General features: G+C 38.3%; 2 protein-coding genes and 1 long non-coding RNA gene across 14 annotated transcripts in view; 2 read left to right on the top strand and 1 right to left on the bottom strand.

Annotated features, from left to right (window-relative positions):
• The first annotated feature begins 30420 nt into the window (after window positions 1-30420).
• Window positions 30421-39434, top strand: LOC133883047 (CBS domain-containing protein CBSX6-like). Of its 4 annotated transcripts, none has more exons than XM_062322233.1 (3): window positions 30421-30874; window positions 31328-31692; window positions 38344-39434. In XM_062322233.1, the coding sequence occupies exons 2-3, from the start codon at window positions 31346-31348 to the stop codon at window positions 39257-39259; spliced, it is 1263 nt and encodes a 420-aa protein (XP_062178217.1). In that variant the 5' UTR covers window positions 30421-30874; window positions 31328-31345; the 3' UTR covers window positions 39260-39434. The 4 variants fall into 4 exon arrangements, with proteins under 4 accessions (XP_062178217.1, XP_062178216.1, XP_062178214.1 ...); XM_062322232.1 differs by having other exon boundaries at window positions 30421-31017; XM_062322230.1 differs by having other exon boundaries at window positions 30421-31105.
• A 2840-nt stretch (window positions 39435-42274) lies between these two features.
• On the top strand, window positions 42275-46162 carry LOC133852569 (CBS domain-containing protein CBSX6-like; the record flags this gene model as incomplete). Its single annotated transcript, XM_062289341.1, has 2 exons — window positions 42275-43041; window positions 46108-46162. Coding segments are annotated over 2 exons (822 nt in total), but the record flags the coding sequence as incomplete, so codon positions are not given.
• Window positions 46163-62449: 16287 nt separating this feature from the next.
• Window positions 62450-72089, bottom strand: part of LOC133852432 (uncharacterized) — a 9834-nt gene continuing 194 nt past the window's right edge. The window contains exons 1-9 of one of the 9 annotated variants that reach the window (XR_009895944.1): window positions 72015-72089; window positions 70514-70576; window positions 70346-70433; window positions 70123-70269; window positions 69890-69986; window positions 69082-69187; window positions 68947-68997; window positions 68790-68838; window positions 62450-62713 (exon numbers count right to left, since the gene is read on the bottom strand). The exon at window positions 72015-72089 is cut by the window's right edge and continues 194 nt beyond it. This is a non-coding gene — a long non-coding RNA (uncharacterized LOC133852432). The other 8 variants (XR_009895945.1, XR_009895943.1, XR_009895942.1 and 5 more) reach the window with 8 other exon arrangements.

Here is a 72089-nt window from a genome sequence, read left to right as displayed (position 1 = left end):
AAGAAATATTCAAGTGAGAATACTTGGTTTTCTCATGGTTATGCTTCTACCTATTCTATTGATTTGAGAATAGTTTGTGAGTTCACACTTACGGTCATATTCACTCATCAAAGAGAAGATCTAAATGTTTAATCAAGAACACCAAAAGTGTCAAGAACGTGTTCTTGATCATTCAACATGTAAGGAGAATCTTAGTGAGAGAAAAATAGTCCTACATGCTTAGGATAGGCCGAACTCGATTGTAAGTACCACGAATTTGTGTAATTGTTTTATCTAGCCTTGTTTATCTTGAAACAAAAGAATTCCTAGGATTGGTTTCCTCTGCGCTTACTTTGTATGTGCATGATCTCCAACAAAACCTGCTAAATCTGCAAGACAAATTAAATATCCCACATGTGGAAAGAAAATAACAACTGGGTAAGTCCACGACTTAGTAAGTAAGATACGTTGGAATTGAGCTCATGCTGTAAGCCTAAATTTTAATGCAATAAAGACATTAAGTAATACACGACTTTCATGAGTGTCATGTGATTCTCAATACATTGTAGAAAATATGTTATCCTACTATTATGGCAATGAAAAGAGATAGAATATGTTTAGAAAAGATTAATAGAGCAAAGCGACAATAGTTTTCAACATTTGAAATCATAAAACGTGATAATGCATCAATAAGATATATAATATACTTCTTGTTCATAGCTTTCACACACAAGGTCTATTAGGGCGATTAAGCCCTTCCTGCTCAAGTTTGCATGGTCTTGAAAGAACCTCTAGTACAACACTAGTTTCCCGATGTGCACAACTAGTGGCCATCATAGAATAGATAGGCCGAGTCCGACCCTGGGTGGCTGACGCTACTAACAATGCCATATAGTTGTGACCACCAGGCGTAGATGGCTCTGCTGGTCACTCAGCTAACCTCTTGGATCGAATGGCAAAACACACACACAAATTGGACCATAGGGTCAAGCCCATATAATAGCAACTCATGGTCATGTCATACGATGCAAGTATTGTTCATTTAATATAAATTCTCGTTCTTTCTCAAAAACAATAGCGATAATAATTTTAAGCAGCAGTTAACATAAGGAACATTAAACATTATTTTGAAAATCTTTAGGCTCACAACATAATAATGGAGAGTATGAAATAGAAGCTTTGACAATTTATATCAACATAGCATGCTCAAAATGGTTTGCTTTTTCCAATTTCGTAAGTATTCACTTACTTTGACCACTCAGATAAATCTTCAAACAAACTAACTACTTGACTGCAAACAAACCTATAATCAGCTAAACACTAATCACAAACCTAAAACAGGCTTCTGAGGTAGCTAAGATCAATCCTAAGGGTTATGTGATCAATCATGACTGTATGGGATTGATCCTGAAGGAGCAAAGATCAATCCTGAAGGGCTAGGATTGATCTTGCTAAGGCTGGGATCGATCCTACCAGTGTAGGGATCGATCCTAGTGTTTCCCATAACCAGTTTTGAGCCTTTCCGAGCCCCTAAATGTGCATCTGAATAATCTCGAACATCCCTAGGGCTCGTACAACGCCCATGAACGTCCAAGAATAATTTTAGGTGTCAAGGTTACGCTCTTGATACGAGAATCATCAAGAGTTTAGCCTTGTTTACCTTAACACATCAAAACTGTCATGAAATAAATTGATGTGTGTGATTGTGTTTGTTTAATACAGTGATTGAATATATAACACTTTAAGAACGTCAACCAAAATCATAATCGTTGTTTTGAAATCATCAATGGATGAGAAACATGGACTATCATTTTCTTTATTTAAAACCATTATATAAATCACATATTTATTTAAGAACATGACACATCCCGCCTTGAAAAAACAACCCAATTAATCAAAAAATATTGATATGATAGAGATACAATAAGGAACCAAAGAATTAAAGGTTTTTGAAAGAAACATTGAGATTAAAGGCTTTACCTTGGGAAAAGGGATAGAAAGAAATTGAATACGGCTACGGAACTGACAAGAACAAAATGATAAGGAATATTCACCTTGATATAGATTTAATAGGAATGTTTATTTTAAAGCTCGGGCTTGAGTGTTTCAGTGCGATTTATGAAACTTATTTGTTCAAGGTGAGATGAAAGCTCATAGGTTACAAAAGGTTAATCATGTAATTTGTTAGTTTTTGATTGGCTGCATTTTGTTGACAAAATCACTATTATGTAATGTTGCTGCTTTCACAGGGATGTCGTATATTTCAGAGTCTTCGAATATTCAGAGTTTATTTCTATGATGTGGAAAGAGCCTTATTATGACAAGCTGCAAATGTCAAAAGCCTCAAGAATGCTATTTCAGTGTTCAAGGAAGATTCTATGCAGATTCCAACTCAGAGAAGTTGGATCCCAAGATTCTGTCCGGACGACTCAATAAAGCGTCCAGACGTTCATCAGTCAGCAACATCCGTCCGGACGACGTAGCAATACCTTTCGAAAGCCCATCAGTGTCTAGAAGCTTTGAACTGTTCAAGGTTGCATCAGTCCAGATGTAATGGCAAATCGTCCGGCCGCTATTTAGAGTTCGAGAAGATTTTAGTGTTCCAGTGTATCTATTCGGACAATGTAGTTATTCCGTCCGGACGCAAGTCAAAGCTCAAGGAGAATTAGGTTTTTCTTAGTAGACACAGATATGGGAAGACAACTGCAACCGTCCGAACAATGTGTGTTCCCGTCCAGACGCTATCCTTCGTAAGGCAAGTTTGCATTCAAAGTTCAACCATCCGAACGTCAAACTCAATGGTCCGGACGCTCAAGCTTCATATATGGTAATTGCGAGCATCAGTTCAACCATCCGGACATCAGCCTTTAAAGTCCAGACGCTCTAAGCCTTGATAAGGAAATTGTGTGCAGCCAAAGTGCGACCGTCCGAACACGGCTCAATTCAGGAAAGAATTCCAGTGAATTTGGAAAGCCGATCGTAGAGTTGTCCGTCCAAACGCCCTCAACTACCATCCGAACACGTTTAGGGAAAATCGTATTTGATGCGACTTAGACCTCCTGTAGCCTATAAATAGAGGCCCCTAGGCTTAAGAATTGTAAGAATTCGGTAGTGAATTCCGTAGAGTTTAGAGAGTTTATTGTGAGGATTATTGTGTTGAAGTATTCTCTTTGAAGCATTTGCCAAGTGTTGTTGTTGTGCTGAACTAAAGTCTATCTTAGGGGTTGGCCCTAAGGTAAAAGATTCCATTGAAGACCTCTTCAAGTAGGTGACTTGGTTGGGAAGTACACGTCAGAGTACTGGATACGATCACTGCATCGAGTATGTGAGTGTTACTATCTATGTACTAGCTTTTGAAAAATGAAAATTGACTTCTAATATAAAGCAAGAGTCTGTGTGCACAATGTGTTAACAAAATAATGTGGAAATAAAATAACACAAGATTTTTGTTAACAAAGTGGAAACTCAAGATGAGAAAAACCAGACTCGGGCAGCCAAACCAAGATATTCACTATTCAGAAGACAAGACTAGATACAAAGTAGTAACACTCACATACCCCTGATGCAGTGGTCGTACCTTGCTCTCTAACGTGTAACCCAACACGAATGCCTCCCAACCAGGTCTCATACCTGAATTGGTCTTCAATGGAATCATTTACCTTAGGGTCAACCCCTAAGATAGACTTCAGTTTAAGCGCAGCAACAACACACACAGTAACGGCTTTAGAGAGATCAACTCAGCTCAATATTCTCACAATATAGCTCTCTAAGCACTAATGGAATTCAATACCAAATTCTTGCTGTTCTCAAGCCTAGGGGCCTCTATTTATAGACTGACAGTTCAAATGAGCGCCTGGCTTGATAAAACTGGGCGCCGTCCGGACGGTGGTCATAGGCCGTCCCGATGGACAACTGAGCGACCGAAATTCTGAAAATTTTGCTAAAAATCTTTCCTAAAATGAGCCGCGTCTAGACGGTGGTGCACTGTCGTCCGAACGGTCGCACATCCGCTGCAAGTAATTTCCATATAGAGGCTTCGCGGGTCCGGACTAGGAGGATGGTCGTCCGGACAGTTGATCTAATGCACGCAATTTCCATATTTGATACACCCGTGTCCGGATGTCTGGATTTGAATTGCGATACTTGCCTTATGGATGAGCGAGTCCGGACAGATATCCACGTCGTCCGGACGGTTGCAACAATCTTCCCATAACTGTTTTTTGGAAAGAAATCCTGAAGCTTGATCGAACACTGAGAATCTTCTGGACGGGCTGTTGAATCGTTCGAACGGATGCAAGCTGGAGCAGTTCGAAGCTTCTCGACACAGAGGAAGGTTCGGACGGGGAATCCACGTCGTCCGAACGGATGATGCTTTAGTCTGATGTGCGTCCAGACGGTATGACACGTCTTTCGGATGGCTGGCAGTGAACCAAATTTTCTGACTTGCAAACTATGCAGAATCTTCTGGAAACACTTCTGAATAGCGGAATTCCTGTTAAAGAGCATCATTACAAGGAAGTGTTTTTGTCCAACAGAATGCAGCCAATTTCAAACTAACAAACTCCCCATTTGGCCATTTTGGGACAAAAATCACTTGACCAGTTAAAAATACAATCCCGGTCCAAAAATAAAAATTACTCCCCCTTTTTGTCACAAAGGGACAAAGGGTAAAATAAAAATCAATCACAACAAAAATTACTCCCCCTTAAAGTCTCAGAAGGACCAGGGTAAACAGAGTAATAAAGTCCACGAATTTTAACAAGAGTATCAAAATATAAAACAACTGTCTCAAAAACAAATAATACAACTACAAAAAACTCAAGCATCCTCGGCCATCGGCGCATCATCCTCATCATCACTGCTGGAAGGATGATGGAACTTGAGGCACTCCTGGAGGTCCAGTTGATTCTGCTCTACCCGGAGGTTAATGGAGTGAACCTCCTGCGGCATGGTAGAGATGGACTACTACATGGATGTCATCGAGAACTGCATGGAGCTCATGCCCCTCTGAATAGCGGCCAATGCCTCCATGATCTGAGAATAGCTAACTTCCAGCTGGGATGGCAGAACAGTCTGAGAAGAGGAAGCCACAATCGGTATGCCTACAGGAATAGGCGGAGGCGGGGGCACAAAATCATCATCTGGATCATCTCTCCATAGCTGAGCATTTGACTTCATCAGCGTCTGCTTGCTGAGTGGATCATGGATCTTCATCTTCGGTTCGCCAGCAATACTGATGCATGTCTGTAGTATAATCTGTGTGAGCAGGCCGCCGAATGGAAGACCGGTATTGCTCTCATCACGGGCCTCCAGAATAATGCCCAAAATATGCTTTCACAAGCAGAAGGGCAAGCGAAGATGAATGGCATAGACTAACTGGGCCCTTTTCAAAATTAGGTCACTGCGCTTGACAACTGGCCATAGGTTGTGTTGAATAATCTTGGCCAACATGCGATGAGGGGCGGATAGGGCACCGATCCTGATGGTGGTGGCACGCTCCTTTCCCTATGGAACTGCGTCGAAAAACTCTCGAAGATCTTCCATAGAAGGAGGAAATACCACCTCATTGTAAGGGCTCGCAGATATCTGGAGAACAGGAACTCCAATAAACTGACTGATGATCTGGGGATCAACAGTGATAATATGCCCTCCAACAGTGGACTGAAGCACCAACCCGCGGTCATCATCCTGAGCCACTTCGAGGTTGGCATAGAACAGTCGTACCAGCCTGGTGTAAACAACACAGGCGCAACTTTGAAGATATCCACAATGATAAGTCTGAGTAGTGTCATGTATACTATCCAGAGGAGCCTCCATAATGTCAGAACAGACCACATTCCTCTCGGCAATAACTAGGCGGTCCATGATTTTGGCTCGAAAGGCTGCTCGATCTGCCTTTGTCCTCTGGCAAACTCTGCGTTGTGGACTGCCTGCAGACATAATTCTGCAAAAGAAACCAAAAAGATTTGCAAAAAAAAAATAATCCACAAGAAATGATCTTGTTAGTGTACAGAGAAAATCCGGCATTATAATGGCAGTAAAAGGGTCTTAAAAAACAAACAGAAAGTACAGTCCACAAAAATACCAAACCAAGAATCCCAACACAATAGATGTCACAACTATGCATGTTATAATCTCAACAACATTCCTAAAATAATCAAAATTCTAACAGTTTAAAAATAAACTGAAAAGAAATCGGCTAGAAAAATACCTGGAATGAGAGATTAATGCACAAAAAGACAAGAAAGGGCGAGATAATGCCAAAAACTCGCGAGAAATCACTCACTAGACGCTAAAAGAGAGATTTTTGGTGGGGCAGGGTGAAAATGCGGCGGCCAGGGGATTTATAGAGCCTGTGGGGTCCCCGTTCGAACGACTCATTAACACCGTCCGGATGCGCGCTGCCTTGAAAACATGCGGACAGGTCGCGCGCGTTCGGACGTCTAACTTTACCATCCAACAATCAGAGCCGCGCGCGTCTAGACGGACAGGAGTGCCGTCCGGCCGTCTGAGCTACATCCGTTCGGACGCAAAGAGATGTCGTCTGGACGCTCCACACTGAAAATACAGAAAACTGAGGAAAAATTGCAGAAATTAATTTTCCTAAGGTCAACTGCAGAACACACATGTATAATCAACTGATAATATAATCAAATAGCATCTCAAAACTAAGCAGCGATATAAGAGAGAGTTCAGATTTCAATCAGCACAAAGATTTTCCTGTAGACAGAAAATTTAAATAGACAACTCAACTCATGCAATGTGTGTGTGTGTGTGTGTGTGTGTGAAGACTTTTCCTATAAGGTATGACTTTCAGTGAAATGACAAAGAGCAACCAGATTTTCTAAATAAGAGAGAAAATTAGTGAAAGATTAGTCAAAAGTCAAACCTTATAACTTACTAGGGCCTAGCCACCCTCATCTGATACACCCCCCCTAAGATGCAGCATCCAATTGTTTTACTTGTACCATGAAGGACAAGGTAAATATTTTACTTGCACCATGAAGGGCAAGGCTTATTTTAGCACAGAAGCAGTGAGTGTAAGCATATAGCACAGAAAACTGAAGAATTATTGCTTGATTCTTTTAATGCTACAACCTAGAAAGAGTGCCAGAATTTTTCGGTTCTAGGTTCAACTAGCATTTGGTCAATTTGGTCATCTTATCAAAAACCTCTTCTCTTGTTCAAAATTTTCTAGGCACAAAAAGTCAGAGAAGGAAAGATGTACCTTTAGGGGAGTCTTGGATAGTGTACATTTTCATCGCATGAGGAAAGAAGCTATCTAACTATTGCATATACAGGAAAATCACTTGGCAGATATAGTCATAAACTCTCAATCATATCTAAGCAAAGTAGATTAATGCATAATGAATTGAGATATCAGGTGAAAACACATACAATATTTGATATGCCAAGAAGAGGAAAAGTTTCCTGCAATTTCTCCCCATTTTTATTTTTTATTTTTTTTATTATAAAAAAAAATGCAATATGGAAATAATATCATATGCAAGGCAAGATCAAACCTATGTAAGCTCGATGATACCAATACAGAAAAGCAGTCACTTGACTTGGTTTCTCTGTCTTCCCCAACAAGTACCAGCAATGCTCTCTCAAGAGAAATAGGGGGAGAACAAAACTAGTTCCTAGATTGCATACAAAATATATCAATTAAAAGTCAAGCAATCAAACCTGATGACTTAGGATTAGGAACCAAATCCTAGGCATGAACACCTTCTCCTGCTAGGTGCGTCCATTCCCCCTCATGGGGTTATTCTTCTTCTTGACCCAAGCCTGCCTTCCAGTGAGTGGTTGTTGGCAGGACTTCATTTGCTGACCCATCCATTCCATCATGCTTTGCATCCAAATAGGTGGCTCACTGTAGTATTGATCCTCTTTCACCTTCTGCGGCCTTTTAGAGTGCTTGGATTTGATCTTGGATTTGCCACTGTGATTGGCAGGTACAAATCGCTGCTGAGGTCGCTGATGCTGAGATGCCTGGTGCCAAGGTGCATGAGACCAAGGGGCTTGATATTGAGGAGCTTGATGCCTTGGTGCTTGCCTCCATGGAGCTTGGTAAAGTGCCTAATACCATGGAGTATGACGCTAGGTCAGAGGTCTAGTGCCATAATTAGCTTGTCTGGGCACTTCTTTCTTGGCCTTCGCCTTCTGTGCTTTAAAGAGGGAGCACTGGGGTCGGACATGCCCACTTAGACCGCAGTGATGGCATATAGGAGATCTTCTGATGGAAAGAGGCTTCTGAGTGCCTAGAACATCATCATTAATCTTGTCCTTCCCTTTATCTTCAGTAATGGGGGGAGGCTCTGGGACTACAGGTTTGACAGATACAGTCTTGGAAGTAGAGGGAGTGTTAGTGGGAGGAGCTACATACCCGAGACCAGTCTTGTTGGTTGGGCTCTTCTGAATGGACAACATGCGAGTCAGCTTTTCATCAGTGACCCTTTCTAATTGGAGCTGCGTCTCTACTAGCTTTTCCTCGATCTCTTGAATTCTGAGCAGCAATGAACTCTTCTCAGTCTATAAACTGTTTAGATAATGAAGGTGCTGCTTACATCCTTCCCTCAGCTTTTCGTACTCCACGTAGAGTGTTTTGTACGCCTCCTTGAGTTCATCCCCATTATCACTATGCTCCGAGTAATAAGAGTCCTCTTCTTCAACAAGTGGAGCCACAAAGGCTAGAAATTTTTCAAACTCAGGAGCTTCTTCTTCTGACTCATCACTAAGAGTCACATTGTAAGCCTTCTCTTTGCCATTCTTGAGGTTCCCACAATCAGCTCGTATATGCTCAAATCCTGAGCATTCAAAACATCTTGGACCTCTGGGATCCTTCTTTTCTTCATCCTCAGGTTTAGCTTCTCTGGTAGCTTTCTTCATCTTTTTAGAAAACTTCTTCTTGAATCGGTCATCTCTCATAAGTCTTCTGAAATTTTTGGCTAGCATAGCCACAGCTTTTTCTTCCTCCTCAAAGTCATCTTCGGATGTGGCTTCTACCTTTTTCTTAGAAGCTTTCAGGGAAATGGTCTTTATTTTCTTGACCGGGGGCAGGGACAACTCATAAGTTTGAGGAGATCCCACAAACTCTTCAATCTTTATTTCTTCAAGATCTTTGCTTTCTTCAATTGCTGTCACCTTGATCTTGAAATGCTCAGGCAAAGATTTTAGAATTTTTTAGATGAGTTTTACATCCTAGACGGGCTTCCCAAGACTTACCATAGAGTTTCTTAGGTCACTCATTTTGGAGTAAAACTCTCCAAATGTCTCTTCCTCCAACATCTTAATTTCTTCAAATCTGGAAATCAACATTTGAAGTTTGGCAGATTTTACAAGTTTGGTGCCTTCATATGTTGTCTCCAAGATTTGCCATGCTTCTTGAGCAGATTCACAATTTGAAATTTTTGCAAATTCAGACGGTGAAAGTGATTGACAAAGGGCATGGAGGGCTTTATCATTTGAAAGACGTGCGTTTTTCTATGGGACTAGTTCGAGTGTTGCATTCGCTGGTTTAGTCCAACCAGTTTCAACAATACTCCAACAGTCAATAGATTTTAAAAAGAAACGCATACGTGCCTTCCAATAGCCATAGTTCATACTGTCAAAGGTAGGAACAATATTAATCGTTTGAGACATTTTAACAAATAGAAGTCAAAAATAACCCTTAAGAATTGAATCTTAACAGAGTGTACCAAGCTCTGATACCAATTAAAAAATCAAAATTGACTTCTAATATAAAGCAAGAGTGTGTGCACAATGTGTTAACAAAATAATGCGGAAATAAAATAATACAACATTTTTGTTAATGACGTGAAAACTCAAGATGAGAAAAACCACTCCAGGGCAGCCAAACCCAGGATATCCACTATTCAGAAGACAAGACTAAATACAAAGTAGTAACACTTATATACCTCTGATGCAGTGGTCATACCTTGCTCTCAAACGTGTAACCCAACATGAACGTCTCCCAACCAGGTCTCCTACCTGAAGGGGTCTTCAATGGAATCCTTTACCTTATGGCCAACCCCTAAGATAGACTTCAATTTAAGCGCAGCAATAGCACACACAGTAACAGCTTCAGAGAGATCAACTCAGCTAAATATTCTCACAATATAGCTCTCTAAGCACTAATGGAATTCAATACCGAATTCTTGCTGTTCTCAAGCCTAGGGGCCTCTATTTATAGGCTGACAGTTCAAATGACCGTCTGGCTTGATAAAACTGAGCGCCGTCTGGACGGTGGTCATAGGCCGTTTGGACCATAAGGATGGTCGTCCGGACGGTTGATCCGATGCATGCAATTTCCATATTTGATACACCCGCGTCCGGACCATGATGACTGGCGTCCGGACGTTTGGATTTGAATATGCGACACTTGCCTTATGGATGAGCGCGTCCGGACGAATATCCAAGTCGTCCGGACGGTTGCAGCAATCTTCCAATATTTGTGTTTTGGAAAGAAATCCTGAAGCTTGATCGAACACTGAGAATCGTCCGGACGGGCTGCTGAATCGTCCGGATGGATGCAAGTTAGAGCAGTTCGAAGCTTCTCGACACAAAGAGGAAGGTCCCGACAGGGAATCCACATCGTCCGGACAGATGATGCTTTAGTCTGATGTGCGTCTGGACGGTATGACACGTCGTCCGGACGTCTGGTGCTTTGGACAACTGGGCATCCGGACGGTATGACACGTCGTCCGGACGGCTGGCAGGGAACTGAATTTTCTGACTTGCAAACTGTGCAAAATCTTTTGGAAACACTTCTGAATAGCGGAATCCCGGTTAAAGAGCATCATTTCAAGGAAGTGTTTTTTTCCAACAGAATGCGGCCAATTTCAAACTAACAGCTTTGTCTTCTGAATAGTGGATATCCTGGGTTTGGCTGCCCTGGAGTGATTTTTTTTTTCAATGAGTTTCCACTTAGTCAACAAAATATATGTCTCTTTATTTTCCGCATTGTGATATTTTGTTGCACACTATTGCACACACTTGTTAAAATTAGAAGTCCTTTAATTTTCATAATTAAATCAAATTATTAAGGAAAGAGGTAGTGAACAAAGTAACAGTATTTGGACTTTGGTCCAACTACAGAATGATTCCATGGAGGGGTAATGCTTAATTAATAAATAAGTACGTCACATGGCTTAATTGATTAAATAAAAAATACATATTAAAGTTCAGTCACATTTTTTTAGTAAAATTGTTTGTGATTAATAATGTCGTGTGAATATTGTTACACACCTATTGAAGCTAATTGTATTTTTTTCCTTTATGTCCCTCTTTGAGCTAACGTAAATTGACTATTTGTTTTGGGCCTTAGTTATGTATTTATTATTTGGGTTACTATATTTTATAAAACATGGGCCAAGGAATTTAATTCTTGTGTGGCTTATTATTTAGAGTTGATTGGGCTTAGAAATTTAATTCATAAAGGCTTAGGCACTTAAAGAGCTTTGGGATAAGTGATTAATTCTAAAGCCTTAAGTAGAGTTAAAAGAGCGTTGGACCAAAGGGATAAAATCCAAGCCCAATCCTTGGGCTTTTTGTATAAGCGCTAGGGTAAAACCTAGCCCTAGGTGGACATGGATATATCTCCTGATTATCGAAATATATGATTTTTCGATAACGTGGATTTTAAATTTGAAAAATTGAAATTGACTTCTAAGTGTGTGTGTGCACAAAGTGTTAACAAAATAATAACAGTGTGGAATTTAAATAATACAAGAATTTTTGTTAACGAAGTGGAAAACTCAATATGAGAAAAACCACTCCGGGGCAGCCAAACCCAGGATATCCACTATTCAGAAGACAAGACTAGTTACAAAGTAGTAGCACTCACATACACCTGATGCAGTGGTTGTACCTTGCACTCTAACGTGTATCCCAACACGAATGCCTCCCAACCAGGTATCCTACATGAAGGGGTCTTCAATGGAATCCTTTACCTTAGGGCCAACCCCTAAGATAGACTTCAGATTAAGCGCAGCAACATCACACACAACAACGGCTTCAGAGAGATCAACCCAGCTCAATAATCTCACAATATAGCTCTTTAAGCACTAATGGAAGTCAATACCAAATTCTTGTTGTTCTCAAGCCTAGGGACCTCTATTTATAGGCTGACGGTTCAAATGAGCGTCTGGCTTGATAAAAACTGGGTGCCGTTCGGACGGTAGGCATAGGCTGTCCGGATGGACAACTGTACGACCGAAATTTTAAAAATTTCGCCGAAAATCTTTCCTGAAATTAGCCGCGTCTGGACAGTGTTGCCCTGTCATTTGAATGGTCGCATGTCCGCTGCAAGTAATTTCCATATAGAGGCTTCGCGCGTCCGGACGAGGAGGATGGTCGTCCGAATGGTTGATCTGATGCACGCAATTTCCATATTTGATACACCCGCGTCCGGACCATGATGACTAGCGTCCGGACGTCTGGATTTGAATTGCAATACTTGCCTTATGGATGAGCGCGTCCGGACGGATATCCAAGTCTTTCGGACGGTTGCAACAATCTTTCCATATCTATTTTTTGGAAAGAAATCCTGAAGCTTGATCGAACACTAAGAATCGTTCGGACGGGCTACTGATTCGTCCGAACGGATGCAAGCTGGAGCAATTCGAAGCTTCTCGACACAGAGGAAGGTCCGGACAGGGAATCCACGTTGTCCGGGCGGATGATGCTTTAGTCTAATGTGTGTCCGGAAGGTATGACACGTCGTCCAGACGGCTGGTCGGGAACCGGATTTTGCTGACTTGTAAATTGTACAGAATCTTTTGGAAGCACTCTGAATAGCGGAATCCCTGTTAAAAAGCATCTTTACAAAGAAGTGATTTTGTCCAACAGAATGTGGCCAATTACAAACTAACAAAATTTATAACTACTCGCAATAGAATGAATCTTTGCAGAATAGAACGATATAGAGGGTATCGAACCTTAAGGACTGTGTTTATTATTTTGATTTATGAAATTTTCAAGATTTTATACAATTCAACTCAGAGAAGATATTGTTTTTGTTTTTTATTTTAAAACTAAAATAACATAAATTAATGATAATCAAAATGGAGATAAAGGAAAATATAGGGAATTTATTTCATCAAACCGCATACCAATGGCAGATTGTGTCTAACTTGGATTTTCATTATATGCATAATATGAGCGCGTAATATTTGTCAATCACACGATGACCTCAACTTGTTAAGAGATAATAATAACCCATATGAGTTTCACATTAATCATCTACCTAACATCTACTTGTGAAATGATTTATGCTTCCTAGCATGGACTATAAAACCTCCTAATAAGCATACATAAAACATGAAAATACTTTGGTTAGGAAATAATAATAAGGCATCTAAATTTCATACAAATCATAATCCACATAAAATTACACTACAATGAAAGGCATTTAAACTACAAAGATGTGGAGTGATTCGTGTTCCCTAGCATGCCCTATAAAATATCTCTAATAAGCATACTAATAAGTGTTGAATGTTACACACTCAAACCCCTTAATTTACATATGTTAAACTCTTAGTTTTGTTATAGTTTGATATTTTGTGTTGTTTTTGTGTTTTCTTGTATTTTACACGTTTTGGAAGAAAATCCATCAAATTCCAAGATTATAATAAAGTCGGCAAGAATTCGTTATTTTTGGAAAGAATTTAGAATGGGCATGTCTCTGTAATTTAATCATAATTTTCGGTTCAAGTATCAGATTGTGACGAAATGGTAGCATTGGAAAGCTAATAAAAAATGGAACAAATATGTAAGAAATAGGTTTTTCCTATTTCAGATGTTTACTATGCCAAAATCGCCCCACAATAAAAGACCGCAAATCTGTATGAATTTTGGAATCTTTTTCCTACTTAGATGGAAATTTCAGAAAATGAAAAGACTTATACTTATTCTATTTGGACTAGAACTCCTATTTATAATTATTCTAGGATTTCTAGAGCTTCTCTAATCCCTGTAAATAGGCCTCTAACCTTTGAAGAAAAATACACACAAGCTTTGAGGAAGAATCAAAGGCTACATCAAGAAGGATATTCTTTCTAGTTTTTATTTTCTTTCTTCCTTTATTTATTTTCTGTATGTATATAATTTTAGTTTATATTTGTTGTAACTAATACTTTCGTTAGGGCTCGATTGAAGCCTTAATTATGTCTCGTTAAGGTTTTCAATTTACGTCTTTGCTACAATTCATATATTGATGCTTAACTTGATTATTTTCTATTTTCTTGAATTCCTCTCACGTTTATGCTTGATCATCATATGCATGTGGTATAGATTTGTTATTTATGTCAATTTGGATGACCGAGTTCTGGGTATAATAAAGTAACAAAAGAACCCCATCACAGCTAGGATTAATCAACATAAAGACAACTAAAATAGATATCATGTTCCAATCTGAGTGTGTTTGCCGGTTTCTATAGATTTATGCTTTCTTGAAGAATAACTTATTAGATACCATGCTAAATCCTTCAAGGAAGAAAAGAGTTAGAGTATATACCATGACTAACTCGTTGCTCAGGGAAATCAATAGCTTTAGGAGAAGATACCATTCCCTTATGGTTGGTAAGCATTAAGCATCAAGTTATGATGGTAGTATTGGCATTGTGAATCTTAATTGAGTATAATTAGTGTTGGATATCGAATCCCTACTTTTTCTTCTTTTTATTTTTAATTTAATATTTTATCCCGTCTTATTCAACGCATCTCTTTTAGGAATTTATCTTTAAATACAATTTATACCAATCCTCGTGGGAATGATCTCGTATTTGCCTGCTATACTATTATTTTGATCTTGTGCACTTGCAAGTAAAACGTATAAGTATTTGTCTATTTATTTAGATAGATATTTGGAGAACACATACATGAACTTATGTCAAAAAGCATCATTATATAGCCATCTTTCCCTCAATCACGAGAATTCAAGCTAAAAAGAATTCTCATAGACAAAATAAACTTTTTCTTCATGAATAAATATAAACTTTAAGATCAATTAACAAAAGTTTTGCAATCCTCTAGGCTATATAATCATTACAAATACACAAAAAATTCTAAGAGAACACAATCAAGCCACGGCACTTGGAAAGAATTCCATCAAAACCCTATGAAAATTTAGTTACTCATTAATGAAGTGGAAATCTTTTATAGAAGAAGAGAAACCCATGTCTTTTAGCGAAGTTGAAAGCTATGAGTAATATGAAAATAGTCTTATAAATGAAACAACATAAAAATAAATTAAGTTACACGCTCTATGGAATGAAAGAACAAAAGTTGTAGCTACAAAATAAATTACTCTGGGAAAATAAATAAAAGGATGCATGAAATAAAACTAAGTTACTAAAAATAAACTAAGAAAGCTCTTTGGAAAAAGTAAAAGAAAAGTTGCATCAAAGGAAACTAGACTACTTGAAATTACACTACAGAAGGATGCACTAAACTTATGCATGGAAAAATAAACTAAGCTAGTGATGCATCTAGAAAATAAACACCAAAAAATGCGTCCCTCTCTCTCTCTCTCTCACAGCTGCCTCTTATTTATAGAGGGATGAGGTTACAAAAAAAATATCAAGGGAAGTTCATTTCAGCCGCACAATTTGAAGGATGTCGTCATTTGAATTCCATCCACATAACTTGACAATTGATTTCCACCGCACAAAAAAATGTCGACATTTGAAGATATTTCTGGAAGATAAGGTGGTGCTTAATCGCCACCTTTTGAAGATCAATAGCACGAACGATCGATCTAAAAATTTGAATACTTGATCAATCGATAGGTCTGGGTGCTCGATCGACTTTAATTTGGCAGTGATTGATCTTCAGCATTCCTTGATGCATCTTTAGGCCTAACTTCAATGATTTTGCTCTTGTTTTCAATTATGACCTAAAAATAAGCCAAAACACTAAAACATAACAAAACATTATATAATAACATAAACTAAGATTTAACATATGTAAATTAAGGGGTTTTGAATGTAAACATTCAACACTGTTAGTTTGAAATTGGCCACATTTTGTTGGACAAAATCACTTCTTTGTAAATATGCTTTTTAACAGGGATTCCGCTATTCAGAAGTATTTCCAGAAGATTCTGCAAAGTTTGCGTCTGTGATGTCCCGAACATTATTGGCTATTTTGGGAATAAAATTTATTGGGATAGACAATTTTAATTAACTAGACGGCTAGAAAATACAATGGGACGCGCAGAGAATGGTTTATGGACCAAAGAATAAATTATAAAAGGAGAAAATGTGTGAGAATGTAAGAGAAATTGAATCAATGCAAAAAAAAGGGATTAAATAAATAAAATTAATGTGGCGTGTCTGGGTAGCTCAACAGGCTCGTCCGAACGATACCTTATCACCACGTGGCGGACACCTCATTCCACGCGCGTCCGGACGTCTACTTTATAGGGTCCGGACGGTCCGCAACGAGCGGCGTACATCTTCTTAAATGGCGCGCGTCCGGACGGTGACTTATGCCCGTCCGGACGGTCTGTCTGAAATGGCGCGCGTCCGGATGATTTGAGATGCCCGTCCGGACGGGAACCGATTTAAGAGGGGCAGTATGCCCGTTTCTTTCTTTATCTCCGGTTTTCTTCACTGTTTCTTCACGGTTTTTCACTCAAAAACTGTGAGATCTTGAAATCTAGCCGCCCAATCTTAGATCCGACTTCGATAACGTAATCCTTGAAGCTCGATCTATGTTCTGACCGAACGTTTTGAGGTAAATAGTTAAACTCGCATCTTTTAGAGGTTTTGTTAAATCTTGTAGAAATGAGTTTAACTTGGTATTTTCTCTAGGTTTGGTGTGGTTTGGAGTTGCCAAGAGCATCCCGAGCATTTGGTCACTGCTTGGTGAATTTTTGGTAAGTTTTCCGTGTTTTGTTAAAGTGATATTTATTGTGATTAACCCTAAGTAATGCTTATGGGTTGGCAATATTGGGTTTAATAAAGTGAATAGATATTTTAGATAAAAGTTTAAGAATTTTAGAGTTTGTGAGTAAAATTAGCTATGTGGCCTTTTGAGCGATTCAAAATGCCACCTAGTGTGAGTATTAGTTAGAATGCTAATTAACACAATACATTGTATTTTAGCAACACATTGCGGTTGAGCTTAGAGTTGTCTGGATAATTGGGAGTACAAGCGATCCAAGGTGGGTATTCCACTCACTGAGAAAATATATATTTTTATATGTATTGGATTGATAAAAATATATATACTGTTTATTAAACCGAACCGACCATATGATGAAATGCATATGCTTTGAGATGATTTGATTAGTTTCGATTATGTTTAAACTATATCAATGATGTTTGAGAGATAGTGCGAGAGTGAAAAGTATTGAATAGATTTAAAGTGTTAAGTTCTGCGGTTGAGATTTAAATTATGCAAATTGTTTGAGAACATGTCATGTTGAAACTGTGTAGATTTTATAAAGAAACTAAGTTTTGAATGATTTCAAAGTGTTGGATAAAATGTTGGATTTGTTTAGTTTTAAAAGGACGTGATTTAACAACTGCATGATTTCAGCGTGACACAGTAGTGAAATATATACTGGTCAAGCACAGAACATAGAGCATGTAGTATAGAGCATACATACCCCACCAGTAACAGTATCAGCAACGGTAACAGTATCAGCAGGGCAACAGTATCAGCAGCATATCAGTATCAGCAGCAGAACAGTATCAGCAGCACAATGAGACATAATGAGCCATGGTTATGCATGTCATGTATAGCATTGTTTTGTGAGAAATGTTTTTATGCTATGAGTAGTTTTACTAGACGTATTGGTATGCATAAGAGTCTTCATGAAAAAGATCTTATGTATATTTCTATCGGATAGTCATGTGTTAAGATCATACATTGAACTTGAAAGTACATGGATACATGATTGCCCGGGTGCGAGTAATGGCATGTCTATGTGTAGAAAGGTTGACTGTTCTTGTTCTTCAGGAAAGACTTGTTAGCATGATTGAGTTTAACTCTAGTGCTCTCATGATCTACTGGCGTCAAGGCACGAAGCTAAAATACGATTAGAGATGGTGTTGCGAGTGTTTTGTTGACAGATGTTATCCTAGTACGGAAGAGTAAGATGCCATGTTCCTTGCTTATGACCTATGTGTATGCGTGATATCTGTGATGAAGTGATCGTATGCACATATGTCTGAGCGACCGATGAAAAGTATTATTATAAAGGGGTCTATATGTAGAAACTTCCAAGGAAGGATGACTGGAACTTCTACATATGTTCACAGTTATATAGTATGTTTTAAATGATTTCTAAATAGTCGGTGTTTGCTGCATTAGCTATTGGTAAATTGTGGCTAATATAGTGCTCGCACGACTAAAAATAAAATAGAGGTTGGTTCTTTGTGAAAACTCAGTTAGTCTTATACCACTAAGGTCTTAGTGTGTTTCATGCTAAGGCGGTGAACTCATTCTTTCACCTATGCGGATGTGGATACCAACACAACCGTGTAGATGATGTTTCTTTGGCTGCAGGTACTTTGGTATAGTTGAGGGGTTGGTAGCAGTGTACTTGGGATATTATGACTGAAGCTCGCCACAACAGTTGTAATTGTCGGACCACGGGTTGTCCACTATTTTATAGGTTGGGTACGGCTTGTGACGTTTGTGTCACTTATTCTTTGTTAAGCCATTATTATTATGTAAATCTTGTGTTAATAAGACTCAAACAGATAGATGTTAAATGGCTCAATGTTGTAATTAATTTGTGATAGATGTATAAGTTGTAATTTCCGCTATTTAGATTTATGTTTTCCGCTGCATAGATAGATATATGTTATACTCTGATTATCAGGTACATGTTATGGGGTATGTGCCATATGTTGGCTGAGCGACACGTAGTCGTGCCACTGCGATGACTCGTTTTTACGTTTTGTATAAAAAAAAAAAAAAAAAAGGGTTGTCATAGCGTCAGAAAATTCGGTTCCCTGCCAGCCGTCCAGACGACGTGTCATACTGTCCGGATGCCTAGTTGTCCAAAGCTCCAACCGTCCGGACGACGTGTCATATTGTTTGGACGCCCATCAGACTCAAGCATTATTCGTCCGGACGATGTGGATTTCCATCCAGACCTTCCTCTGTGTCGAGAAGATTCGAACTGCTCTAGCTTGCATCCGTTCGGACGATTCAGCAGCCCGTTTGGACGACTCTCAGTGTTCGATCAAGCCTTAGGATTTCTTTCCAAAACACAGATTTGGGAAGATTGCTGCAACCGTCCAAACGATGTGGATTCCCGTCTGGACGCGCTCATCCATAAGGCAAGTATCGTAATTCAAATCTAAACGTCTGGACGCCAGTCATCATGGTTCGAACGAGTGAGCATCAGATATGAAAATTGCGTGCATCAGATCAACCGTCCGGACGACCATCCTCCTGGTCCGGACGCGCGAAGCCTCTATATGAAAATTACTTGCAATGGACGTGCGACCGTCCGAACGACAGGGCACCACCGTTCGGACGCGGCTCATTTCAGGAAAGAATTTTAGAAAAATTCTCAGACAATTGATCCCACAGTTGTCCATCCGGACGGCCCATGACTACCGTCCATACGTCACCCAGTTTTTATCAAGCCAGACGCTCATTTGAACCGTCAGCCTTTAAATAGAGGTCCATAGGCTTGAGAACAGTAAGAATTCGATATTGAATTCCATTAGTGCTTAGAGAGCTATCTTGTGAGATTATTGAGCTGAGTTGATCTCTCTAAAGCCGTTGCTGTGTGTATTGTTGCTGCACTTAAACTGAAGTCTATCATAGGGGTTGGCCCTAAGGTAAAGGATTCCATTGAAGACCCCTTCAGGTAGGAGACTTGGTTGGGAGGCGTTCGTGTTGGGTTACACATTAGAAAGCAAGGTACGACCACTGCATCAGGGGTATGTGAGTGTTACTACTTTGTATCTAGTCTTGTCTTCTAAATAGTGGATATCCTGGGTTTGGCTGCCCCAGAGTGGTTTTTCTCATATTGAATTTTCCACTTCGTTAACAAAAATTCTTGTGTTATTTAATTTCTGCACCGTTATTATTTTGTTAACACTTTGTGCACACACACACACACACACACTTAAAAGTCAATTTTTCAATTGGTATCAGAGCTTGGTACACTCTGTTAAGATTTATTTCTTGAGTGTTATTTTCTTTGACTTCTATCTAAAAATGTCTCAAACTCTTAATATTGTTCCTGCCTTTGATGGTACGAACTATGGCTATTGGAAGGCTCGTATGCATTTCTTTTTAAAATTTATTGACTGTTGGAGTATTGTTGAAATTGGATGGACTAAACCAGTCGATGCAGCACTCAAACTAGTCCCACAGAAAAACTCACGCCTTTCAAATGATAAAGCCCTCCATGCTCTATGTCAACCACTTTCACCGTCTGAATTTACAAAAATTTCAAATTGTGAATCTGCTCAAGAAGCGTGGCAAATCTTGGAGACAACATATGAAGGCACCAAACTTGTGAAATCTACCAAACTTCAAATGTTGATTTCCAGATTTGAAGAAATTAAGATGTTAGAAGAAGAGACATTTGGAGAGTTTTACTCCAAAATGAGTGACCTAAGAAACTCCATGGTGAGTCTTGGGAAGCTTGTCTCGGATGTAAAACTCATCTCAAAAATTCTAAGATCTTTACCTGAGCGTTTTAGGATCAAGGTGACCACAATTGAAGAAAACAAAGATCTAGAAGAAATGAAGATTGAAGAGTTGGTGGGATCTCTTCAAACTTATGAGCTGTCTCTGTCCCCGGTCAAGAAGCTGAAGACCATTTCCCTAAAAGCATCCAAGAAAAAGGTAGAAGCCTCATCTGAAGATGACTCTGAGGAGGAAGAAAAAGTTGTGGCTATGCTGGCCAAAAATTTCAGAAGACTTATGAGAGATGACCGATTCAAGAAGAAGTTTTCTGAAAAAAAAAATGAAGAAAACTCCCAGAGAAGCTGAACCTGAGGAAGAAGAAAAGAAGGATCCCAGAGGTCCAAGATGTTTTGAATGCTCATGATTTGGGCATATACGAGCTGATTGTGGGAACCTCAAGAAGGGCAAGGGGAAGGCTTACAATGTGACTCTTAGTGATGAGTCAGAAGAAGAAGCTCCTGAGTCTGAAAAATTTCTAGCCTTTGTAGTTCCTTTTGTTGAAGAAGATGATTCTTATTACTCGGAGCATAGTGATAATGGGGAAGAACTCATGGAGGAGTACAAAACTCTTTATGTAGAGTATGAAAAGCTGAGGGAAGGACGTAAGTAGCATCTTCATGATCTAAACAGTTTACAGACTGAGAAGAGTTCATTGCTGCTCAAAATACAAGAGTTCGAGGAAAAGCTACTAGAGACGCAGCTCCAATTAGAAAGAGTCATTGATGAAAAACTGACTCGCATGTTGTCCATTCAGAAGAGCCCAACCGACAAGACTGGTCTCGGGTATGTAGCTCCTCCCACTAACACTCCCTCTACTTCCAAGACTGTATTTATCAAACCTGCAGTCCCAGAGCCTCCCCCCATTGCTGAAGATAAAGGGAAGGACAAGATTAATGATGATGTTCCAGGCACTTAGAAGCCTCTTTCCATCAGAAGATCTCCTATATGCCATCACTGCGGTCTAAGTGGGCATGTCCGACACCAGTGCTCCCTCTTTAAAGCATAAAAGGCGAAGGACAAGAAAGAAGTGCCCAGACAAGCTAATCATGGCACTAGACCTTTGACCCAACATTAGACTCCATGGTATTAGGCACCTTACAAGGCTCCATGGAGGCAAGCACCAAGGCATCAAGCTCCTCAATATCAAGGCCCTTGGTCTTATGCACCTTGGCGCCAAGCATCTCAGCATCGATTTGTACCTGCCAATCACAGTGGCAAATCCAAGATCAAATCCAAGCACTCTAAAAGGTCGCAGAAGGTGGAAGATGATCAATACTACAGTGAGCCACCTATTTGGATGCAAACCATGATGGAGTGGATGGGTCAGCAGATGAAGTCCTGCCATCAACCACCCACTAGAAGGCAGGCTTGGGTCAAGAAGAAGAATAACATTCACCCCATGAAGGAGAATGGACGCACCTAGTAGGAGAAGGTGTTCATGCCTAGGATATGGTTTCTAATCCTAAGGCATCAGGTTTGATTGCTTGACTTTTACTTGGTATATTTTGTATGCAATCTAGGAACTAGTTTTGTTTTACCCCCTATTTCTCTTGAGAGAGCATTGCAGGTATTTATTAGGGAAGACAGAAAAAGCAGGTCGAGCGAGTGTTTTTCTGTATTGGCATCATCGAGCTTACACAGGTTTGATAATTCCTTGCATATGATGTCATTTCCATATAGCATTTTTTTTTTTTAAAAAAAAAAGGGGGAGAAATTGCAGGAAACTTCCCTTTCTTGGCAGATCAGATATTGCATGTGTTTTCACCTGATATCTCAATTCATTATGCATTAATCTACTTTGCTTAGATATGATTGAGAGTTTATGACTATATCTGCCAAGTGATTTTCCTGTATATGCAATAGTTAGATAGCTTCTTTCCTCATGCGATGAAAATGTATACTATCCAAGACTCCCATAAATGTACATCCTTCTTTCTTTGACTTTTTGTTTCTAGAAATTCTAGATAAGAGAAGAGGTTTGTGAAAAGATGACCAAATTGACCAAATGCTAGTTGAACCTAGAACCTAAAAATTCTGGCATTTTCGCTAAGTTGCAGCATCAAAAGAATCGAGCAGTTACTCTTATGAATTCTGCGCTGTATCTGTATATTTTCTGCTTCTGTGCTAAAATATGCCTTGTCCTTCATGGTGCAAGTAAAATATTTACCTTGTCCCTCATGGTACAAGTAAAACAATTTAATGCTGCATCTTATGGGGAGTGTATTAGATGAGGGTGGCTAGGCCCTAGTAAGTTATAAGGTTTAACTTTTGACTAATCTTTCACTGATTCTCTCTCTTGTTTAGAAAATCTGGTTGCTCATTTTCATATCAATGAAAGTCATACCTTATGGGAAAAGTCTTCACACACACACATTGTATGAGTTGAGTTGTCTATTTAAATTTTCTGTCTACAGGAAAATCTTTGTGCTGATTGAAATCTGAACTCTCTCTTGTATCTCTGCTTAGTTTTGAGAAGCTATTTGATTGTGTTATCAGTTGATTATACATGTGTGTTCTGCAACTGACTTTAGGAAAATTAATTTCTGCAAATTTTTCCTTAGTTTTCTGCATTTTCAGTGTGAAGTGTTCGGACGACCTCTCTTTTCGTCCGGACGGGTGTAGCTCAGACGGCCGGACAGTACTCCTATACACCTGGAGGTGCGCGGCTCCGATGGCCGGACGGTAGGGTTAGACGTTCGGACGCGCGTGACCTGTCTGCATGTTTCTGAGGCAGTGCGCATCCGGACGATGTTAATGAGCCGTCCGAACAAGGACACCACAACCTCTATAAAAACAGGCTGCTGCATTTCAAGAGCTACCCCATACAAAATCTCTCTTTTGGCTTCTAGTGAGTGATTTCTCACGAGTTTTTGCATCATCTCGCCCTTTCTTGTCTTTTTTTGCATTAATCTCTCATTCCACGTATTTTTCTAGCCAATTTCTTTTCAGTTTATTTTAAACTGTTAGAATTTTGATTATTTTGGGAATGTTGTTGAGATTATGACATGCATAGTTGTGATATCTACTGTGTTGGGATTCTTTGGTTTGGTATTTTTGTGGGCTGTACGTTCTGCCTATTTTAAAAAAAAAAGTCCCTTTTACTGCTGTTTTACTGCCGGATTTTCTATGTGCATTAATAAGATTATTCATTTTTAGATTATTTTTGGCAAATCTTGTTTGCAGGCAGTCCACAGCGCAGGGTACGTCAGAGGACAGACGGAGATAGAGCAGCCCTTAAAGCTAAGATCATGGACCGCCTAGTCATTGCCGAGAGGAATATGGTCCGTTCTGACATTATGGTGGCTCCTCTGGATAGTATCCATGACACTATCCAGAATTATCATTGGGGATATCTGCACACCTGTGCCTGTGTTGTATACCCCAGGCTGGTCCGACTGTTTTATGCCAACCTCGAAGTGGTTCAGGATGATGACCACGGGTTGGTGCTTCAGTTTACTGTTGGAGGGCATATTATCACTATTGATCCCTAGATCATCAGTCAATTCATAGGAGTTCCTGTTCTCTAGATGTTTGTGAGCCCTTACAATGAGGTGATACTTCCTCCATCTATGGATGATCTCCGAGAGTTTTTCACGCAGTTCCACAGGGAGAGGAGCACGCCACCACCATCAGGATCGGTGCCTTATTCGCCCCTCACCTCATGCTGGCCAAGATTGTTCAGCACAACCTATGGCTTGTTGTTAGACACAGTGACCTGATTCTGAAGAGGGCCCAGTTCGTCTATGTTATCCATCTTCGCTTGCATTTTTCCTATGCAAGCATATTTTGGGCATTATTCTGGAGGCCTATGATGAGAGCAATACATGTCTTCCATTCAGTTGCTTGCTCACACAGATTACACTACAGCTAGAGGCATTTGTATTGTTGGTGAGCCAAAGATGAAGATCCAGGATCGGCTCAGCAAGCAGACGCAGATGAAGTCAAATGCTCAGCTGCGGAAAGATGATCCGGATGACGATGATGTGCACCCGCCTCCTCTTATTCCTGTAGGCATACCGAGTGTGGCTTCCTCTTCTCACACTGTGCCACCATCCCAGCCGGAAGTCAGCTATTCTCATATCATGGAGGCATTGGCCGCTATTCAGGGGGGCATAAGCTCCATGCAGCTCTCGATGACATCCATGCAGCAGTCCATCTCTACCATGCAGCATGAGGTTCACTCCATTAACCTCCGGGTAGAGCAGAATCAACTAGACCTTCAGGAGTGCCTCAAGTTCCATCATCCTTCCAGCAGTGACGATGAGGATGATGCGCCGATGGCCGAGGCCACTTGAGCTTTCTTTTGTTTTCTTATTGCTTTACTTATTTGAGACATTTGTTTTATATTTTGATACTCTTGTTAAACTCCTGGATAATATTATTTTGTTTACCCTAGTCCTTCTGAGACCTATAGGGGAGTAATTTTTGGTGTGCTTGGTTTTTATTACTCTGTTTTACCCTTTGTCCCTTTGTGACAAAAAGGTGGAGTAACTTATATTTTTTGACCGGGATTGTATTTTTAACCGGTCAAGTGATTTTTGTCCTAGAATGGCCAAATGAGGAGTTTGTTAGTTTGAAATTGGCCACATTCTTTTGGACAAAATCACTTCTTTGTAAAGATGCTTTTTAACAGGGATTCTGCTATTCAGAAGTGTTTCCAGAAGATTCTGCACAGTTTGCAAGTCAGAAAATTCGGTTCCATGTCAGCCGTCCTGACGACGTGACATACCGTTCGGACGCCCGGCTGTCCAAAACTCCAGCTGTCCGGACGACGTGTCATACCGTCCAGACGCCCATCAGACTAAAGCATCATCCATCCGAACGACGTGGATTCCCGTCCGGACCTTCCTCTGTGTTGAGAAGCTTCGAACTGCTCCAGCTTGCATCCGTTCGGACGATTCAGCAGCCCGTCTGGACGACACTCAGTGTTCGATCAAGCCTCAGGATTTCTTTTCAAAACACAGATTTGGGAAGATTACTGCAACCGTCCAGACAATGTGGATTCCTGTCCGGATGCGCTCATCTATAATGCAAGTATCACAATTCAAATCCAGACATCTGGACGCCAGTCATCATGCTCCGGACGCGCGAGCATCAGATATGGAAATTGTGTGCATCAGATCAGCCGTTCGGACGACCATCCTCCTGGTCCAGATGCTCGAAGCCTCTATATGGAAATTATTTGCAGCGGACGTACGACCGTCTGGACGATAGGGCACCACTGTCCGGACGTGGCTAATTTCAGGAAAGAATTTCAGCAAAATTCTCAGACAATTGATCGCACAGTTGTCCGTCCGGACGACCCATGACTATTGTCCGTACGGCGCCCCGTTTTCATCAACCCAGACGCTCATTTGAACCATCAGCCTTTAAATAGAGGTTCCTAGGCTTAAGAACAACAATAATTCGGTATTGAATTCCATTAGTGCTTAGAGAGCTATCTTGTGAGATTATTGAGCTGAGTTGATCTCTTTGAAGCCGTTGCTGTGTGTGCTGTTGCTGCGCTTAAACTGAAGTCTATCTTAGGGGTTGGCCCTAAGGTAAAGGATTCCATTGAAGACCCCATCAGGTAGGAGACATGGTTGGGAGACGTTCGTGTTGGGTTACACGTTAGAGAGCAAGATACAACCACTGCATCAGGGGTATATGAGTGTTACTACTTTATATCTAGTCTTGTCTTCTGAATAATGGATATCCTGGGTTTGGCTGCCCCGAAGTGGTTTTTCTCATATTGAGTTTTCCACTTCGTTAACAAAAATTCTTGTGTTATTTAATTTCTGGATCGTTATTATTTTGTTAACACTTAGTGCACATACACACTTAGAAGTCAATTTTTCAAACACTTATCATCTCCCAATGGTTGGTCACCAAGGGATCTTATTCCCTTGTGACCATAACTTCTATTTCTATTAGGAGTTGTAATCCTAGTTCTGAAAGGATCCAAGATTGTTTTTTTCCTATCTTTCTAAGTAAACATAAGTCTATAAATAAAGGACCATAGTGAAGCATAAATTACGCAATAAGTTTTGATAAACTAAAAGACTCAAGTTTCATAAAGAGTTTTATGAAAGGCAAAATTGGGTGCAAAAGAGTTGTGAAAAATAATCAAGAGAGAATATTTGTTTTTCTCAAGTTTATACTTCTAGCTTTTCTCTAGAATTGAGAATAGTTTTGTGAGTCCACACTCACAGTCCTATTCAGTCACCAAAGAGAAGATTTGAAGGTTGAATCAAGAACATATTCTTTTATCATTCAACATGCAAGAAGAATTTCAAGTAGAGTTATATAGCCCTAAATGTCTAGGAGAGGTCGAATATGACTGTAAGTATCATTAACTTGTGTATTTATTTTTAATCTAGCCTTATTTATCTTGAATCCAAAATTTTTTCCTGGGATCTCTTTCCACTACCTATACTCTTATATGCATGATTGATGATCCCAACAAGTTTTACTGGGTCGTATGGCTCCTACAAACAAACTCCAAGAGACTCATCAACCTCGAAATTTGAGAAAAGACCTCACATTAGGCCCTGATCTAGACGAAAGTACCCTTAAACCTAAACAAGAATCAAAATGTTTATTATGCCTGGCCGTTGATCCTTCTAGTATCATGTCGAATGTGTTGGGACTAGTATCAAAAACTCCAATTGGTTGGATGATGCTTTACTATAATTGTATAATATTGAACATTGGGCATAGACAATAATGTTTTACATATACATATATGTTTGAATATTTTTATATTATATACATGTAAGGTCCCTAAGTTATATTCTATTTGACTATGGTGTGAGTAATGAAATTATCACACAGAAGATCATAGTCATAGGCTCTTGTAACTTATAAAAGATTGTTCATAATCGTAAATGAAACTGAAAAGTCCGTCTAGACTATAACATGTCAACCTCAATGATCTGTCTTGATTAGGAGAAGTATGTGAGCTTCGAGTTGATATGGTGGTATAAGGGCAAGGTACTACCATGCACCAAACAGACCATGTGAGTCATCATTTTCTTAACACTATAATAAATAATGATGAATGTGCACGATGACTTATAACAATTACTCTAAATCCTGAGAAAATCATGCATTCAGATGTAAAGTGTAAGTTACTTTGATGTATCTACGAGTAAGATCATTCCATGGTCAATATCTCTAGGCATTGGGTGATTGTATGTAGCATTGTGGGAACACCCTTTTGAAGAAGGAATCCAAATCCTTTGTCAGGAACAAAGTGATAAGGAATATTCTTCTTGATGTAAATTTAATGGGAATGATTATTTTAAAGGTCGGGCCTGAGTGTTTCCGAAGGATTTACTGAAACTTATATGTACAAGGTGAGATGGAATCTCAGAGGGTATAAAAGGATACTTATGTAATTCAATCAAGTTATCAAGGAAAAGATATAGTAAACAAAATAACAGTGTATGAAATTTGGTTCAACTATGGAATGATTCCAAGGAGGGGTAATATGTAGTAAATAAGTAAGCCACAAAGATTAATAAAAAATACATATTAGAGTGCAGTCACATTTGTTTAGTGAAATTAATTGTGATTAATAGTGTCGTGTGACAAGTGTCACATGCCTACTAAAGCTAATTGCATTTTTCCATTTAGGTCTATTTGATTTTATGTAAATTGACTATTTGTTTTGGGTTTTAGTTATGTATTTATTTATTTTGTATGTTTTATTTTATAAAACATGAGCCAATGAATTTAATTTCTAAAAACATAAAGTAGAGTTAACAGAAAATTGGGCCAATAGGATAAAACCTAAGCCTAAGCCTTGGCTTTTTGGATAAGGGCTCTAGGTGGCACATGGGGGTGGTTTGGCCACCCCCAAGGGGCAAACTGAAATTTTTTATTTTATTTTTTTCTTTTGACCTTTTGAGGGTAGCAAAACCACCCCATGATCATGCGGTTAGTTTGGCCACCTTCAAACTAGCTTAGGGGATGACCGAAATCAGCCCTAGGCCAACTCAAGAGCGGTTGAGCCACCCCCATAGAGGTCGAAGAGGGTGGCCGCGTCACTCGTAAAACGCAAAATGGAGGTGCTCGAGCCACCTTTTTTTTTTTTTAAACATTATTTAAATTATTTATAGTTTTTTTTAATATATATATATATATTTTCAAATTTTAATAAGTTTTTTAATTTTTACCATGACATATAGCCGCGTGTCAATTTTTTATTGGGTTAACGTGGACTTCTGTCAATTTTCTAGACGAGTTTTGGACGGAAGTACCATATTCGTTTTTAGCCAAAAGCGAGATATCATCTACGATACCAATTGAAACCGAAGTTGGTTAAAATAACGTCTTTAAACCACATGGGGTAATGAGCATTTAACCATTCATCAATTTTCTACCTTCCATTTTTTATTTTTTTACTCCCCCCACCACCTTCTAACACTTCAAAAATTAGTTTCCCTTAATAAATCACCCATCTATAGTATCCTCAAGCATGGAAGCATGCCCTCGAGGCTCCAATACTCAAATCGGTGGTACACAAATAATTTCAAGCACGTTCTATTTTAGAATTTGATCTTGATTCTTGAGACCTTTTCATTCAACAAATTATTACAAGTTAGCATGAATGTCATTAGACCATCACCTTTAATTATTAAGCATGCAAGTTTAAACAGTAAAAATATTATTGTTAAAAATTCAAATAGTAAAATTCAATGAAAGGTGGACCTAAATAACAATTTGATAAATCTTCTAGAAAGTCAAAACAGTAAAACTATTTAAAAATTCAAATAGCTTTTTTGATAAAGTTGCAGACACGTGTTGTATAATTAATTTGTGAGTGATGTGACTTGTGAGCAGCATTGAGACTAAAAATATGAGAAAAAAGAAAAGAAAAACACTTCTTTTCACTTTCACACATATTAATAAGCTTTGGCGTTAATGATTATATTTGTTTTTAATAATTTTAATACTGTGTCACGTGACTCACGTGATTAAATAGAACTTTCACATTAAATATAAGTTATTTAACTTTTTTATTTTATTTTAAAATAAAAACTTGACGTGACACAAAATGTTTTTAAAGGAACAATAAATTATATTGACGTGACATATCTGATTAAATAAGTGGTTAGATAACTTAATTTTTATTCGCTCAAGTGAATTATATAAGCGGTCTCTTATAATCATTTGCCAAAATTCTCATAAATTTGAATAAATAATTTGAGAAGATCCTGATCATGCAAGATTAGGCCGTTATGGTGCATTTAGGATTGTAAACAAATTAATAAAAAGGTCAAGCTCGATTTATATAGATTTGACTAGTTTCGTTTTGTTTAATAAATGTGTCGATTATGAAAACAAAATTAAACTCAATTATTGAACAAGTTATACTTGTCAATTTGACTTGTATAACTTTAGCTTTAGTATTTTAATTTTGTAACGATGACATCTTAAGTAAAAAAAGAATTCTCCTCCTAATATATTAAATATAACTTCAATTATTATTATTGTAAGTTTTGATATAAAAATATATGTGTCCACAATAATTAATTCAACTTGATAAAATCTTTACAATAATTCCTTACCTAATGATTAGCATAAATTTAGGAAAGATTTTTTTTTTTTTAATAAAAAAATAAATTAATTAATTGAACAGATTATAAATAAGTTTCGATTTATTTGAAAAATGAATGAGTTAAATTTAAATAAATTATTTAGCTGAAATTTGAAGATTTGGCAGACATTATTTTTTATTTTTATTTTTTATAGATCCATAGACAATATTTAGTTGTGCGGAAAAGAGAAAGCAGCCAAGCTCCACCGAAACTTTGACTGCCACGTTTTGTTCTCATCCACAATCTCCACCTCTCTTCTGGAATTCTCTCTCCATCGCTCCAATATTCACGCGCTTGGAGGATTTGCGACGGAGTCGGAGTTGGAGTCGGAGTCGGAGTCCCAGAGAGAGAGAGAGATCTTTGTTTCATGGGCCTTAACCTTAGGGACTTTGGTGGTATTCATCCTCCTCCTCTTCCTCTTATTGATCTTCTTCAGCAATGGCCAATACTCTGATTCTCGGGCCCAGATTTTCCTTCGCTTTTCGCATCCTTCACAGACTACTACCCATTACCGGCTTTCACCTTCTCCTCATCTTTCTTCACTCCCTCTTATAGCTCTTGCTCCCGTTGCCGGTTCTCCCGGCACCCTTTCCCTCTTCTCTCTCTCTGCTTGGTTCCTCGGAAAATTACTCACGCAGCAAGTAATAATCTATTCCTGCATTTTCTCGACTAAACTCAGACTTTTTTCTTATTCTTATTCATTCATTTTATACTTCAACTTTTGCCTTGGAAAAAAAGGGGAAAATGTGCTGCTTTTTCCCCTCTGGTTGGTTGCTCTGAAAAGGTGGGATAGTCAGTGAAACTTCTACTTTGAAACATCTTGAATTCCTGGAAAAATAAAAACTACCCAATACCCAACTTATTAACTTGAGGTATTTTTTTTTTTTTTTTTTTTTTTTTTTTTTTTTTTATTTAGTAAATTTTGTGATTTAAGAGAATAAATAGAAATTTTTTGAAGATTTTCTTAGCTTCTCCACGGAGGATTGAGGTAATTTGTCCTGAAATGTTCACTAAGAATGAAAGAGAACTAATTCAATTCTTCCCATTGGTTCACTTCAACATTTTCTTTGCTTCTCCTTGATGTTTCTCGGCAGACAAACGAGGGATTGAGAATGGTATCGGTGTTTCTGTACCATGTGGTGGGCGATCTGACGGTCGGGAAGCCGGAGATGGTGGAGTTCCTGGAGACGGAGACGGTGGAGTCGGCTATACGTGCTATCGGAGAGTCGACGGAAGGGGGGATAGCGGTGTGGAAGAAGAGATCACAGCATGGGGGTGTGATCGAGAATGGGGAGATGAGGCAGCAGAGGTTTGTGGGTATTCTTAATTCTCTTGACATTGTTGCATTCTTGGCAAAGAGGGAGTATTTGGAGGATCGGGACAACGCCATGAAGACACCGGTTTCCCAGGTTGTTGTGCCTAATAATTTCTTGTTGAGGCAGGTTGATCCTGGGACAAGGTTAGCTATTTTTGCTATTAATGTTTGTTTTTCTTATGATTTTTAGAATCTTAATTTCATGGGTTTGTTATGAACAGTGTGAATTTAATTTAATTTATCTTAGAACAAGGTGAGCTCTTTTAATTGGTCGTGTATCTCATGCTTTATATGGTGTACTATTACGTCATGTTTAGTTACTTTGAAATTCTAGTTACATGGTTTATGTGGTCAACTGATCATGCTATGAATTGTATTGGTCTTTGATCAGAATTTTAGCTCTATTCGTTACTATGTTGCTATTGATTTTTTCTGTTTTGATTGTTTAATCATGCATGTGGCCGTGGTTCTTGCCCTCCACCCTGTTCTTATAGGGGCAGGAAATGCCATTTGAGTGAACTTGCGATAATGGTTTTGATTTTCATGATCTTGTGCTGGAATGTAAAGAATTATGATGGTGAATGTGTGTGTGTGTGTTTTTTTTTATATGTATTGATGTGCAGTTAATTTAGTTTCAATTGTCCTTATTGGATTTGAAGATTGCTGTGCTATTATTGTTTCCATTTTATTGTTTGATGATTGAATATTTTGATTTTTTTAGATCTTTTTCCTTGTAAACTGCGATATCGAATGCCACGGTGTAGTTTTATCTGAAAATTTCTAACTGGGAACTTGCTGTTTCAGCTGTTTTAGCTTTAGAAATTAATAATAGCTTAAAAGTGCTTATTTTTCCTATTAAGATAAGTATTATCACACTTTATTATGATTTAATTCTTGCATTTTACATTTATTTGTGGAATATTGTTTAATTATTAATTTTGAGCTTAAATGATATATTAATGCAAGAGTTTGTGCAGGAATTACCAAACAAATGTAAAGAAGAATGATTGAAGTAGAATACAAATCGTTTAGAAATCAAACCGTTTCTGTAATCCTCTTTGAACCTACTTTAATAATATTTAGTTTTCTGCTCTTCTTTGGTTTCTTATTGGTGGTCTTTATGTTACATATGATTTTTTTCTTCTTCCAAGCAGTGCTCTTGAATGTGGTTTTCTTTGTTATCAACATTGTGTATGTGTGTGCACATCTGCTTCATGTGCGTGATCATGCATTCAAGAGCTATGTTTTGTGCTTTCTTTTATGTTTTCATTCCCTTGGTTTAAGTCTTTCCATTATTTCTCCAAATTGTAACTTTCATTTAGGTTCCTGTTCTGTATTCTGTATTCTATTGTTTCCTTTTCCTCCATGTCCTCCCCTCCCTGCATAATCACAATGAATATATTCCCTAAAGAAGAGATGGACAAGATTGCTTATAAATCTGTCTTCCTCTTGTAATGAAGCATTGCATTCTGCATAATAATCTCACATCAGTTAAAAGTCCAACGATTCCCTAGTTTAAAGGTTCCATCGGCTCCAATGTATAAAGCATATCAAAACAAACACATTTTTCGGGTTAAACACATATCGAAGCATATCATTACAAGAGGAACATTATTCATATTGTGGAAGAAAACCTGTATGTTGAAGGCTAGTGTTAGAACATGGACCTGCATCTGTAAGTTGTGCATAGCTTTTATATAGAATATTATAACTTTTTATAGCTTAAATTGAGTGCATAAACTATCTGAGGTGTTGCTGTATTTCTTTGCTGGCATTTAATATGAAAAACTGAGTATGCAATTTTCTATTTTTGGTTTTTCTTTTTTTTTTTTTTTTGGGGGGGGGGTGGAGAATGGAGCTGCATCTGAAAAGCTCTTATACTGTGTGTAGTTCTTGACAGGTACCGGAAGTCAATTTGTTTCAACTTAGTAACTTACCTGTTGATGAAGCTAAGTCTGGCAATGATCAAAAGAAAATTGTTCTAGTGGTTCTAGTAACATGAATCATGGTTTTGGATGGGGCGTCGGTACTGAGGGTGGTGGAGAAGAGAAATTTTTTTTTGGGTGAGGTCATATTGAGTGCTCAGTGCTCCCATTGGTTAGCGTCGACGTTGGAGGTGCTGATGGGTATTCCGAAAGATCAAGAATTTGTCAAGTCTTTCCGAGAAGGTTCGAAAATTCTGATTGCTCGAAGGGGTGGGAACAGAATTGGGCGCTTCTTAGAGGCGACAATATTTGGTTTGGGCGGTCAGAAAGGTTTCATTATCATCCCTGAGAGCCGTGGAGGGTGGGGATTGCAAAAATTCTCCGGCGAGTTGCGTAAGGCTGTCGATTTCCTCTCTGCTACGGTGGGTAGCGGGCAAGGCTCCTCGTCTTTGTCGACCAAGAAGGATGCGAAGGTGCTAGGGCCGAGCTTGGGCTTGGGCTTGGGCTCAAAGTGGACGGGGCCGTCCTTTGCGGAGGTGTTGTGCTCAGTTCCTACCTCTGCTGTGAATAAGTTGCCCTTGGTAGGGGAACTTCGTTCTGGGTTGAGGGCTTTGTCGGAAGAGCCAGGTGCTCTTGATCCCCTCCCGGGGCCGACTCATGTTGAGCAAGTCTTGAGCTCGGCGGTGGGTTGCCCACATGATCCATTGGTTAAAGACCGGTCTCTTGATTCGCTGGGCAAGAAGCCTCCCCCACGTTCAAATTCGAATTTTGAACGTTCTATGATGCGCACGTGGAGCAAGTTGGTCAATGGTTTGAAAGTGGTCTTGGGCCGGGCTGTTAGGAATTGTTTGGGCTGGCTTGTCGGGTCTGGCCTGGGTCGAAAACGTTCTGGTTTTCGCTTGGCCCGACTCCTGCCGAAACCTAAAGCACATACGGCTATCGAACCAGGGGCGCCTCCTTTTCCGGCCCCGTCTCGACCGGAGCCCTCGTCGTCAGCAGTTCCAGGGGCTCTTCCGGTTGGTTCGTCTTCTTCTGGGTTCTCTCTGGTTCGTCCTCCTCCTAGGGGTTTGGAGGCTGTTTTGTCGAGGAAGGGTATAGCAGTTCTAGGGGTGTCTTTTGCCTTTCCGGCGCTGTCTCTTTTGCCGGAGACCCCGTCGCCGGCAGTTCCAGGGGCTTTTCCAGTTCGGTCTTCCTCTTCAGGGGGAGGGTCTAGCAGCTTGAAGGTGGATCCTAGCCGGGTCACTGCCTCTAAGCCTTTCGGTGCTTCTCTGGCAGTCTCCCAACTCACGGCCTCTCCTTCTGCTGGAGCGACTGAGTTGGGGGAGAAGCTGCGCTCTTCTCCCCCCGTGGTTTCTAAGCCTTTTTAGAGTTATATTAGGAAGGCGAGGGTTCTTAGGGAAGGGGTTTCGTTGAAGTGGAATGATGTGCTACTTTCAGATTCCTTGAAAGCCTTGAAGATGGTCGCCAACATAGCTGTTAATAAGGCTTCGGTTGCAGAGCTTCCAGCGAAAAAGGTTGTTGAGCCTTCAGTGAAGGAGGACTTTCTTAGAAAGGGGTTTCTCAACCCTCGCCCGGTTTTGCCAACCACTTCCTCTTCGCCTCGGAAGGTCTTTGATGGAGGGATAGTCGGGCCTTCCTCCTCTCCTAGAGGCTGCTCCAGTTCTTCACCTGTAAAGGGTAATGGTTTCTCCCAATCTCGAAATTGGCCGATTGGTTTTGATTATAATGGGGAGATTGTGGTTTGGGAGGACGACGTTGATTTTTGGGATGTTTTGCCTTTGGATTGGGCGTCAGAGGGTGCTTTTGGGGAGGAGGCGTTGGCAATTCGGGATGCCATGGAAGAAGAATTTCAGCGTGACAAGATGATATCGCGCCAAAAGTCCTAAGGCAAGAGGGAGCTTTTGAATCTGCATAGCTCTATCAACTATGGCGACACTAAGCCTTCCGCTAGGAGTAGGAAAGTAAAGAACCTTATGTTGTACAGTTGTATGCTTGGGTTGGTTTGTGGGTCATTCCTCAGGCTTTCGGTTTTTGCTTGGGATCTTTTGAGGGTTGTTGTTTTTGGGTTTTTCCCTTTGTATTTTGGGTTTGCTTGTATTTCGGGTTTTAAGGTTTTGGGGGTGTTTTAATGAATTTTGGGTAGGTTTTTTTTTTTGGTAGTTTGGGCTTTATGGGAGTATCTTCTGGATTTTGGGTTTTTGGGGGCTTTGGGTATTGTTTGTATGTAGGTCTTTGTGGGTTTTCTTCTGTGGATTAGTTGGGTTGCTCCTGTGTATACTTCCTGTGTACTTAAGAACGCTTTTCGTTTTTTAAGAAAGTTTTCTTACTTTAAAAAAAAAAATAAAAAATTGAATCTTATTACTGTATTTATTTCAATTTCAACTTACATGTGTCCTGTAACATGAATCTTGTGCCGTATGCCTTTAATCTTGTATCTCCACATATCAATATCAGCTTTTGGTTCCCCAACATTTTACTCCATCTTAAGTCTATATCAGCTTCTCAATGGAGATCACATGAGATCTCATGGGTCACATGTGGATCACATCGTGACCCATGTGATATGCAGCCTTTGTCTTTAGAATCTTGACAGTTTACCATTTGAATAATATGATTAAAGTGAACTTTATTTCGGCTCAAATTTGTTTTGAGGGGCTGAAAAGTCAAAGTCACTGTTAGGTAATTGAGGGAACGCCCAATAAATTATGTTCTCATTCATGAGATTTTCTGGTTGAAACTCGTCTTTGAAGTAGGCATTAGCATATTTATGTGCAGTGCAACAATGAAGGAGGGCTTATATATTGCCATGTGGAGATACAAGTTAATTAGCTTCTTCATTTAGCTACAATTATAATTTGCAATCTAAGTTGGATTAGCTTATATTCATATGGGGTTCAAATGGTATTCGAGCTATAGTAGACAGAATAATATTGTAGTTCCGAAAAATAGAGAGAAGAATAACGATGTGATAAATTGATAATAAAGCTCATTTTGCTGCATCATTTATTTATTTTTGAGAAGTTTGAAGTTTAACTTTATTTGATGGTTTTATCCCGCCTCAGAATTTGTTTGTCCATATGGCAGAAAATAAAACTGTAAATCTCTTTTCTCCCTAACCTACACCCTCCCCTAGATATCAAAAATGAATAGGAGAAGTCCTGTGGCTGAAGGAGAACTGTGCATAGTTTTATGGTTTTCTATTCTTTGCCTAGGCTGGCTTGTTTTATGGATTTCAAAAACATTTTGGGATACTTTTCCCTTCTTTTTTTTTTCCCCCTCAAAATGCCTTCTTGATTTTGAAGATCATGCAGTGTAGTGACCCCAATCTTTGTCCTTGTCACACAGTTATGAGATCTGAACTAGTCTTTCTGCTGACTCAAGAGATAGTTTCTTGATTAATATTCTTGATTTCTGTAGTGCACTAACATTGGTGAGTTCACCTGTTACAGAATTACCAACTTCAATGTTGCAACTTTGTTTCTGGATGTTATTTTACTGCTTTTAGTGGTTGAAGTCATGTGGTGTGGTAAATGAACAAAGAAAATGTCCGGTTTAAAATTAGGTTGTTTTCATTCTGTTGTTAATGTTAGTTATAGTCTAATGGCGCCACCATTACTATCATTGGATGCTAAATTGAGAATGTGTAGTATAGTGGTTGTTTTCCTGTCTATTTCTAGACCTTTCTCTTTATTGTATTGCTGTATGCATATGAATCTTAGCTTCACATAGTTGTTTCATGTAATTCATATGATGCGCTGATGCAATTATAGTTTTGTGTTTTGGCACCTACCAAACAGTTAAAGAATTTATTTAATGGTAGTTAGGAAGAATGCAGTTCCCCTTCTAACCTGTTATGTGCCAAAATATGGGGAGATATTCAGTATGGTTTTTAACGAAAGAGTAATACTATATATCATACAAACATTTTACAAATATTCCACAAAGCTGATGTGGCAAGGTCTGTAGCTATTGAATATATATTTTTAGGGGTAATTACCTTTTTCCCCCCTATGAACTACCAACTTTTGCGCAAAGCCCCTACAAACTAACCACTCGACCAAAATAGAGTATTCAACTACAAAAGACAACCCTTTTCCCCCCTTCCGTCAGTCAGGGGGATTAAAACAAACTGTCAACTAGTCACGTGAACGTCACATGCCGTTTTACCCTCATTTTCTTCCTCTTTTCCCTCCATGAACTACCACAATTTTCCAACATGCCCCCATGTAAAACAGCACGTGACAGTCACGTGTCCCGTTGACCGTTTGTTTTAACCCTTCTGACTGACAGAAGGGGGGGGGGAAAGGGTTGTCTTTGGTAGTTGAATGCTCTATTTTGGTCGAGTTGGTAGTTTGTGGGAGTTTTGCGCAAAAGTTGGTAGTTCATGAGGGAAAAAGGTAATTACCCCATATTTTTATTAACAAGAGCTGTTAGACCTTGTTACGTCAGCTTTGTGGGATACTTGTGTTGTGTGTAGCATTAGTAATGCTACTCTTTACTTATCCCAAAAAAAAAAAGAAAAGGTAATGCTACTCTTTACACTTATTTCACACTAGTTTGTTTTATGTGGCTGACATGGGAGGTTACTTAAAACATATAACGTCAGCCGGTGTGGAATAAGTGTGAAGAGTAATATTACTCTAACAAAAATGGTATAGTTTCTTATAAAAAAAAAAAAAAAATTACACCCTCAGCCACGCTTTGCTTTGATCTTGAGGTCTATGGGGACCTTTGCCTTTTAGTTATACTCCGAGTAAATGAGAAACAAGGAAACATATCTTTAAATCTCTGTGTGGTCCAGTCTGTCTTTAAGATCTCCGATGATGCTCCTTGGGTACTGTATCTTCATTTATTCCTCATTCTGTGCAAGATTGATAGATGCACTGGAGATGATGAAGCAAGGTGTGAAGCGTCTTCTTGTTCCCAAGAGTCTGGGATGGAAAGGCATGAGCAAGCGATTCTCAATTCTCTACAATGGTAAGTGGCTTAAGAATATTGATACCTCTACCGGCAGCAGCAATAACCTCAATGCCAACAGCAATCGGACTTCCTCTTCCGCCACCATCATCCGTGATAAGTTTTGCTGTCTGTCAAGAGAAGATGTCATCCGTTTCCTTATTGGTTGCCTTGGTGCTCTGGCTCCACTCCCTCTGTCCTCCATTTCCTCCCTTGGGGCCATCAACCCAAACTACTACTCTATTGAGGCCTCCTTGCCAGCCATTGAAGCAACTCGAAAGCTCCCTGAAGACCCTACTGCAGTAGCCGTTGTGGAACACTTGCCAGATGGTCGGTATAAGATCATTGGAGATATCTCTGCCACCAAACTATGGAAATGTGATTACTTAGCGGCAGCATGGGCTTTAGCCAATCTTTCAGCTGGACAATTTGTGATGGGAGTTGAAGATGATGTGACCTTAAGGTCATTGCCTGATTTCGCTGTAAATTCAGCAGTTGGCAATAACAATTTGGCCAATGGAGGTGGTGGATCAACAAGGCCAAAGAAATTTAGTAGCAGGAGTATTGGGTTCTTTAGCAATGCTACTAGTCACAGTTTTGGTGTCAGTAGGAGCATGTATAGGGGCAGAAGTGCACCCTTGACATGTAAGGTTACGAGTTCTTTGGCCGCCGTCATGGCTCAGATGTTGTCTCACAGGGCTACTCATGTTTGGGTGACCGAGGATGAAAGTGATGATCTTTTAGTTGGGGTGGTGGGTTATACTGACATTTTGGTTGCTGTGACCAAACAACAACCTGCTGCACCTACCTCCTGCCAATCGATCTTATGAGGCATTTGGAAATGAAATTCAAACTTGAATTTGTTGATTTCTTTTCCTAGTGCTTTTGAGTGTTGTATTTCAGCAATAGGGTGTATAAGAGATTTGGGCTTGCGTGATATATATGTATGTTTGGCAAGGTTCTGTATTATTTGATTGTAGTAATGAAATCATTCAGTTGTGATCCTATACTACTATGAGGTTGGGATTTCAAAGATGTTACTCTTTTTGCAAATTGTTGAAAGATAAATGCTACATATTACATCTACCTTCAAGTGTTTTCATTTAGATGTTTATTCTTTGATCTGACAGTGAAACTCATTATTAAATTTTAGACGGGTTAATATGTATATATAATATATCAATAGTAATTTTTATTGCTAATCACTCTGGAAACAGTCTTGTTTCACTCGAGCCTAGGTTTTTTCGGAGTCTAGACATGGCCCAATGGAGAAAAAAGTTAAAAAGTTTGGGGATTCTTTGGGACAACATGGATAAGGCAAAGAGTGGGTAAATTACAAGCCATAAGTGGGCTGGATTGGTATTATAAAGAAGCTTACTTCGCCAGTCTGGAAGTTAGTTGTGTCTGTAAGAAGCTAGTTTGCAAACTAGCAGCTACTTGGGAGGCTAAATTATAATTTTTCTATTCGTAAGAAAACTTTTTCCTGACAAAAATTGAAAAAGAACTTGAAATTTTTTTTATACACAATCTCAAGGTTATGATAAAGGTGGTGGCAAACATAAAGGTGATATTTGTGGTAATACTTGATCATTTTTCATAATGAGATGCATACAATGACACCTCTACTTTTGGAACATGAATTTGAGATATAGATGCTAAGAAATCTCATGTTCAAAATTCCAAAGCATATTTGGGATGGATTTTTTTTTTTTTTTTTTTTTTTGAAATACAAATTTAAAAATCCCATTTTTAAGTGAGATTCTATTATAAAAATTCTCATCCAAGCATATAAAAACTCAATAAGACAAAAATACCTGTAAAAATTCAGGGGAAAACAAACAACACAGTGAAGACCATTGAATAACTAGTCATTAGCAAGAATCTGGCAAGCTCACCAACCATTGTCTTGCGGTCAACCGGTTTTTTTTTTTTTTTTTTTTTTTTTTTGTAAAAAAATTGAATTTTTTTATTAAGGGTGTTTTTGTCATTTTGGATACATTCCAAATTGCTTGGTAATTTGAAAGGATGTGTATTTTTTTCCAAATAATATATATATATATATATATATATATAGTAAAACTCATACCGGTGACTTGGCGGGTCTAATTTGTTATATGACCCAAGTTGTGCAAAAAGTGTTCACAATGACAATTAAAATCAAGAAAAAATATAGTATCCTGAATTTTTAAGTGTGCAAAATTGATCTATCAAACTATCAAAGTATGCCAAAAAGGCTAATTTGTCAAAACATTCCTATAATAGTCTTGTGATGTGTCATATGTTCCATTAACAAATAAAAAAAATAAAAAAATCAAGGAAAAATTAAAATAATAATAATAATAAAAAATCTGAAAGGATGGCTCATGCCACCATTTTGGACAAATGGGAATGGACGGTCACCCCATTTTTTTTCAATGAAGGTGGTTGAGTTACTCCCGGGGCCAATCGAAAGCCACTCCAAAAAGGCAAAATAGGGGTGGCCGAAACAACCCCCATGGGCCTTGGGGGTAGCACGGCCACCCTTGTTTAGCCTGGGGTATGACTGGCACGGGGGTGGTCAAACCACCCCCATGGCCACCCTAAAAGGCAAAAAATAATAATAATAATAATAAAAAAATAAAAAATAAAAATAAATTGGTAAGGGTTTGGTCAGACGACCTCCATGGCCCTTGGGGATAGTTTGGCTACCCCAAAAGGTCAAAAAGAAAATAAAAAGTTGGAAGTTAGCCCCTTAGGGTGCTCGAACCACCCCCAAGAGCCTTGGGGTGGTTCAACCCCTAGCAAATTGGCCGCAGGGGGTCACCGAACACCTCCTATTGGCAAAAATGGGAGTGGTTGGCTCGAGCCACCCATTCATTGAGATAGTTTCTTGATTAATATTATTGATTTCTGTAGTGCACAAGTACATTGGTGAGTTCACCTGTTACAGAATTACCAACTTCAATGTTGCAACTTTGTTTCTGGATGTTATTTTACTGCTTTTAGTGGTTGAAGTCATGTGGTGTGATAAATGAACAAAGAAAATGTCCCGTTTAAAATTAGGTTGTTTTCATTCAGTTGTTAATGCCAGTTATAGTCTAATGGCGCCACCATTACTATCATTGGGTGCTAAATCGAGAATGTGTAGTATAGTGGTTGTTTTCCTGTCTATTTCTAGACCTTTTTCTTTATTGTATTGCTGTATGCATATGAATCTTGGCTTCACATAGTTGTTTCATGTAATTCATATGATGCGCTGATGCAATTATAGTTTTGTGTTTTGGCACCTACCAAACAGTTAAAGAATTTATTTAATGGTAGTTAGGAAGAATGCAGTTCCCCTTTTAACCTGTTATGTGACAAAATATGGGGAGACATTCGGTATGGTTTTTAACGAGAGAGTAATGCAATAGACCGTACGTACAAATATTTCACAAAGTTGATATGGCAAGGTCTAGTAGCTATTAAATATATATTTTTATTAACAAGGGCTACTAGACCTTGCCAAGACAGCTTTGTGAGATATTTGTATGGTGTGTAGTATTACTCTTAGCGAAAAGAGTAATACTACTATTCACATTCATTTCACACCAGCTGACGTGGTTTGTTTTAAGTGGCTGACATGGGAGGTTAATTAAACATATAATGTTAGCCGGTGTGGAATAAGTGTAAAGAGTAATATTACTCTAACAAAACTGATATAGTTTCTTATAAAAAAAATAAGACCCTCAGCGCACGCTTTGCTATGATTTTGAGGTCTATGGGGACCTTTGCCTTTTAGTTATACTCCGACTAAATGAGAAACAAGGAAACATATCTTTAAATTTCTGTGTGGTCCAGTCTTTCTTTAAGATCTCTGGTGATGCTCCTTGGGTACTGTATCTTCATTTATTCCCTCATTCTGTGCAAGATTGATAGGTGCACTGGAGATGATGAAGCAAGGGGTGAAGCGTCTTCTTGTTCCCAAGAGTCTGGGATGGAAAGGCATGAGCAAGCGATTCTCAATTCTCTACAATGGTAAGTGGCTTAAGAATATTGATACCTCTGCTGGCAGCAGCAATTACCTCAATGCCAACAGCAGCAATAACGTCAATGCCAACAGCAATCGGACTTCCTCTTCCACCACCATCATCCGTGATAAGTTATGCTGTCTGTCAAGAGAAGATGTCATCCGTTTCCTTATTGGTTGCCTTGGTGCTTTGGCTCCACTCCCTCTGTCCTCCATTTCCTCCCTTGGAGCCATCAACCCAAACTACTACTCTATTGAGGCCTCCTTGCCAGCCATTGAAGCAACTCGAAAGCTCCCTGAAGACCCTACTGCAGTAGTTGTGGAACACTTGCCAGATGGTCGGTATAAGATCACTGGAGATATCTCTGCCACCAAACTATGGAAATGTGATTACTTAGCGGCAGCATGGGCTTTAGCCAATCTTTCAGCCGGACAATTTGTGATGGGAGTTGAAGATGATGTGACCTTAAGGTCATTGCCTGATTTCGCTGTAAATTCAGCAGTTGGCAATAACAATTTGGCCAATGGAGGTGGTGGATCAACAAGGCCAAAGAAATTTAGTAGCAGGAGTATTGGTGTTGGGGATAAATCCCACTCAACCCGATCCAATGAGGAAATTCAAAAGTCAAATCAGATAAGAATAATGATCAGATCAGAAGTCTAAAAAGATATCAGATCATAAGTCTAAGAAGATATCCAATTAGAAGTCTAATAAAGGATTAAAGTCCAGTTAGAACTCTAACTGCAGTTCTAGATCAACAAGGAGCAGGAGTCCTAATCCAGGTTTGACTCCACCTCTTTGCCTATAAATAAGGCCATACCCCAGGTATAAACTAAGACTCAGTTTTTATACATAGAGCATTATTTCTCTCACAGAAGCTAACTTAGGCATCGGAGCGGGATCCCCGGAAGGGTCCCTAGATTTTGTTGTTTTGCAGGATTATTGAGAAGCGTGAAGAACATCAAAGGAACGTGCAGATTCACACCATACCGGAAACTGTACCAACAGTTTGGCGCCGTCTGTGGGAAACGATTTTCCGTTCCTCATAAAAGAAAAAGAAGATCCAGCATGGTGATGAACACACGTTCCGGAAGCCAGACCAATCGACAGCCCGTGGCCCCACAGGAACCGGTTATTCAGAATAATTTGCAGCCTCCACCGAACCCTCCCCTGGGGGGTGGAGATCAAGATCGCATAGCAGCGTTGGAAGCCCAGATTGAATCCTTGACACAACGGAATGCCGAGTTGCTGCGCAGGAGGCCGGAACAGCCCAATCCCGAGATGAACAGGGATGAGCGTGAGGAAGAAGATCACAACAGCAACACTAATCCTCGGAGGGAGGATGACCGCCAAGGAGATCTAAGCAGAGTTATTGCCGAGCTGGAGAGAAGGTGCATGTACATGGAGATGGAAAGAAAGGACAAAAGCAGATCCGTAATGGTGGACAAGCTCCTAACGGGTACAGACTCACCCTTCACCAGACAGCCAGACAGGTGGCAGACTATCGGCTTCCTGAGAAGTTTAAGGTACCCCAAATTCTAAGTTATGCAGGAGACGGAGATCCCTTGGATCACCTAGAGAATTTCCGAGCTTATCTAGACCTTCACGGAACACCCGATGAAGTAGCATGTTGGGCCTTCCCTCTTACTCTTTCGGGGAATGCCCGAGACTGGTTTAGGAAACTGCCCCCGAATTCTGTTGATCAGTTCAAGGAGTTGTCCAAAATATTCCTAACCGAATTTCTAGCTTTCCGAACAAGGAAGAAGCCTTCGAGATATTTGCTATCATTGCACCAGCAAAGCAATGAGAGTCTTAAGGAGTTTATGGCTTGGTTCAACCAAGAGAAGGCTACGGTCGAAGATCCGACCGAGGATATGATCTTTGCTGCCATTTATCAGGGAATTTCACCCGAAGAGCCTTTGATGAAGAAGTTGATCCGGAAGCAACCAAGTACCTTGCAGGGCCTCATGGATAAGGTAGAAGAATTCATTAATCAGGAAGAGACGCTGAAGTCTATGGCCAGTTCTAGACTACCCCGAGAGACAGCCCCAAAAAAGAAAAGGAAAGAATTCAAGAAAGCTGATGGGGAAGAGCAGAGGCAGGTAAAGAAGTTCAAAGATTACAACTTTACACCTCTCAATGCCGAGATATCAGAAGTCCTCATGGAGATCAAGAGAGATCCGGCGTTTTGGGAACCGCAAAAGATACCAGGTAATCCTCTTATAGGAATGCAGGGAAGTATTGTGATTTCCATAAACAAGCAGGTCATTACACCGAGGGGTGCGTAACTCTAAGGTTGTTAATAGAAGAATTCATAAAGAATGGCAAGCTAGTTCGGTTCTTGGGAGAGCGACGGAACCATCCAGGACATAACAGGCCTCGGAATCATTAGGACTATCAGCCCCGAGATCAACAGCCACGGGATTACTATCCCCGAGACCGTCCTCAGCTATACGAGAGGCATCAAGAGAATGCTCCCCGAGATGACGTAGAAAGAAGAGAGGGCCGAAAAAACAGAAGCCCACAGCATAGAGAGCCGAGGCAACAACAGTATCTGCCCGTGATCCCATAAAAAGGATTCTCGGGAATTTCAGGCTTACTTTTATTTTTTAGCATTTATATTTGCAAAGAACTAGACTTTTATTTTTAATTCAGACTAGACAGAAAATTCCCCAGATTTTGGGAATAAGTATTTTCAGAATAAATGAATAAAGCTGACTTAAGCATCGGAGTGTTCCCGGTCTAGGGACCGGGAACCCGTTGATGTCGCTTATTTTGTAGGTAAAACTCTCGGATCATTCCTAGCCAAGAAGGAGCCTCTCGGATCAGTCCTAGCCGAGTGCAAGAAGAAAACTCTCAGATCAGTCCTAGCCGAGAGTCTCGGATCAGTCCTAGCCGAGTACAAGAAGAAAACTCTCGGATCAGTCCTAGCCGAGAGTTTCGGATCAGTCCTAGCCGAGTGCAAGAAGAAATCTCTCGGATCAGTCCTAGCGAAGCTACCCATTTCTGATCACTCACTCACTCTCTCTCTCTCTCTCTCTCTCTCTCTCTCTCTCTCTCTCCCCCTCTCCGTCGACACATACAGCCGCACCGGACAGCTTCCGGCCACCGCGATCCGCCCTTCCCGCCGGTGAGACGCCCTCTCTCCACCTCTCCTCCTCTCGGTCTCTCTCTCTCTAATATCTCGCTCCGTCTCTCCCTCTCTCTCTACCTTTCTCTCTCTGTCTCTCTCTTCCTCTCTATCTCTTTCTCTCTCTGTCTACCTCTCTCTCTCCATCTCCCTCTTCCTCTCTATCTCTTTCTCTCTCTCTACCTCTCTCTCTCTCTCTCTCTCTCTCTCTCTCTCTCTCTCTCTCTCTCTCTCTCTCTCTCTCTCTCTCTCTTTCTCTCTCTGTGTATCTCTCCCTATCTCTCTCTGCCTCTCTCAGTATACTCTCTCTCTCTCCCTCTCTCGCTCTCTCCCTATCTCTCTCTTCTCTCTCTCTGTATCTCTATGTCTCTCTCTCTCTCTCTCTCTCTCTCTCTCCCTATCTCTCTCTGCCTCTATCTCTCTCTGCCTCCCTCTCTCTCTCTCTGTATCTCTACGTCTCTGTCTCTCTCTCTGTGTAATAATATGAAGTTAGTTTTTTGTAATTTTGTGTTTTTTATTTTTGCTGATAGTATTAATTTGTTCCTCCCAAAAAATGCAGGTACAAAAAATACAACAATCAGTCGTATATTACATCACAGAGTACAGGATTGTGAGTAATTTTCAAAAATTGTTTCCTACATTTTTTGGCTATAATAAATTTCAAATATTTGTGATAGTATTTATTTATACATTTTTCTTAATTGTTTATCATTGCAGTATTACTATATATTGTTGTATCATTTTTTTGATTTTTCTGTGGTTGGTTATTATGCATGGAAAATATGCATGCGTACAGTTGTATATTTTTTGGTGATATATTTTACCATTTACAAATTTGTGTTGTTATTATCATTTTCGACAATTATCATATTTTGGTTTTTGGGAATTCTATAAAACGGAAATCTGACAAAATGACTCAACAAAATGATCCTCATATAGAAAATCACTTTTTAAAAATAAAATTATGGAATTGTTTAAACTAAAATTGAAACAAGTATATCGTACTATTCGTTTTTGATATTTTCTTAAAAAAATAATTTGAGAAACATAAAATGACCCAAAATATTTAATTTATGACCAAAAACCCTTAAAAAAACCAAGCTCCTTAACCCTAAACCACTAAAAAAAAACAAACACCCTAACCATAAACCCTAAATCCTAAACCCTTTAGAAAAAGCAAAACCCTAACGAACCCTAAAGCCCAAACCCTATAACAAAACAAAAACTCTAACCCTAACCCTAAACCATTTTTTTTTAAAAAAATACCCTAACACCCTAACCCTAAACACTAAATTCATAACCGTAAACCCTAAGCCCTAACTCTAAACACGGAACAATAAACCCTTTTTTTTTCAAAAAAAAAAGAAACACCCTAAACCCATATTTGTTTTTGTTTTTAAAAAAAAGAACATTCAACTCTTAAAACAAAACAAAAACCCTAACCCAAGAAAAAACCCTAAACTAAAACCCTCTAAACCCTTAAGAAAAAACTAAAACCCTAACCCTAAACCCTAAACCCTTAAAATATCAAAAAATTCCTATACTTCAAAAAAAAAAACTAAAACCCTAAACCCTAATCCTAAACCCTTTTTCCAAAAAAAAAAATCCTACACTTTCTAAAAAAAATACCCTAACCCTAAACCTTAAACCCTAAATCCTAAACCCTAAACCCTAAACCCTAAAAAAAAAATCCTACACTTTCAAACCCTAAAAACCCTAACCCTAAATCTTAAACCCTAAACCCTAACAAACCCTAAACCCTAAACCCTAAAAAAAAAATATCCTACACTTTCTTAAAAAAGAAACCGTAACACTAAAAACAAAAATCCTAACCTTAAACCCTAAACCCTAAGAAACTAAAACCCTAAACCCTAAACCCTAATCCTAGATCCTTAAAAAAAAAAAAAAACAAAAAAAAAAATTCCTACACTTTCTAAATTTATACCCTAACCCTAAACCCTAAACCATAACAAACCCTAAACCCTAAACCATAACAAATCCTAAACCCTAAACCCTAAACCGTAAACCCTAACAAACCCTAAACCATAAACCCTTATAAAAAAAAAAAAAATAATAAAACCATAAACCCTAACCCTAAACCCTTAAGAAAAAAAAAAAAAAAAAAAAATCCTACACTTTTTAAAAAAAAAAAAAAAAAAAAAAACCAAACCCTAAACGTTAAACAAACCCTAAACCCTAAACCCTAAACCCTAAACCAAACCGTAAACCCTAACAAACCCTAACCCTAAACCGTAAACCCTTACAAACCCTAACCCTAAACCCTTAAAACGAAAAAATAAAATAATCCTACACTTTAAAAAAAAAAAAAAAAAAAAAACCCTAACCCTAAACCCTAAACCCTAACAAACCCTAAACCATAAACCCTTATAAAAAAATAAAATAAAATAAAACCATAAACCCTAACCCTAAACCCTTAAGAAAAAAAAAAAACAAAATCCTACACTTTTTTTTTTAAAAAAAAAAAAACAAAAAACCAAACCCTAAACCCTAACAAACCCTAACCCTAAACCCTTAAAAAAAAAAAAAAAAAAAAAAAAAAAAAAAAAAAAAAAAAAAAACACTTACACTTTCTAAAAAAAAACTAAAACCCTAAATAAAATAATCCTACACTTTCAAAACAAAAATAACCCTAAACCCTAACAAACCCTAACCCTAAACCGTAAACCCTTACAAACCCTAACCCTAAACCCTTAAAACGAAAAAAATAAAATAATCCTACACTTAAAAAAAAAAAAAAAAAAAAAAAAAAAAAAACCCTAACCCTAAACCGTAAACCCTAACAAACCCTAAACCATAAACCCTTATAAAAAATAAAATAAAATAAAATAAAATAAAATAAAACCATAAACCCTAACCCTAAACCCTTAAGAAAAAAAAAAAAAAAACAAAATCCGACACTTTTAAAAAAAAATAAAAAAAACCTAACCCTAAACCCTTTAAAAAAAAAAAAAAAAAACACTTACATTTTCTAAAAAAAAACTAAAACCCTAAACTCTAACCATAAACCCTTTAAATTCGTACACCCCAATTTTTTTACTGTAAGACGTATGATTTGTCTTGTCCTCTTAACCCTATACAGAGAAATATGGACAAGTCTTGGCTGTCAGCACCTAGGGGTACGACACGGTATAACGACGGGTGTAGGGCGTTTGTGGCATTTGCCGTTAGTAACTGTACGGCCGTCGATGGAAAAATTTATTGCCCATGCAAGTATTGTCGAAATAACCAGCATCACACTCCAGATTACGTTCTTGCCCACCTGACTGGAGGTAGGGGGATGAATCCGGGATACAATTTGTGGTATATGCACGGTGAGACTACGACTGGGTCCGCTATTCCTGGTCAGTGTTCGAGTTATCACAGTGGCACAAATACCGCTGCCTGTAGCACTAAACATGGTGAAGTCACAGAACAGGAGGGTGTGGTCGTGGAACAGGATGATGACATGCACGCCATGTTGCGTGACGCCTTCAGCATGCACGATGTTGCTGAAGCCGTCAGTACAGATCCGCAACAAGTTGACGAAGATACCTCTTGCGTTGATGCATTGAAGTACCAAGAGTTGTTAAAGACCGCCGAGAAGCCCCTTCACCCTGGTACAAAGCATAGTAAATTGAGTGCTACTGTACACATGTACAATTTGAAGTGCGTTGGAGGTATTAGTAACAAGATTTTTTCAGACATTCTCGAATTTATCAATCAGTTGTTGCCTCCTTGCGATGAGGCATTGCCAGATAACACGTATGAGGCGAAAATGTTTCTAAGTGGCATGGGTCTGGGGTATGAGAAGATTCCGGCGTGCCGTAATGACTATATGTTATTCTGGAAAGACAATAAAGAATTAGATTCATGTACCGTATGTGGAGAGTCTAAGTGGAGGGCTGATACACTTGTAGATGATGATGGTGAGATCATATCAGCGAGAAAAAAATGCCCGGTGAAGATCTTGAGGTGGTTTCCACTCATCCCACAGTTGCAGAGGTTATTCATGTCTGAGCATACTGCGCCCCATATGAGATGGCATGCAGAAGGCCGCACTAGGGATGGCGTATTGAGGCACCCGGCCGACGGTGAGGCATGGAGATCGTTTGACATTTTACATCCAGATTTTATGGCAGAGAGTAGGAACGTCCGGCTTGGTTTGACAGCAGATGGATTTAATCCATTTGGGAACATGAGCACATCCCACAGCACATGGCCCGTAATGCTTGTGCCGTACAATTTGCCACCGTGGATGTGCATGAAACAGTCATCCTTCATCCTGTCCCTGGTTATCCCTGGACCGAGCTCACCAGGTATGGATATTGATGTTTACTTTCAGCCATTGATTGATGAGTTGCTGGAACTGTGGAATGTAGGGGTACGAACATTCGATGCTTCAAAGGAGGAAAATTTTATTATGCGATCCCAGTTGATGTGGACAATAAACGACTTGCCAGCGTATGCAGATTTATCTGGTTGGCCTAACAGGAGTGCGAAGGCATGCCCTTGCTGTATGCAATCGACACGTTCTGTACGCTTAAAGAACGGTTGCAAATTTTGCTATATGGGGCACAGGAGATACCTGCCGGCTGAACATCTGTGGCGGCTGAACAGGAGAACATTTGATGGTACTGAAGAATTTGACAGCGCGCCGATTATGCCATGCGGAGACGAGATCCTCCAACAGTTGGACGGAGTTGCGTTTGGGGATGAGACCGCGGGTAAGAAGAAGAAACGGAAGAAGCGGAAGAAGGGTGCAGGGAGTTCCGATGTTATATGGAAGAAGAAAAGTATATTTTTCAGATTGCTGTATTGGAAAGACAATTTGCTTCGGCACAATCTTGACGTTATGCACATAGAGAAAAATGTCATGGACAATATACTTGGCACTATTTTGGATATAAAAGGGAAAACGAAGGACAACTTGGCAGCTCGGCTAGACTTGCAGGAAATGGGGTTGAGACCTAAGTTGCATCCGTTCACGGCCGCCAATGGTAAAACGTATATTCCCGCTGCCTGTCACACCATGTCTAGAGAGGACAAAGAAGACTTTCTGAAGGTTCTTCGAAATGTGAGGGTCCCGGACGGATACGCCTCGAACATTTCACGATGTGTTCGGCTCAAGGACCGTACAATTTCCGGCTTGAAGAGCCATGATAGCCACATACTGATGCAACAGCTTCTCCCAATTGCACTGCGTAAGTCATTGCCTGATAAAGTTGTTAGACCTCTTGTGGAGATTTCTGCATTTTTTAGAGGCATATGCTCAACAAAGCTATCACAAGAAGATATGGACCGACTGCAGGGTGACGTCTGTATCACTTTGTGCAAGCTAGAACAGATATTCCCTCCAGGGTTTTTTACCAGCATGGTTCACTTGGTCGTGCATCTTGTGCGCGAGTGTAGACTCGGCGGACCCATGCAGTATAGATGGATGTACCCGACAGAGAGGTAAAATTCGACGTAATATGTAAATATATAATTTGATTTAAATGTAACCATAATTGACGACAATTAAATTGTCGTGCATGTGTGTACACCAGGAGTCTGGGGAATTTCAAGTCTACTGTGCGCAATAAAGCGGCTCCTGAGGGGTGCATTGCGGAGGGGTACATAGCGACCGAGCTGGTAACGTTCTGTTCAAGGTATCTGAATCACTCACCAACATTCCACAACAGACCTCAGAGGAATCCTGATGGATCCAAGGGGGCGGGCACGCGTGTTACCCTGAACCGGTTGATAATGCACCAGATTCATCGTTATATTGTGTTCAACTCTGAAGAGTTTCACAATTTGCGGACGTAAGTAGTGTTTATATATTTAACAGAATTCGAATAACGCAATTAATAACAAATACTACATAATTGTATACGCTGAATGTAGGATGCACAAAGACACGCTTAGGCGATCATGCACTAGAGGTCGCATTACGGAGGCTCTTATTGAAGCACAACATCATGAGCAGTTCTGCGAATGGTACCCTGCATATATAAGGAAATAGTTGTAATTTTGAAATTGGATAAATTTATGCGGGTTCAATATAATTACCCAATACACGTGTTTAATATTTGTAATTATAACATAGGTCGATGGCCTTGACGATCAACGTAAGGAGGAATTGGGCCACAACTTGGTTATGCGTTGTAGAGGACTGAAGGAGACAGCGATCAAGTACAACAGGTACGTGGTAAATGGGAAATTTTTTTGCACGCTTGCCCATGATGTGGGAAGGAGGACTCAGAACAGCGGCGTATGTGTTCCTACCGTTGAAGGCGAAACGTACTACGGGCAGTTAACCGATATAGTTGAGGTCGAGTACTATGACAGGACTACGTACGTCCTATTTAAGTGCAATTGGGCAGACCCCACGATGGAAAGAGGATTCACAATAGACGAGTATGGCCTAATGTTTGTCAACTTCAATCACCTCGTCCACAGGGGAGAACTGATTCAGGACGAGCCGTACGTGCTTACATCTCAGGTGGATCAAGTATTCTACGTCGAAGATGGAAGGAACCCAAATTGGGTTTGTGTGGTTAGGACCAAACCGCGCAACGTGTACGACGTTGGCCAGGGGGATGGGAGTAATGAGGATGGTACAACCTACCATGAGTGCGTACCGCTCGTACTAGCCACTGATGACCTACCCGATACGAATGATGAATTCGAGTACGACAGGCCCGACATTGATCCGATTGAAGCTCCCGTGATACAATGATTGATGTATTTGTTGTGAGTATAATTAGCTTGAACTCAACACACTTGACCGATATATATATTGTTTGTACAATTCGCTTGAACTGAATACGAATTTTTATTATTTGCATAAATTCGTTGTATAATTTGCATATTCATTAAAAATATATTACAAAAAATATTCTAATTAATTTGTCTACATTTGTTCGCAGGTATTGATGGACCAGGGACGCCCTCCTTATGCATATCGGGCACCTCGCCCACCCGTGCCCCCCATGACCACGCCCACTGATTCGACGGCAGTATATACTACGGCGTGGCCACACCACCCAGACGGGGCTTATAGACCATTGTTGCCGGGTATGGTGGCCGTGCCCACGTCAGATCACGGGCAGACCAGCACAGCTGGACCTTGCAGCTCTCCATTGTCGGAGCTGCCGACATTATCTCAGATAGGGTTCACCCAACCGGGTAACGCCTATCGATGGTGGGTGCGAGAGGGGATGGGGTCACAGGGTTATGCACCGTACTTTCCGTATATGTATAGTGTACCGTCGACGTGTAACCCTGATAGTGAGACGCAGGATGGTAGACTTCCACTGTCACAGACCGGGGAGATGCAGATGCCGGCTGTGGGGTTGGGACAGATACTGGCACAGGCGGCGATGCAGGGCCAGATTTTGGGGGCGAGACAGATGCCAGCATCGGGGGCGAGTCAGGGCCCAGGGCATGTAGAGAGCCAGATGCCGTTACCTGGTGAGAGCCAAATGCCGCTTTCCGGTGAGAGTCAGATGCCAGATGTGGGGGGGAGCCAGAGTACCCATGAGGAGGACGTTGCGATGTTGGGTACCGATCAGTTGGCCCCCGGTAGACCCCAGGGTATGGATTCAGATGATGATCAGCAACCTCCACCAGCCGGGGAGGTTTGGCGAGGAGGTTGCAGGCGACCCAGCGACACAGCACATAGGGATTGGGCAGATTCGGTTGATGGGTAAGTACATATTTAGACATCCTTAAAACTCATATTATGTTACCAAAATATTTTTTTTAGTTTGGAAAAAAATAACTATTTGATTACATTTTGTTTATATATATATATATATATATATATGTGTGTGTGTGTGTGTGTGTGTGTGTGTGTGTGTGTGTGTGTGTGTGTGTGTGTGTGTGTGTGTTATTTAGTGTTAACCAATTAAATGTTGAATATATTTTTCATTAGGGTACAACCCAGACGGGACCATTTATTATGAGGTGATTGATGACCCAGCGAGAAACTGGGTGCTCCCGAGGGGGAAGAAGGTTGTATTGCAGTACAATGCTGCTATACAACCTGTAGGACGAGCCTGCAATCGTTTTCGGCGGGCAGAGGGCAAGATGATCAGGAGTGGGTCCTACATATACATGCGGGACGAATGGGCGAGGGTAAATAGGCAGATTAAGCAGGCAATGTGGAACGCGCTGATGGTATGTTTATGAATATAATTTAATTATTTATTTGAATTAAACTTGAGATTAATGTTTTCCTTGAAGTTTTTAAACCTATAATGCTTTGATTGAATGTGCAGGAGGAGTTCTATATACCTGTATCAGTAGACGCGCGCAGGGCACAACAGGAGGCGTTGAATGATATTGGCCGTAAGCACCGCTCGTGGAAGTCGAGGTTCAAAACCAAACTATGTATTGGAGACGGTGACACGCCCGAGAGTATCCGTGCGAGAATGCCGGAAAAAGTTTTTGAGGAGTATGATGCAGCAGATGTAGAGTTCCTGCTGAGAGATTGGTGCAGGGAGCATAAAATCGTATGTAGGCCAAAAAAAATGTCAACTATTTTTTAATAACAGTTCATTTAATTTTAGTTTTAATTTAAGTGTGTCAATTGTTACATTTTTATTTTTATGTTCAATGCGTAGGCAACCTCTGAATGGATGAAGAGGCTGCGGGAGCGGAATGACCTTCCCCATTGTGCGGGATCTAAAAGTTATGCCAGATTTAATCACGATGAGGTAATTAAATATATATGTTTATGTTTTTAATATTTGTTGGTAATTGTTTTTCTTTTTCTTTTTCTTTATACTATTTTTATCGCTATCTGTTTGTTATATATGTCAACTGCATGACGACAGACATGTACATCTGGCACGCCCCCCACTCGCGCCGCGTCGTTCGTGAAGACCCACACAAGGAAGGACGGCACTTACGTGAACGACCGTACACGGGTCTTATGCGTATGTTACTGATTTAGTTTACTAATATTTTTAAATTATGTGTGATATGTCATTATTCAATATATGACTTTTTCATGTTGACGACGTACAGGAGAGGATGACGCAGAGTTTATCCAGTGATCCAGCCGCCACGCAAAGCGTCTCCACAGACACGGTGCGTTGGGCACCGAACGACGCTTACGAACAGGCGGTTGGGAGGCCTGAGTATGCAGGGAGGGTTCGGCAGGTTGGGCCGAACGTTACACCTGTTCGAGGGACATGTTTCTCATATAGGCCTCGGTCACAGGGGGGACCATCTCAGGGCACGTCTCGGGATTGGGCCGAACAGTCTCGGAAGATGGAAGAGATCCAAGCTGAGCTACAGGCTGAGCGAGCGAGGAATGACCGGTTGGAGCAGCGCGTGCAACAGTTCGACGGCATAGAGCAGCGCTTGCGACAGTTTGAGGTCTTCATGTCCTCCATGGGAGTACCAGCACCATGTGTTGGTAATCAATCTTCACCTGTACACGTAGGTAGTACGTCGTCCGTTAGTAGTGCATCTGCAGGTATGATTTATATTGTGTATAGGACAAAATTAATTTCAATTTGTTTTCATTACCCCTTTAATTTTGCAAGTAATATTATATACTTTAATTGTCTATATTATTTGCAGGTAATTCGACAACGGTTGGTACGTTGTCGCCTGTTGGACGACAGCTGAGCCAGCACTCCACTGTCGCTACACCTTCGCCCGCTACACCATTCATTGCGCAGCAATCGTCGGTTGGCGAGAACACGCCTGGGACGGTACCTCGTGATTCGCAGGGACGCCCTTCAGATTTGTATATATTTTGTGTAATTATTTTTTGTTCGTAAATATTTGCTTGTTAACGAATATGTTATTAATTATTGGTTTGTGTAATATGATTTCGTGTTGTTTTTGGGTAAAATAAATATTGCGTTATTTGTGGTCGGAAATTACAAAACTTGAAAAATTCAAAAAAAAATTTAATTAACCCAAATAAATTTTAAAAAACAATAACAAAATTATTTTTTTAAAAAAAAAAATCCAAATTCAGTTTTTTATTTAATTAAAATTTTTATTTAATTTTTTAATTGTATTTTTAATTAAATTAAAAATACAATTAAATAATTAAATTTAAATTTGATTTAAATAAAAAACTGAATTTGGATTTTAAAAAAAAAAAAAAAAACAATTTGACACGTGTATTGGAATACACGTGTCAAATTTGACACGTGTATTCCAATACACATGTCAAATTGTGCAGTTCGTGACATGCACATTTGACACGCGTAATACGCGTGTCAAAATGCACGTGTCTAACTGTTTGACACGTGTACGACACTGTACACGTGTCAAACTGCACGTGGCTATTTGCATGCATTTTTGTAGTGATCATTTATTTGTTTAATTGTGTTTTGCACAAACGAAAAATAAAGCAAAATACTTTTAGATTTTCTATTATAGCAAGAGACAGTGAATCAAAATTTAAATACAGAAAGTATCAGTAAAGAGAACTGAAGATGAAAGAAAGATTGTTATCTTTTTAATAATTGGACATCAGTTACTTCTATATTGTGTTGAATAACAGTCAATCCAACCGTTCATAACTGCTTAAGTAACAATCATAATCTGCTATTGGAGTTGTGGATAAATGATTGTTGTATAACTCTTGTACAATTTTTGTATAACTCCAACAATTTTTTTTTTTGTAAAATAAACCATTGAATATGTAGGACCCACATGTATGAAAACATATCCCATAGTTGGTTTGAAAAAAAGTTGGATTAAAGACATTTTTGGTACTTGTAGTTTGAAGACTTTATTTTTTACCCCTGTGCTTCAATTCGTATCACAGATGGTACTTGATTTTTGGAAAAAGACGAAATTGGTATCTCCGTTAGTTTTTCTGTCCAAAAACTAACGGCTTGTCACATGTCAACTCCTGCGAGTAGACACTTGTCATAATGTAAAAAAAATAAATAAAAAATAAAAAGGCTTAACAATTAATAAAAAATTGAAATATGACATCCATCCTATTAGTAATGGTCGAAAATTAGTAATGGTGAAAATAATGGTCGAAAATTATGTTTTTCTATCTATTTTCTGGATATTCTAGTCATATGCATGTGGGTTTGAACTTTGAAGCAATTTGAATTCAAAGTGATTCAGAGCGCTATTAGATGAGGGAGTATTATGCTTCAGTAGTGAGGGTAACATTTTTGTTTCTTGTATTATGCCTTTCAAGTTAGTAAAAATCAAAGACTCGATCGATCTGTAAGATCTAAAATGACAAATGTTCCTCCAGGCTTATTCTTTCGGCATGCTGAGATGCTGGGCTTAGTCGTCCGAGGTCCGAGGACGCCAATAGAGTTAACAATGCATGCATCGATCTTGAATATCACAAGGCCAGGTATCTTATATTTGACATCTTAATTAATTAATAGAGAACTTAGGCCTCTGCAGGACCGTCGAAGTCACTAAGAGCAATTAATTATCTTTGACAAATGATATGCCGATTCGTGGTGGAAATTGATCGGAAAAAGAAGATTCTCGTTGTGGAAAATTCAATGCAAAATGTGTCTGCGTGAAACAAACGCTTACCATTGAAAGTGCGTCCAAGTCACATGTTTCCTCGAAGTGTAACGGGAATCCTATTATCCTTTCCAAATTCTGTATTTATTATAAAGACTGATTGTTGCACTACACTTTCATAATATGAACACAATACCTCTTGTGGGAGTGAGGCTCAATAGGCCTATGTTGTGTTACTGTCGTAAAAATAGCATTTTTCATCCATTGTTATATATCTATTCCCTTCAAAGCTCTAGTGGGATCCAACTCTCTCTCTCTCTCTCTCTCTCTCTTTTTCATTGAATTTCCGCGCACAACGAGAATCTTCTTTTCAGAAGCAGCTAAAACTGAGATAATGCGTGTTCTAACACGCTGGTGAAAAACAAAGAGATTAATAATATTCTCAGTTACTTTTTATTTTTAAATTTAATTTTAATTTTAATTTAATTTTATGAGATTATAATACACCTTTTCACCAGCGTGTTAGAACACGCATTATCTCAGTTTTAGTGGCCTACTTTTCAGAAGCAGCTTCGAAGGCCGATTTAATTGATAATGATCCAGATGGGTAGGGCTAGCATAACTTTAATGGTCACTACATTTGATTGCCAAGAACCGCTAGAAAGGCTTCTATGATGTGCAAGGAGCTCGAAAACGGCTCTTTGGTGTAGGAAGGGAAATCGTATGGGACTTAAATGATATACAAAAGGAACCTCTTGGATGAAGCACATGCATTGTTCGACCAAATGCTTGAAAGGAGCGTTGTGAGCTAGAGAATAGATGGATTTTCTAGTGGCCTGATTGTGTGGAACAAGGATCTGTATACAATTTGTATTTTCTGTAAATAAAATTATCATAATTTTCTAGTGGCTTGATTGTGTGGAACCGACCGTTCTGGCCGGAATCCGGCACAGAACGGTCGATTGGTCTGGATCCGGCCGTTCTAGCCAGATCCTGTTGTTCTGGCAAGTTCCGGCCAAAATCCGACCAGTCTGGTCCCCAGAATCTGAGCTGAAGGGATTCCGGCGAAAGTGGCCAGAATTCGGTCGTCGGAACCCGACGACGGTTACCAGACGTTGTCAAATTCCGACAATGGCTAAATTTCGTTGGTGATCGACTGCTTGAACGTGAATGTCGACTACATCGTTTAAAAGAAGGTCAAATGTGTTTGTCATCTATAGAAAATGATTTACACTTTTAAAAAGCGTAAATCATTTTCCAAAATTTACTAAGCATTTTTGGTTAAATCGAAATCATTTTTCGGTTGACTATTATTATCGCCCCCACCAAACGCCGAAAAATGCCGAAATCATTTTCCAGAAATCATTTTACATCGAAACAAACGCAGCATTATAGGGAATTGAAGCACGGCCACTGTTGCTTATTTTAATTTAATATTTTTACGTTTTGAATCTTTTTAAAGGTGGAACAAGGGGTACACCGGTGTACAAGCTGTTATAATCAGTGGTTATTGGCTAAAACCGCTAACCGCTAATTGCCTAGACGGTTATTGTATTTTACTAACTGCAGCTGCTAAACACCTAGGCCTAGACAATTATTTTTATAACCGCCAGTTAGCGGTTATTATGTTTATAACCTGCGGTTTTAAAACCACTTTTCAATTTTGAGTTTTGGGCTGATTTTGGATCGGTTTTGGGCTGGTTTTTGTGTAGGTTTTAATTTTTTCAAAAAAGAATTTAATAAGTTTTGGACCTTTTGCCTTTTAGTACAAAATTAACAAATCTAAATACAAATTCAAAATATTTATTAAAAAAAAAATACAAATCCAAAACACAAACAAATCCAAAATGAAACATGAAATGAAATGTGAGATTGGATCCTCTATTATATATATATATATATATATATATATGCGGTTAGCCGTTATTAATCGTCTTTTGCAAACCCTATAATCGCTAACCACCTTAGCGGAGGCGGTTAGCGATTATTTATAATCATTTTCAAAAGCAGTTAATAATTATAAAGCGGTTATAATCACTCTGTTTATATACCCTTAGGTATACAAATATACACCCCCAGTATTTCTTTATGAGCACACCCGGATGAGTCGATGACACCTCACAAACCAATCACACACTGCATGACTCGATTTTGCATACAACAACGCGGTTGAGATCATGACGTCAGAAAAGATAGCCAAATTCAGTATCCGTGTTCCTCACGCCCCGTCACGGACGGCTCCCACTGCTCCTCCTCCTACCGGACGGCTGTTGTTACTGTTTATGTGTTTATTTCTTTGTTGTTTTGGGCTTATTTGTTGTATCCCTCTCCTCCAGTTTATCCCTGTTTTTGTGTTTGGGTTCTTATGACTCAATACACTTGTTATATCACCTTTATTGGTGACCCCGGCTTTGTGGCATCAGTGCCTCGAGCTAATGGGCCTGCATCTTCGGAAGCATTGTCTCCGCGTACTTGCATTCTTAGTTTTCAATTTGGGTTGCCCAAACCCTCCTGTTTTTGTTGTTTTCAATTTTCTTTGTATTAGTTTTTGATGTACTTAAAAAAAAAAAAATAATAAAAATAATAATTAAAAAAAAAAAAAAAAGTTTGTGTTTTGAGGTGGGGTAGACCGGGGGGGTTTGAAGTTTGTGTTTTGAGGTGGGTTTGAAGTCTTACATATATGATATATGTATGTAGTATTTCAATTAGCTTCCAACCTCCTTTGTAATTTATAATATTATATAGTATAAATATATGTGTATAGTAATTTTAAAAGTTGTTTATAGGCTTTTTAAAAGTGAGAGTACGTGCACATTATCCTTTGAACACTTCCAACACAACTATTTTGGTACACTAATTATTTATATTATTCTACATAAATTTATTCTTCTTTGATGTTGCAGGCAGCACTGCCTCAATCCATTACATCCTTTATCTTCGCTAAAGAATATGGGATTGAATGCACAAGTTCTTAGCACTGGCGTAAGTTGCTTAAAAATTCCTCTTTACAACATCTTTCATAATTATTATATATTATGTACTATAATTTTGTAAAAATATTTTGCAAGAAAATCATTTCTTACCTCGAAAAATTCAAAGCAAAAATATTAAGTTGACTTATGACAATTCGAATTGATTGTTACTGTTTTTGCTTGCAGAGTGATCTTTGGCACGATGGCTTCACTTCCGTTGTTGATAGCTCTTATAATTCAATTTTGGGGTTGTAAATTAATACCGTGATCCTCCAAAAAAATAAATTAAAAAGATATGTTATCATTGGCACTTTTTGTTTGATTTTTTTTTAATTTCTTTTTTATATCTAGTTTTAAACTATTGAAATTCTGTTACTCTCATTGTTGCCAACATCTTGCTTTCAATCTTTGATATTGTAATTCTTACCTTCTCTCTCTCTCTCTCTCTCTCTCTCTATTGTTCTAATCGGAATGGGATCCTCTACATTTCAAATGAAATATATAGTATTCATTTTGTAATAATCCTGTCTCTCTTTCAAGGATCACTACCAAAAAAAAAATAAAAAGCTTTTTCTTAGCGTTTATTTTGTGTCAGAAAGTAGGAATTAAAGGTCAAGAAACCCTTCCTAACCTTTAATTCCTTACCTAAGACTTAAGTCGCAGCCCCCTTAGTCGAGAAAATGTATTTCTCATCATATAAATCATGTGCTAGGAAACTTTCTTGGCACATAATTGGTTTTCTGATACAGGAAACTTGTTTCCCAATTTAAAAAAATTTGATTATACTTGAATTAATTTCAATATAATCAAATTTTTAAAAACCTGTTAATATATATAATTGAAATTGACAAATAACCAAGGAAAAACATATAATATGTTTAATTAATATAACAAAATAACATCAAACAATTCCAACTATTAATTAAGAAACATCCAAGTACTATACTAGCGGCTACAAAAAATTAGGATTGACAATTTTTTAATATAACCTGCGAACCCGACACAGAATTATAGGGTTATGGTTTAGGTTAAACAGGTTGACCTATTTAACGACATGATTACAAACGGGTTGGTGGGTCAACCCCAACCCATTTACAACCCGTTTGGTTTTCGGGTCACCCGCTAACTTGTTTATTTATTTTGGAAAACATACAATTTAACCCCTCAAACTAGCACACTTTCTCCAAATGGCCCCCCAAACGACCAATGCTTGCACTCTGACCCTTCAAAACTACCAAAACCTTTACAAAAAAAAAAAGCTCATTTTGGCGAAATATACCCATAATACCCCTGCCATGTGTCATTTTTCAATTAAAAAATAAAAAAAAATTCAAAAAATTAATTGATAATTATTATTTTTTTTATAAAAATTAAAAACGAAAAAAAAACTAAAATTTTATTTTTTATTTTTAAAAAAATATTGTGATTAACCGGATGACGTACTGCTTCTTTCCAGCATCGTCATTGGACACAATGCACGCCCGTAGCTCAGCAAACTCATCCCCTCCTCTCCAAATGCGGATATGGCTAATTTTCTATCCTTCGATGTCTATGATATTGATCTTTTGAAGGTTATGAATGATTCCAATCTGAATTTTGTTTTGTTACAAACGACTTGCTCTATCATCGTTGTGGAAGACCTTGATCGGTTTCTGACAAAGAAATGGATGGTGACCGAAGGGGTATTGGGAAGATTGGGTCGCGATTGGGAAATAACGCCACTCTAAACACCCATCTTTTTTTATTAAAAAAAAATAATAATAAAATTAAGAAATAAAATTTTAGTTTATTTAATTTTTTGAACTTTTTTATTTTATTTTTTAATTGAAAAATGACACGTGATAGGGGTATTATGAGGATATTTCGCCAAAAATGGCATTTTTCAAAGGTTTTGGTAGTTTGGGAGGCCAGAGTGCAAGCCTTAGTAGTTTGGGGGACCATTCAAAAAAAAAATGATGGTAGTTTGAGAGGCTAAACTATATTTTTCTCATTTATTTATTTATTTTTTTTTAAAAAAAAAAAAAGGAAAAAAAGGGGGAAAGACATTAATTAAGAAGATTATGCTTGGATTGGGTTTGTATAGGTAAGAGTTGCAATACATTAATTAAGAAGGTAGTAAAAAAAAAAAAAATCCTGAAAATATTCGAGGGTTGAATATTCATGTAAAAATAGTGATGCTTATATTAGAAAGAGTACATGTGAGGTCAATCCCACCTAGAGAAAAAAAAAAAAAAAAAATCCATTTAGAAATTTTAAAGATTATAACAATATTTTTTAAAATTTTAAATATAAATTTTGGAAAATATATTTTTTTTAATAAAAACATTTTTTTTTTCATTTTTCATTTTTCATTTTTTATTTTTCATTTTTTTTTTTTATGTTTTTGTTTTAATTTGGGTCGTGTCGGGTTGATAGGACCCGTTAACTTAATCATGTTGAGTTGGGTAACCCGACGGGTTAGTCATGTCATGTTCGAATTTCGGATTTCAACCCAATTAATAATCGTGTCGAGTTCGGGTTGGCAGGTCAAGTAGGTGACCTAAACCCGACCCGGCAACATGAATTGCCAACCCTACAAAAAATTCATTTGATCAATCCCATAGTCAGCAACAAGGTATAAAAGTATTTAGTTAGATTTTTCATCAATCCGGACTATCTCCCCATTCCTGAAGGTGTATATACCTAGTCCCTGCATTTTGTCTGCAAAATATTCCCCATCATGTGTACTCATTCCTGCATTTTCATATGAAGCACATGCACTAGCACATTAGTCTGAGAAAGTAGAAATTAGCAAATTTACAAGCCCATGGGTTAATCAACTAACATATCTAGATCAAGATAACCAAGCAAATACACACATACAGAATTTAATGGAAGAGTTAGTGAAATTGAGAGTCACTAATTGGCCAATTTCTATTGGCTGTTGAGAACCAATTGGCCAGTTCATCTATGGAATCAAAAGGTAAAAACGTTAAATTCATGATCTTTAAATCATCAAAATCACTTCTTTTTCTAATTCGTAAGTTACACACATCCATTAGGTCTTACTCCATGACTTTTGCACTCTAGGCCTGAAAGGCTTCTAAAGTGCAGCTTAAGCAAAATATTACAAGGGAATAGGCCTCAACATCTGAAATGTATACGAAGTGGAAAACTCATATCTTAAGACTTCACCTCTAATATCTTACAAATATATCTCAATCAGCAACCAAGCATGACATAACCCTAAACAAAACGGCTCTAATTGGAGCCGTTTTCTTTGGAACTGTTTTAGCAAAACGACTCAACTTGGAGCTGTTTTAAAACGGCTCCATTTTGAGCCGTTTTAACAAAAAGGTTCAAATTGGAGCTGTTTTGTTAAAAGGGCTCTAATTGAAGCCGTTTAAAAAAAAAAAAAAAAAAAAAAAATGGAGGCTCAAATTAGAGCTCTTTTAATAAAACGGCTCCAATTGGAGCCGTCTCTAACCCTATATACTATAAATAACATTAATTAATATATATAACACTAATTTTATATATATAATGGGTTTATACATATAATAGAATATTATATAATTAATGTTATATATAGTACATATGGTCGTTAGAGTTATTATAAATGGAGTCGTTTTTATTTTTTAAAACTTGACACGATGAAAGTTCGATCAATCAAACTTGACATAGTGAAAGTTTGATTTAACGGACGATTGATCGTAAGTACTAGTCTGATCGATCATGATAGAATCATAGGATCGATAGAATCATCCAGTCGATCCAAGTGTATTACTTTGATCGATCGAACATCCAATCGATCCTAGTGCATTAGTCTAATCGATCATGATAGAGTTCGATCAATCAAACTTGACACAATGAAAGTTCAATCTAACGGGCGATTGATCTTAAGTACTAGTTTGATCGATCATGACAGGATCATAGGATCGATAGAATCATCCAATCGATCCAAGCGTATTACTCTAATCGGTCATGACAGGATCATAGGATCGATAGAATCATCCAATCGATCCAAGCGTATTACTCTGATTGATCGAACATCCAATCAATCCTAGTGCATTGGTTTGATCGATCAAGATAAAATTCGATCAATCAAACTTGACACAGTGAATGTCCGATCATAGGATCGATAGAATCATCAAATCGATCCCTAATTAACCTTATATACTATATATAGTACTAATTAATATATACATATAAAGCAAGATATATTTCTAGAGACCCACTGGTGGTCGTAGGTCTCCTCCACTAGTAGAAATTTCTTGTTTGTTTTTTGTTTTGATGATTCAGGGAAAGGGTGAATGTACCATCACTACCGTCCTACACGACGCCACTGCTGTGGTCAGTTTCTTCTCTTCTCCGCTCGGTTCATTATCTTCAACAGTTTTATTGGTTATGTTTGATTGGGAAGTGCCTTGGATGAATTCTTGTGTAATGGACTTCATGTTTCCGATTAAAAAATTATTAACAAATATGAATTGGGTTTTTAAAGTTATGAGATTTTTGTTTGTGCCAGTGGTATCGTTGCTTCTATAATTTTTTGAATAATCTGTCTTCACATAATTGCCGAAGTAATTTTCTGGAGTAATTCTGTGGTTGAGTTAATGTTCTTGCATGTTAAATGTTAAGCAACTCATTATATGACAAGAAGCTGAAGAAAAGGCTGAAAAAATTAAAACAATCAACAGGAAAACGAAACCCAAATATGCAAGAACAATCAGAAATAACCCAATATATATCAAGGAATATAATCCTAATACTGTTTGTGATAATATCGTATTGTCTCTTTTGGACACATTTTTTTTACTTCAATATTAGTCAAATTGTGTGTCAAAAGCAATATAGTAACCTATGTTCCTTCCTTTTCTAGATAAGTAAAATTATGTGCCTCTCTAAAACAAAAGAGCACAATAAGGATCCAAAGTGCTCCTATTTCGATTTTCGCCTTAGATTGTGATGCACAAGAGAGGGATCGGGTCAAGGACATATACCCATTTTTATTTTTTGAGCTTTGGAACTCAGAAAGATGTTCAAAGTCGCAGGCAAACTGGTTCCTGTGGAGGGAGCTTTGGAGAAAAAGCTGTTCAGCAATGGAGTTTAGAACCCAAGCTGTAAGATCTCTTCCTTTGATTTGCTCGTTAGCCTATTGGCCCAACAGCAGAGTATCTCTTCCTTTGATTTGCTCATTAGCCTATTGGCTCAAGTTCTTGATATCTGTACTTTGATAATTCATGTATGCTTGTGAACTTTAGAAGTGAGAGCATCGTTTAGCAGTATATAATGGGAGATCTCTCATATTTTGTGTTTGAATTACTAACAATCAGAATAATAAAATAGCTGAATATCTCTATCATGAAAAATTATAGTTCAATCGAACTTGAGCGTGACTTGATCAGCTGAGCTCAAGACAATACTTGACTCAGATGTGCTCGATCACAACCCGTGTGAGTTTTGTGTGTACATGAATGAGAGAGAGAGAGACTACCAAAGGCTATCACAAATTATAAACACTAAGAGAATATAAGCATTGCTTGAACTTGAATATAGGAATTGAAGTACCTTAGTCAACATGCATGTCTACGAAATTAATATGTTGGAGTAATTTTCTTCATTGTAATATTTTCTGAAAACATAATATCATGAATAAAGTGATGTTTAACACATTCATTACCTCTGTCGCTATCACCTAATATGGTCATCCAACTAATAGTGTACAGTCAAAGAAAGTGAACAAAATTCTTGTAAAAATCTCATTCTTTTAAGATCACCGACATGTATAACATGAAACTACATATATGTGTAGTATTGTTCTCGTTCAACACCACCACATTTACAAAACCTTGTAAATAATGAAAAATGGGTTAACTATATTTATCACTTTTTCTCTTACAACATAGGATTTCATGCTTTTCTACTTTTCAATCTAGGATTGATTGAAATTTTAGAAAATTCTTATTAATAATTATAGCTCATCTAAAAAAGAAATGATAATTATATAGTATAGAAGATCCTATTAAAAAACAAGATCCAAAGAATGAAATTTAACCACTTGAGTTTCATAATTCGATCAATCTCCATGATTTCTTCACATAATTGCAATATGCAATATAAAAAGAATCTTGAAGAATTTATTTACTAATTTATACAATATATAAAATCCTTTAATCTTACCAATTTCTTGTACAATTAATCATCGTTTGAGATCTATTATTAAAAGCTTAGAGACAAAAGAAAAAAAAAAAAAAAAAAAAAAGAAAAAGAAAAAGAAAAGAGATCCATTATAAGATCAGACCTATTTATTTACTTCTAAACTCAACTTATTGATGATATAACTCTCGATTAACTTGAAATATATGGACCAATTGTTTATTAGCAAGACCTCTTCCAATTTGTTTGTCTGTGTTGAAAGAAAGAGAGAGAAATATGGAGAAGAGAATTATATACTCTCGATCTTTCACAATGTACATTTTTGCCAAAAAAAAAAAAAAAAAATTAATGATTTTGCCATGTTTTGGTAAAAACGTCTCCAATTATTTGGAGTCATTTTGGTTAAAACGGCCCAAACCGGGTTTTAATACCCTATATGTTGAGCCGTTTTCAAAAACAGTGATTTTGAATGTCTTCATTACATGAGAGAAGCATTATGACTAAGAAACATGTGCATGAAGCTGTTCTAAATAGTTAAGGAATCTGAAGTTCATAATAAACCAACTGAAGCAACGTAGACATAACTATCTGCAGAAAGTTTAACACTCAACAGAGACCTCAATAAGAAACATCTGAAGCAAACAATTACAAAGTGAACCATCTTGTAAACACGATTTGCTACAAATTGACATATTCACATCAGATTTCTTAATCGAACCAATCCCCATAATTCTGGTTTGCATTTCCCACTCTATTTGCTTCAATATCAGAACTTCAAATCTCACAGCATTCCCAATGATGATACACCACAACCATTACAATTACAAAGCAAATAACAACACATGATTGAAACTCTGCAGAAACCAAACTTTCGACTAAGATACCAATGTAAGAATCTGAAGTAGTACAAAGTAGAGGCAAGAAGCAAACAAATTGTCTTATACTATACACTCATGCCCCATCAATCGAACATGTGCAAATCAGATAAAAAAAAAAAAAACCATAGCACTTTCGTCCACCTACTAAAAAAGTACACTTAATCTCACCAAATGGCATGTATTTCCTGATATATAAAATTATAAAAGCATCAATTTAGGTTCATAGGGTCCAGAAAAGATATAGTGCTCTTCATGCCACAACATCAATAAACTGAACATCACCTCCAAGCACCCATGAAAGTGCAAAGTGATTATTACGTCCAAAACACCATTCCTAAACTCTTTAGAGTTCCTAGGCATTGAGATCCAACTCTTGTCCATAGCTTAACTACATTAGACAAAAACAAGCATATTATATATCTTGAAGTCTATAATGATCCTAACTACATAAGACAAAAACAAGCATATTGTAATTTGTGTATTTTTAAAAATTTTACATACATGTAAAAATTATGTAGTTTTTTAATAGCCTGATTTTTTTTTTTTTTTTAAATATATATATATATATATATATTCTCCTTGGTTTGGGTCATAGATGGCCATTTGTAAATTTCAAAGGATGGATGCTTCAAGATTGGACAGCATTCTGACCAATATCATTGGCCCCGAAAGCATAACTTTTTTTTTTTTTGTTCTAAAGGATGTTGTTGTTGCTGCTATCATTGTGTGTGTCATATGTTTTCCTAACTTTCTCATGCGAAGTACAACTTACTGACTTAGTTTGTTCGTGTTGCATAATTCAATCAATTCCCCACGCTATTGTCCATTGACTTTCTATACAAGTAATGAAAATGAAATCAATGACCCATTTCTTGCTTACAAATATGTGGAAATTATAAATTTTTTTTCCCTTGTCGATGTCTTAGCATCCCTCCTTGGCTTGATTAGCTAGGTACTTAATTGATACCTCAAAAGTTTTAAAATTGATGGAACGCGATAAGTTAGGCTCTTAAATATATCTCAAAACACAAAACATTAACACAAAAAAAAGATTAAAACAGAAAATCAACTTCAAAGAAAGAACAAATTTATTTAGACAATTTTCAAATGTGGCCTACAATCTCTTCTAGCTAAAATATGATCATATGAAGACGATGAGACAAAATTACAAATATCAAGTCTATACAATAACTTTCAAAACACAATACATTAACACAAAAAAGATTAAAACAGAAAATAAACTTCTAAGACAATAAATTACTCTTACTTACCCAAACACTCTAAGACATGAATTTGGATTTTGCATAAAATATAACACGTGTGCTCTAATTTTTACAACCGTTCAGATTTCATTTCACTTTCACTATTTTTTCTGAAAACTTAAAATTAAATTTAAACAATTAAAAAAAACAACAACACATAAAAAGAGTCAAGAAATGATCACAGTTCATACCAGAGACAATAATTAGATAACAGAAATACAAAAATCACTGTAACAAAAAATGACCGAGTTGTCCAAACATATTGGCATGCAGCTCAAAATGCAACAAATATTAATAAGCTAGCTATTCTATAGACTACAATAGTGATGTTTGTCAACTGCCCCGTTGGACAGCAATAATTTCCATAAAATATGGAGACGGATACAATCAAACAGGGACATTTAAAAGGCCATGAATACAAGATGGTTGACACGGATCGTACATGATATTTGTTTTCAATATTGATCATAATTAAATCATATCAAATCAAATAATTTTGAATACATTAAATTCGGACCAAAATTTACTTACCCAAAATTTCCGCTTTCCAAAATTTCCTCTTACTTACCCAAAATTTCCACTTTCCAGCAATTCCGCAACCCAGCAAAAACAGAGCACATAGGTTTATAGCATATTTTAATCTAAAAATCCTAAAACAAAAACACTAAATCGAAATCAGGGGTTTCACCTTACAGAAGAAGAAAAACCTAAATCAAAATCCTCAGTAGTACCCCATTCTCTGAAAGATAACATGTAAATAAGCATGGTAGATCGGAGGATGAGTGGAAGAGACCGAGAGAGAGAGAGAGGGGGCATAACATACCGATGGGTTCGAGGGAGGAGATCGAGCTGGTGAAGTGGGCTGGAGTTGGTGGCGTCGACGTGTCGTGGAGAGGTAAGGCGACACCGGCGGCGAGATGAGGGCAGTACTGCATCCCGGGAGAGAGATCAGTGAGAGGCCAGAGAGAGATGAGGGCAAAAAGAGAAATGAAAATTAGTATTAGGCGGGATTTTGATTTTCGCAAAAAATTCCTGGCATATGCCTAAATGCTAAATGGCAGGAATTTTAATTTATATGCCCTAAATTTCATGGAGATTTGCTACACAGGGGACGCTCATCCGTCCCCTGTGAGCATTTTATTATAAAAAAATAATTTTTTATTAAAAAGTTGGCTTTGATGTCCCATCAAAGCCAACTTTTTTAATAAAAATTTATTTTTTTATTATATATGGGTGATGGGGGACGGATGAGTGTCCCCCATCCAGCATTTCCCAATTTCATGATGTGTTGACATGTCACTAATGCATATTTTTTTAAAAAAAAAAAAACTTTTATTATTTTTTTTAGCGACGACACGCTGAAGCTATGTAAAATAATAATAATAATAATAATATATCCTATATGCTTCCATTCCTCCTCATTGATTTTATTAAAACAGAATCTATTAGACTAAAAAAGCTATATATAATTAGACATTCCCTTGCCTCAAGTAAAGTTTACACAGATGCACACTGTATTGAATTAGCTGATGACTAGTTTAAATAACAATCAAATTTCCCTCATTTTGTATAGGATACAGGGCAAAAAACAAAATAACAAATAAACACTCATGTGAGGGTTTGCACCAAACCTTGTCAAGAGTCTTGAGTGGTAAGAACATAAAGTGCACATGGAATCCTGCAGGGGCATTCATCAGTGCCAGTAGCTTCAACTTTCCGCATGGAATCCTGCAGGGACAAAGATTAGAGCATGTGTAACCAGGATAGCACTTTGCAACTTAAAAATAGCTTAAAAAGATTAAAAAAAAAAAAAACACTAATTTCTAAAAATAGGCGCACATCAACAAAAGAACAAAAATAAGACCTTCATGTGAAGAACACCACCAAACTGGAAGCATTTCATTTCAATGTCGGCCCGAATCTTCAATGGTTGTGGGGGTCACCTTCTCCTAATATTTTTTACCAAAGCTTCTTTCACATCCTCCGACATAGCAGGAACCACCTTTGTCACCTGTAAAACAATAAGTGGCTTTAGTCATCAACATGAAGAGTGTGCAATAACACCTTACACACACAACAAAATTTACCTCTCTTCCATCAGGGCCAATTTCTTTGGACTTCGCGGGTAAGAGAATTCAGAACAGAATCAGGATCCGTCACAATTATTTTGAATGCCTGCGCATTAAACAGACTAGATCCCCAACTGCAAATTTAGAAGATAAAAAATTGACTCCAAAAGTAGAGAAAATTCTTACCTCAAAAGCATGACTATATTTCCGGTTCCGATATAAAGGCCAGCCTACATGGACATACAGATCCTGAAACAGGTAACTTCTATTTAGTAACAACCATCGAAAAGAATTGGAAAAATATGTAAGCACCACCATCAGTCAATAGTTTGGTTAGTCATGTGATATTGAAAATACTCAAGAGTACCAAACCAGAAAAAGATCTCAGGCTTTATGGAGCTTGGCAACAACTATGAATTATAAGAAAGGATTGCATGGTATGGCTGAAAAAATTATAAAAGATCGAGCAAGATCTCATGCTGGTCTATAAAAATGCAATTTTGTCGTACGCCCAATAAACACAGTATTCTACGCGCCCACACACACACATATGCGAACAAACAAGAAATCCCAAATCAAGTTTACAGATTAAACCAAAACTGGAGAACTTATATGCACATAATGGCAGGTTGGTTACAAGGGATTCAAGCAGCAATTAATCCTAAATCAAATTCACAGCTTAAACAAAAACTGGAGAACTTATATGCACATAATGGCAGGTTGGTTACAAGGGATTCAAGCAGCAATTAATCCTATATCAAATTCACAGCTTAAACAAAAACTGGAGAACTTATGCGCACATAATGGCAGGTTAATGGGTTCAACCAGCAATGCATTCTCTCTTGCACAAATGCATAGTCAATGCTACATAGCGATGCATCCATGAAAGCAACTGCAAGTTGCCAACAGAGAACCACCCAAAATAGGCAGTAGAATGATTCTAATTCCAACTGAGTGTCAACCTCCCGAAGCGATATTGATGCCCAGTCTTACCATATTTTGAATTCTACCAATTAAGCAAGTGATGCAACAGTGAAACTGCTCCAACCAGAAAAATACTTGTAGGCAGAGTATCAATTTCATTGCGCTTCATCTTCACATTAACTCTAATTGCAAAATCACAGCAACATGTCACATGACCACCTGCACAACTTGGCTGCCTTGTTCTTAATTAAACATCCCCCCAACAGGCCCGCACCCCCAAAGATCTCTTTCTTAAATCAATTGTACCCTTACACCAATTATTGCCCCCGTAGACAACCAGGCCTACAAGTATTTTGCTTGGTCGAGGGAAACTTCTCTTTTTTGAAAACTCAGGAAACATAGAAAAAAGCATACTCAAATTCTATTATGTCACTTCTCTTCAGTTTTCTCAGAACCCAAACAATCAAACAAGGGAAAACTCAAGCAGAAACAAAACAGTAACCCCAAAACCAATAGTTATATCAACTAAATACGAGTCATATGACACATCTTTGTGAGGATGTTCTCTCAATTTTTCTCAAAACAAAACAGATAAGTATCAAACCAGAAGTTGTTGATTGTTTCTTTTTCTCACCCATCCATTCGGTTTCTCAAAGAAAAAAATCCTTCACCACAAAAAATTGAGATTATCTACCGAAAATCTTCACAACACAACCCAAATCAAAACAAAAATCAAGAAATCAAGCCTAAAAATTATACTTACCCAAAAAAAAATGGATTTTATATTGTTTGGGTACCGAGAAAATGCCGGAACTCCAAGCTTTTTGGCCTCACCGGC

Source organism: Alnus glutinosa, chromosome 12 (genome assembly GCF_958979055.1).
Source record: "Alnus glutinosa chromosome 12, dhAlnGlut1.1, whole genome shotgun sequence".
In the NCBI taxonomy this organism is placed as follows: Eukaryota; Viridiplantae; Streptophyta; class Magnoliopsida; order Fagales; family Betulaceae; genus Alnus; species Alnus glutinosa.
The sequence above is the reverse complement of the archived record's forward strand: the minus strand, read 5'-3'. Positions and strand labels throughout refer to the sequence as shown.

What these genes read in the sequence shown, in the direction of transcription:
- LOC133883047 (XM_062322233.1), top strand. Translation starts at nt 31,346, where the DNA reads ATGGTATCGGTGTTTCTGTACCATGTGGTGGGCGATCTGACGGTCGGG. An exon ending in CAGGTTGATCCTGGGACAAG is followed by an intron (nt 31,693 to 38,343) that starts GTTAGCTATTTT and finishes ATTCTGTGCAAG; the next exon opens with ATTGATAGATGCACTGGAGA.